Source organism: Python bivittatus, unplaced genomic scaffold, assembly GCF_059951505.1.
Source record: "Python bivittatus isolate LINGU-HERP-01145 unplaced genomic scaffold, Pbiv_v1 ctg000840_np1212, whole genome shotgun sequence".
NCBI classification, from domain to species: Eukaryota; Metazoa; Chordata; class Lepidosauria; order Squamata; family Pythonidae; genus Python; species Python bivittatus.
Window position 1 is genome coordinate 25,047,878 of NW_028277113.1, and position 72,089 is coordinate 25,119,966.

At 35.9% G+C, this 72,089-nt stretch overlaps 1 long non-coding RNA gene across 2 annotated transcripts; it reads left to right on the forward strand.

Moving 5' to 3' along the window:
• Positions 1-13,814: 13,814 nt before the first annotated feature.
• LOC148213716 (uncharacterized) lies at positions 13,815-51,762 on the forward strand. 2 transcript variants are annotated; one of them, XR_015793921.1, is made up of 4 exons: positions 13,815-16,867; positions 17,289-17,403; positions 45,375-45,513; positions 50,358-51,762. It is a non-coding gene; the product is annotated as an uncharacterized LOC148213716 (long non-coding RNA). The 2 variants fall into 2 exon arrangements; XR_015793920.1 differs by having other exon boundaries at positions 13,815-17,403.
• The last annotated feature ends 20,327 nt before the right edge of the window (positions 51,763-72,089 follow it).

Sequence of the window (72,089 nt, forward strand, 5' to 3'; positions counted from 1 at the left end):
TGCTGGATACAAAATTAGGGAGGGAAGAGCCATGTTGATGATTACAAGAATGTTAACCCTGAATGTAACATATATATTTCTATCTTCCTCAAAAAGCCCAACAGCAGGGGTGGGGAGCCTTTGGCCCTTCAGAACTCTTAGCCAATATGGTCAATGGTGAGAAATGCATAGAATTGTTGTTCAGCAGCAGCTAGAATACAGTAGGGACATAAAGGAATTCTACAATTTTCTTTAAGAGTGATTTTTTTGGTCCCCAGAGAATAACGTAGCAGGATGAATTGTAGCCAGAATCGGGTGGTCCAGAGGAAAAGAAGGATAGAGGCAGAGCAAGGAAAAGTGCAAGTATAAAAGCACAATGTGGAAAGTTGCAACATGCTGACTAGTAACAGAGAAGAAAAAGAGCAGAAGAAATTCCAGAGAGAGGAATTAAGGCAGAACAGTGTTTGTAAGAAGAAAAAATTGTTATAGAACAGTTATACAATAGAATATAGTATAGAAGAAGTACTGTGATAGAATAGTAATAGAGTATAGTAATTGTTGTTGTTATAGTAATTAGCATAGTAATATAGAAATAATAGTAATAGAGCAGAATATAGGATAGAGGCAATAGAAAACCCTCATATATAGACTTGTACCTTCCATATTTCACTTTTGTATCTTGTTTTTTATAAAATAAAACATCTCCCCGACCCTTATAGGGAGATATAAAAAACACCTGTCCAGAATCCAGTGTTTTTGTGGCTCTTTTGAGTCTGATTCAAATAAATTGGGTATAGTTTTAAAAGAACCCGTGACATTCCTCTTATGCTTTCTGCAACAACCACACATCCAAACTGGATTTTGAGGGTCAGTGGTTATAAGTTTGTTACAGTGGAACCTCGGGTTACGAATGCTTCTGTTCATGAACTTTTCGGGTGACGACCAGCTCCGGCTGCAAAATTTTGCTTCGGTTTGCGAACTCCGCCTCGGGTTACGAACAGGATCCGCAGCCATTTTTCCGCCCCCAACACGTGATCCGCGGCCATTTTTCTGCCCCTGACACATGGTCCGCGGTCATTTTTCCGCCCCTGACATGTGATCCGTGGACATTTTTCCGCCCTTGACACGTGGTCCCTGGCCATTTTCTGCCCCTGACATGTGGTCGTAGGGAGGGGGACTCTCCCTCGAAGCAATAGCCACCTCCCTGTCCTCCACACCAGAACGGATTAATGGTAATTACATTGAACCTTATGGGAAAATTTGCTTCAGGTCGCAACCAATTCGGGTCGCGACCAGAGTCACGGAACAAATTAAGTTCGTAAACCGAGGTTCCACTGTATAAATAAAGTAGGTGAGGGAGGGAATATATGCCTTGCTTTAAGCACTTTTGGAGAAAAGGCAGGATATACTGTAAACACAAGAGTCCTCATAACTGCAAAACCTACGCTGTAGACCTTTTTAAAGGTAACTAAGCATTATTTTTTTATATTGGCAATTGCCCTTTTTCATACAGTCATAGTAATGGCAAGTAGTTTTTATTTTTAGTCTCTAAAATAAATTTTAAAAAATTGTTTGAAGAGCAGTGGCAGGAATTCATCAATATTTGTACTACAAAATTTAAAGATTGACAGTGTTACCATGATTTGGGAAAATATTCCTTCTAAATCTTGACCTTACTCAAAGTGCTGAGTTATTTATTTTATGTGGGATCAGCTGCTGAATATACAGGAGAGGAGATTTCTTAAAAATGCATGGACTTCCTTTCTTCTTCTGTCAACTGATCTCCAGCCACACATTCCAGTCTGAGCAATGTTGTTTTATATTGTTTAGTCATACCTTTGATTCTTCTTTACTGCTATTTCCTTGGATACTCTGTTGTACTGTTTAGGTAAAGCAGCAGCAGCATTTGGGATCTCTATATTTTCTGGGTTGAGGTGCATTTTCAAATTTCTCTGCACCAGTGTTATTTTCTAGCTCACTTTTCATTTACATCTGCACTGAATGGATGAATGACAGGAGAATGAAACTATAGAAATGGCCACCTATTTCTGGGCTGTTATTATTCTTAGATTGTACCAATACCATGGAAGAGGAAGAGAAACAACAGACAAGGACAATGTGGTGAAGGGGTACCATTAAGGGTATTTCACACTACGAATAGGAGTCCAGTGAAGATATCTTGCCCAAGGTTACCTTCAAACATGTCTTGAAAATCTTTCTTATGAATTAGCAAAATATTCATCTGGTCTGCTGTCATGTTTCTAATAGTGTCTAACCAAGTTATCTGTAAAATAGATAACGATGCTGATGACCTTCTCCAGCATTTTCTATTGGTTTTATTTTGTAGGGATGATGAGCTGAATCTAACTTTGTCAACATTTGGAACAGAGCTATTATCAACTCATTAATTTCAGTAGGTTTACTTTAGATGGTTAACGTTTGTCGATGTGTGAGCTAAGTTTATTGTAAGCAGTATTACCTGACTGTAGAATTATAGAGGAGTTCCCCTCAAATAAGTAGGATTATTCATTTTTAAGTGGACAATAAATCATTGTGATGAATTAGTCCTGGATTTGGATCAAAGAGACCTGAGTCTAAATTCCTATTAAATTATACAGCTCTTTGGGTACTTTGGGCTGTATATCTCCCTTCCTCCTCTTCTCTTTGCATCACACCAAACCTACCTTTCATGCATATGCTTCAAGATCCTTCAGGAAGGTCAAGCTAGGATAGAAATCACCAGTGCTTGGTATATGCTGCTTGGGTTTTACATTTCATTCTTGCAATTCATCGCTGAGTGGAATGTGTTCTTTAAACATCAGCAATTTAAGAAACTGTGCTTTGTGTATTCATGAGAAAGTTATGCTGAACTAGAAATCGCAAGTTCAGCGCGGACTTGCATTATTATTTTCCTGCTTTGTACAGTAACGAAAGCCTAAAATTAACCTAGAGTCTTCTGATTATTTATTCTGTTTTCTTTATGTACCTCCAGAACCCAAAGACTTCAGATGGTTCACAAGCATAAAAACAGAAAGCAATATATATAAAAGCACAATAAAGTAAAACAATCAAAATCATCTACAGAGATTATTTCAGCCACCAAATGGTGCCTCCAATCCAAAGCAACTCCAACTTTCAAAAGCTTTGTGCCATAATCCAAACCTAACACCCTTTCAAAATGATGCCAAGGTTGTTACTGACTTAAGCTCTGGGGCAAGCTATTCAATAGGGTGAAGGCCACAACTAAGAAATCACTGTCCCTCAACTCTGCTGATTTTGCACCTAATGGAATAGGAACCTACAACATTCCCTTCTGGGATAAGTATGCTGTATGGGTTGGTTCTATACTAACCAAGGAGTATAGCAAATACTTCGGAGTGAAGTCTTTTAAAACTAGCACTTTGAACTGTGTCTGGAAAAATGTGCATCACCTGCAGTACAGGTATAATTCTCCCGTAATGTCTGTCACCTGCCAGCACATGGGCCGCTACGTTCTGCATCTTCTATATCTGAGTAGTCTTCATAGGTAGCCTCATATAGACTGTATGAGCAGTCTGTATTGGGGGGTCTGTATGGATGTGTGTGTGTGATGACAGTATAGGTTCCCATCTTCACTCCTGCTCCAGGTATTGGGTTGTACATGGTAATATCAAAATCATCCCACATTACTCTTAAAAAGATGTTTGTGAAAAGAAATAGAGTCTTGAATATGGTTTTTATAGATTACATGTTTCATTTTAGAACTATTTTTATTTTTAAGATGAACACTAGAAACATTATGCCGCTAAATAGCTTTAGTCTTCTTACTCTGAAAATAATTGATTTTATCAAATTCCTAATTTTACCGGAAACACAGCAAAATAAATAAAAACCATAAATTCAGAATTATAATAAGCTGAACCAGTTTGGTGGGTAATTCTATAGTAAACTAGAGCCAGTTTGGTGTGGTGGTGAAGGCACCAGGCTAGAAACTGGGAGGCCATGAGTTCTAGTTCTGCCTTAGGCGCAAAGCCAGCTGGGAGATCTTGGGCCAGTCGTTCTCTCTCAGCCTTAGGAAGGAGGCAATGGCAAACCACTTCCGACATTTTGGCAAGAAAATTGCAGGGACGTATCCAGGTAGTCACCAGGAGTCAACACTTACTTGAAAGCATGTGCACGCATGCACACATACACGCACAGTAAACAAAAACACCCTGCCCCCAACAACCTTTCAAAATGTATTCAAGATTATCAGACTAAATAAAGTTCATCTTATTCATTTCTATACAGCAAAGTCCTTTTTTTGTAGTATTATGGGAAACAATATTGTCCTTTGCAAGGTAAAACAAACATTTGTAAAATCACTATATCTTATACATGCATTTCACTAAAAAAAGGTAATTAATTCAGAACTACTGTTTTTTGGGCAACTTAGTAATCCTTTAAAATATATTTCTAAATTTCATGGTAAAATATTTGAAATAAGGAAGGTGGGAACCAAAGGGAAGAATTGATAAATTAACAATTGACTGAAATTCAGGGGTTCAATATCAGTTTTTTTCTCCTGTTGCAATGCCATTTTTTGAATAAATAAAACCACATATTATTTACCGAGCAACAGTTTTATATTCTCTTGAGACATTTTTTCAGCATAATCTTTCCTCCCATTGACAGCTTCATAATCATATCTGATTTGAGAACAACAGTGCTGCTCTTATTCTGTGATCTTCAGATGATTTGTTATAATGTTGGATGTTGTCAGACTCCGTACTGTGATACAGCAAAAGTCAGGGCTAATTTCTCATTGTGTGAACAGATTTTTTTCCCCTTTGTGTTGTTCATATATGGAATATTACATGTAATGTATTACTTGCATGACAGTAATTAGATGTCAAATATCAAAGAAAAGGACAGGAAAGATTTGATCATGAAATAACAATTAAGATGCACTAACCTCTTGCATCTGCACAGAACTGCTTGATCAAATGACAAATCAACATCTATCAGAATAATGCAAAAGGGTATCCAGTTGTATGACTTTGAAATAGGAGGAGCAGATATTACAATCCATCTGGAAATTTCCCTGTTGGATTTAAAAAGAAAAAAGAAATTGCATTAACCATGCATGGCAAACTTTCAGAGGAGGATCAGGGATGTAACAGTACAGGAACACATTTAGGGCAAGCAAGACTGCTGAAAGATTAACAACTCCCAAAAGAGAAGGATGGAGACTTTACATACAATTTAAAGATTATGTTGCATGACTTTGTTTACACAGCATTTTAGAAATTATGTATTGAAAGAATATGCATAAACAGTGAAATACCTCTTTTTCATGAAGAAAAAAGTGTGCACGGATTGGAGCCTTCAATGATTTCTTTTAGCCTGAATTTCAATAGCACATGGGATTAATGGACTAAGACTATGTCGTGCATGAAGGTCAACCTTATAATTTAGGTGCCACAAGTGAGCAAATATAGGAGAGTATAATGAGACCTCCACTCCTTTGAGAATATCCAGTTCTGCATGCTGTCCTTTGCTTCAGCAAATACAACATCACAATGAAAAGGTATTAAGTAGTTTTGTGCACATCAAAATATGAGATACTGTAGAAATCTGTCCATTATTAATAACAAAAAAGGTCTTATTGTTGATGCATTTTTAGAAAACATATTTTAAAATGGAGTCCTAACAGGCATTTTATTTCTGATAACACAGTGAATCTAAAGGTCATTGCAAGTATTAGTAGAGATGATTTTTTTGTTTAATCCCTCCCTGTGCTCTTACTGAAGGGAGAAACTAGAAATCATGACAATGTCCCTTGATTTGGAATAGAATTAGTGTATATATAAATAAGATCAGCAGGTGGCAATAAGTCGCTGAATTTGTGTGAGCTTGGAAGCTAAGCAGGGCTGGGCCTTGTTAGTCCTTGGATAGGAGTCTACCAGGGAATGTCAGGCTATAGTCTTGAATATTGGAAATTTAAAGAAAAATGGCAGAAAGTGGCAATGGCAAACCTCTTCCAGATGTTTTCCAATAAAATGGCATGGCCATGTTTATGAAATCACCAGGAGTTAAACCTGTCTTGAAGGAGACTTCACCTTACATTTTTGTATATACCTGTATAAATACTAAGTTTAATGAACATCTTGATTAACCCTAACCCCAAGCCTCTCATTTAAAGTTTCCAAAATTGTCATCTCTCTCCATAAATTAAGCAGTCTTCATTATGCCATCAGAAAATCTTTAATGAGATATTACAGTGAATTTAAAACAGTGTTTTTCAAACTTGGCAACTTTAAGATGTGTGGACTTCAACTCCCAGGATTCCCCAGTTGGATGCTAGTTAGGGAATTCTGGGAGTTGAAGTCCACACATCTTAAAGTTGCCAAGTTTGAAAAACACTGCTTTATAGTTCTATAGCAAGTTTAGTTGGGACAATTATGGGTACACTCAAGGAGTGTGAATGTTTAACCTTTGCCTTCACAATGCAGCCTTGTCCTTGCCTGCAAGATCCCAGTAAAATTGCCCTAGATGTCATGGTAGCTCTGACTTAATATATTTTATATAATCACAAATAGCCAAATATATTCAATTCTTCAGTTAGAATGACTGTTTTTTGTAGACAAATGACCATTGTGTTTCCTCTTTGTTTTCCAGAAACACAGCAAGTTGGGATCCATATAGTACCATATTGTTTGAAAAACTCTTGCACGTGGTAAGATCAAAATTTGATCTTGGTAAGATCAAAAATTTGAAATAAGACATCAAAAGTGCATTTATTATTTTATCATATCTTAGATTACATAAAATGCCACTGTATCACAATGTAAGCCTGACTGAAATGATCAGAATATTGGCCTTCTTCTGATTCATTCTGTTGATAGGAATATGCCTTACCTATAAATATCAATCTGAATTTAAGGAGTGACTATATATATTTAATGTGCAGGAAGCTTCATATGCTATAAGCAGTAATAAATCTTGATAGGAATGCTGGCAGGTAACTCCTGTTTGTATTGAAAGATGCATTTAAATACAAATAACTAAGCACTAAAGTTTGCTTAAATTCCTATTGATTTTAGCTCATGCAGAACTTTAGCTGCATCTCAATACTGGGAAGTGAGATGCTAAGTAATGCAATTACAGAGCAAAGTTCCCTGAAGTTACAATTAACTTTGACCTTTCTCTGGCTGAAAGTCACAGATGGTGCCAAGAGCAGAAGGGAGGTACTGAAATGTGGCCAGAGATCCAATAGCTTTAACATTTTCATAAAGCCTTTTAAATTCTTTGGAGATGTTTTAATATAGTTTATCTTGCATAATACCCATTTTATTAAAGTTTTAAGTTTGGAGAGGTGCCAGCATGAGCTTGATCCATATGGTGTATCTGTTCTGAGCCTGATTCCTTAATGCTTAATATAATGGAGCCATGTGTAGGAGATTGGATCTCTTCCAAACTGAAACAAATGCAATTGGTTCAGTCACCTCTGAGCTTCTGTCATCATGGTGCTGTGTACATGCACAGGGAATGTGTGCTAGATTTCTACAGGTATATCTGGATGAGAGCAAAATTAAGAAATGGGCAATAAGGGAGTAGTTGCATGTGTGGCTATATGGCAGAAATTCATATCTTTTATTAGGGAAGCTCAGGTTTCTTGATTTCAAATAGAAGCAAAATCTTGATATCTATCACAAAAATTATAATCTCTTGTTGACCAACATGATAAAAATAGTAGACCTATGCAGTAGTCCATATCTGATTCAGAAGTGCTTCAGAATGCATGGGAGAATGAATGGGCTATATTGGACTCTGCAACTCATTAAAACAGCAACATCTGAATGTGTTTGTATGTATATTGTGATATGCATGCATATTATTTTGCAGCTGTCAAGAGATTTTTCACTACAGTCACACAATCATGGAAATATATGTGGTTGCTTTAATGAGTCACAGACAGATGCTACAGTGTGTTTATGCTCCTGCATATTCTGAAGCACCCTTCTGAATCAAATCTGAAGCATTGACACCCCCCCCCACCCCACAATCCCATTAACTCTCAGCATTTGACCCGATCTAGTCTACCTCATGGTAACCTTACTGTTTTTCTAGCAGGTCAAAATGTTAAAACTATTTTCAAATACTATTGTAAATTAACCCATTAGAATGATTAGAGAGGTCTAAGGTAAGACACTCTATTTCTATGAATACTTGCATCTTGACCTTGTATATTCATTTATATTTTAGGGGTTGGGATTTATTATAAAGGATATGGCAAATAGCCCAGTTAAGACAGCTGTGCCATTCGGATGTCAAATAATAGACAGGATTTCATTAATGCTTCTTTTCTGTAGTTAGAACTCCAAAACGTTCAGAATTCACTGAGAATGTGCCTTCTTTCAGGAGGGAATTCATGTATGTGTTTTCCTTAGCAGACAAAAATTGCCCACTCTAGGGATTGGCTACCTACATCCTGTGTTCAGACTTCATGCAAAAATGTTGATTTACCTCCAGGGTTTATGATCTGTCCCAACTACCTAATGGAGAGAAAAAGAAGACAACTCCATTCTGTTTTGGCTTTGACCCATCAGTATGAAACCTATAAAAATTAATATGAGATAACGTTCTCTGCAACCACAAGAACAATACTATTTCCTTCTCTTTACTAATCATTGCATTCTACCAGGAATGGAATGCACTTATTGGTCACAGTCATTTGCAGGTAACCTGTACTGATCATGTTAACTGTTTGAGACACTGTAACACACCATCTCATAAATGTCATAAGTAAGTGCATCACTCTAAACCTAAATTTGTTCATGTTTTATTTTGTTTTATTCTATTCATGTTAAAATATATTTTAAAAAATGAATAAATAAAAGAACCAAATCAAAATCCTGCCTCAGGAAGTGTAATACAGAACAGATTTTTAAGATTTGTACATCCCCATTAAAATAAGACAAGCTTTTAAGAGAATTGGCTTTATTTTAATCATTGTAGTCATTTAATAGGAGGGGTCAAATGAGGAGAAAAGTTAGCAAATACAAGGATAATGGAAGAAATCATGCAATGTCTCCGTTGGGGTGGGGGAGAGGTAGCAAGTTCCTTTTATAATTGCATTTAGCTTATCTTGGTAGAGAGATGTTGTGTTTCTAATCCTGATGTATTTATCTGAAATGGAGGAGGAATGATGCAATTTTAGTAAGTGACAATAAATGCAATAGTTCTGCTTTTGAATTTAGTATGTGGAAGAAAGGCCAGAGGGATGTTCTCCCCCAAAACAATCTATCAACACAAACAAGTATACAAAGGTTGAAAGCACTTTGAACATTAAGGCTGCTTTGGTATATGCCTTTACCAGGGAGTAAATTATTGGCTGAAATGAATGCAAATTATTGTTGAGCATACACATAGAGTTGTCAATGTACTGTTTAATTGAATAGTAATAGTAATAGAATGGAGGGTCAACAAATATTGCAGCATGGATTGTTGTCCAATCAGCCATACCCTTGTCTGCGATATGTTATTCCATTCCATCACTTATGATCACTTGGCATGCTGTGGCCCTGACACACTAAGATCTTAGTGACATCTTTTGGGGAGGCACACTTTTTTCTAAAGATTTGTCAGTATTTCTGAAGCCTTTCAGCCTGTCCAGATGATACTCTTTTCACTTCTTAAGCCCCATGCTTCTGCCTGAACATTGGACATAAAGGCAGCGATTGCCAATTGTGGCAGAAAAAGAAACAATAACAACAACAAAAGCAAGCCAAGCATGGACAACCAAAGCATTCTAAATGTTCTTGTTATTGATCCAATATGCTTTGAGAGCATCAAAACCCACTTCAGAAAATCTGATTGAAATAAGGAAAGCAATCACCCCCCTACAATGGAATGTCTACAAAGGCTTCTAGGTAAATCTGGAGCTTAATTCAGTTCACATCAAATTCAGCAACCATTTTAGAGCAGAACTACATCCTCCTCCCATTCCAGGCCATTGCAATCCTCCCATGCTTATGTTTTCCATCTTTGATTCACAACTGCTTTTTCCAACCGAAGCTGTCTTGAGCCCTTCAGAGTGGATGGTTGCCAGCATTTCATGTTGTCCTAATAGCATCTCCAGCTCCAGTTGGTTGCAGTACCTGGTATTACTAGACAGTACATTGTCTAGTCCCCACTCCTCCAGCAACTGGTTTCTGCCCCATGAAGCCATTTTGTCCTAAGTTGCCAAATTGCTGGTCAACAGATGCTGTTTTTAAACCTTGTGGGTGATTGCCCATTAAGTCAATGAACTATTCTCAATCCTAGAAGCTCGTGCTCTATTCTGCCCTTACATCTCCAAGTGGGCCCTTGTCTGGTTTCTGCCCAGCTGGGAGAAGCCCACTGTCCATGCTTTCTCATCCCCTGCCCACAGTACTGCAAAGCTTCCCTTCCCTTCCCTTCCCTTCCCTTCCCTTCCCTTCCCTTCCCTTCCCTTCCCTTCCCTTCCCTTCCCTTCCCTTCCCTTCCCTTCCCTTCCCTTCCCTTCCCTTCCCTTCCCTTCCCTTCCCTTCCCTTCCCAGCAATGTTCTTTTCTTTTAAGTTGCAAAGTAGGAACATTGCTACTTGTTTCTATGAAGCTCAACTCTCAGTTCTTCCTTGCTACAACATTTCCGTGGACCTAGAGGAACATCTGAATGAAGGAACAATCTGTTCCTTATTGCTTTGATTACTGTAGCATCGGTGCTCTGATAGTACCATAAGAGAAAAAGAAGAAGGGGTCTGTATTAGTGTCACAGAACATGAAGTTGGAAGGGATGTGGTATGTGTGTGTGTGAAGGTATCCCTATGTGGGAAACAAAAGGAAAGTCCTAGGGACTAGTGAGAAGGAAACAGTCCAAACAAGAAAATGTGGATAGTGGTAAACTGGTCCGCACAGGAGCCAGCCAGGGAGGTGTGTTTCCCCGTGTGGATGGGGAGAATAAGAAGCAGGGGAATGATCAGTGAGGTCTGGTGGTGGCCATAATCCAGGCTGAGCACCAGTCCTGTTCCATTGCCAATCTAATGTAATCCATACTAGAATTGTTTTAAGAAAAAGATGGGAGCAGCATGGGAGACAAGCAGCTTAGGCTGCAGTGTGGAATTGCCCTTAGTCCTCTGGAAATGTTCAGCTAACTTTGTCTAGTCCCTGCATAATACAAACACTGGACAGCTATCAAACAAACAATTCACAAAACAGATGAGAATAGCAAAGTCTATTTTATCTTAGTCATTGAACTCTCATGCATCAGACACTGAACAAAAAGTAAGATATATTGATTGGGTTCACACATTCCTTCAAGCCATAGTTGATTTAAGTTTTGTTGAATAAACCACAATTACCTGGGTTTATTCATAAGCATGGTTTAAAAACCATAGTGACTGAGTTTACAGAGCACACAATGATAACATCATCTTAAATCACCTTCATGTCATATTTTTCAGAAATTGTGTACAGGTACTACTACTTTCATTTAAAACTTGGATTCCCTAGATTTTGATAAGTTATACTTGTCTCTTTCTCTATGAAAATGGATAAGCACATTTCTTATCTTCCAAGAGCCTCTAAAAAAAACATGCTGTATCAAAATGTTATATGGTCAAGGCAGGGATTTTCTGGGTCAGTTTTGTGGCATATTTGTTAGATGCAAGGCAAGATAAAATGTAATTTACAGTGATGGCTTTAACTATCTCTTTGCATCACATTAGGATGTGAAATGTCAATATGAAGATGCTATGATTGTTTTTCACTCATTGCCAGTTGTTGCAGATTTCTGAAGCTCAACCTCTCTTTGCTGTGTTTTTTGTTTCTGTGGTTGATTGTCAGATACAAGGAATTTTGCAAGCACGATTCCCCTAAAACACAATCCCAGAGAGATTTAAAAGCACAAAGGCCCAATCTATTCTATTTTCATTACAAAAGCTCAATTTTCTTCCTTCTTTTATTATTTTATTTTAATTTGCTTGCAATCACTTTTAAAACTACAATGGGAAAAGTTTAATATGACATTTTCCAATCTTTTCCAGCAAACTATCGGTTTAAAATATTTTCTATGTCTTGTTGTCTGAAATACATTCATACATATTTTATGTATGTATTCATACATACCCCTCACACTATTTTCTTTTGGGGTAAAAGTAATAAGAAATAGTAAGCCAAAAAAACTGGAGACAAGAGATAAGAGAAAGAAAAGAAAATCTAATTAAATTTGTTTATACCACCAACATTTACTTACCTCTTTATTCTCTGGACCATACGCTGTCTCACACATTGCCTTTTGTTCTTCAAACTTCTCACCGATCTTGTTATGAAGATCTCATTAACTCCACACTTCCTCAGTCTTCCCTTTCTCTTCAATCTATTCATTCTTTCTTCATATATTTATTTTGCAATATGATTCTCATTCATTCTCTCTATATGCAACATGCCTTGCTAAGAGTGATAACATCATACTACAGTAGTTAGTTTTGGCACATTTTGGCCAATATGTCACAGGTGAGACTAAACTCAGTTTGATTCAAAGCATTCTCATGCTATTCTATATAAGCTAGGATCACTAAAGTAGAGACTCCCTGCAGGCGTACATAATACAGTGTATTCAAAGACTTTGATGACACTTGTCTTAAATAAAGCATATTTAAATGGGAAAAAGACCAGCCCACATATAACTGTAGTACTGTTTAGTCAAACTCTAGTCTTCTACACCCATCATTTTTTAAACCTGTAGTTAACTGGCATAATTAACTTGAACAATTTGAAGGTTGAAATCTGGTATCTGAGGAGAAATTATTAATTCTATTACTTGGGATGAAAAATTGTTGATTCCATAAGGATATTATTTTCCTCCATCTTTGGCTTCTGCAGACTACAGTGATTAATCCTCATAGGCTACTTTTACATCTGCTTCTCATCTCTTCCTTTTTTGGAAATCTGGCACTCCCATATAAGAAATCTAAGAGCTAGTAGCTTATATCATCTTCCATAGTGGATTTATAGATGAGCTTATATTTAAACAGAGTTTCTAGCTCATGTTGATCCTGTTGATTCAATTCTCCCTTGAGAAAGATTGCTACTTTGACCAACTGAAAATTTGCATTAATCAGTGCAAAAACATATGAAAGCTCTTGAAAATCATTTGCAAGGACCAGCTTTGTTTCCACTAATTTCTCAGCAAGCCCTTCAGTGGGGGCAGGGAACCTGTAGCCCTCCAAATGTTACTGGATTACAAGTACCAGCAACTCAGTAGGGCTGCTGATCCTATAGTTAAACCACATCTGGTTCCTTATTCTGCCTAAAGCAATATTATTGGGAGCTTAATCAAAGCCCCACAGAGCCTTAAGCTTTGCTAGATAAGTATCCCTTTGTGGCTCAACTGATCTCAGTAATAATCTCAGTCAAAAAATTTGGTGGGGGTAATTTGGATGCTGAACATTTGATGAAAAGCTTATGTCCCTGAATTTGCAGTCTGGAAAACTATGAATAGTTTTGGCTCAACTTGGCTTAAAATGATTTAAAATATATGAAGTATTTAAAAGTGTATATGCTGTGTTTGAGCTGTGTGAATGCATCTGTGTTCCTTTCTTTCTGTATGTTTTAATGAGGACATTTGACCTGCAGCTTTGCAAAATAAGATTCTGTAAGATTAAAAAAAAAAAAGCACATTGGAAAAATATATATATATATATTTAATATATATTATATATATATATAATAAACTCATAATTATGAAATATCAGGAAATAGCTTAGCTATTTAATATATATAGCTAAGCTATTTCCTGATATTTCATAATTATGAGTTTATTTCTTGAGCACCCAAATATCAAAAGGATGGACAATCACTTTTGAAATCTGAAATGCTAGTCTTATACTCTTGGTGGAATATAAATTACAAATTAAAAGGTACTTTCTCTTTTCCCTCCTTTCCTTAGCAGAATGCAGCAGAATATATTATTGGTTTATTCCATGGCAGCAGAACTCCCCTGGACAATATATGTAATGTTTATATATTTGTTGTTGTTTATTAAGAAATCATTCATGATTTTCTAATGCTCCATCCTGGGAAGAATTCATGGCAGCTTATCTTAACCCTTTCTGGTGATATATTTCCCTCCAACCCAGTCACACTGGAGATGTCACTGAAGATCCAGTCTTCATGGATGGAATGCAGCTGTTCACGGGGAGGTTTCACATACTTACCCACTTGCCTATCTCTAGCATAAGGCAATAATAGGCAAGTCCCAGGATAACAGAGAAAGAAGTCCTGGTAAACCATTGTAGGCTGCCAAACCTCCCGAACCCATGTTCCAACCCTCTAGATGTCCAGATTCTACAACTGCCATATCTATTCTAAAGGAAGATGAGTTTTTCACAATAATATATTTGAGATATGCATGTGTGGGAACTGTATGGGGTGGGAGGGGTTCTCTTATATTCACAGACTAAAGAGAGATGTTATTGAAAGGGATTACTCTTGAAAAGGAAAAGCTGCTTCCACCTTTCTGCAAATGAATATTGCAGAAAATGTGGGGGTATACTGTCAGCACTTCAAGGTGGGCCAGATTATGAAGATAATCAAGGCAGAATAATTTTGAGTTTCTTTCTCACCTCCTGCTCTCTTTCAGGGCTAAGCTGATGTTTCCATAAATGCTCTTGCATTCCTTCCTTCAAGGTTATCTCCATACACCTCTGCACATACATATATGCACAAATGTATCCAACTGCACACACAGACACAGATTTATGAGCAGGGAGGAATTTGCTAAACTGGTTTCAGCTGAAGTTGGCAACCCTATATTGACAAGGGAATGGGAAGCTGAGCATTGCACAGGATTTTTCTGCTTATTTCTTTTTCAATCCTCTCTGCATTTGGCAGGCAGGATCACCTTAAATTAAGGATCATCATCCTTTTGGATAACTATTCTATATGTACCAATAACCTCACGGCAACTGTCTGTGGATGGAGAAATTTATAGTCCAGGGTGCCTTCATACTTCATTTCTCCAGATCCTTCGTAGTTCCAGGAATGTCTGCTGATAATTGTCCCAGAAGACCTTATGATTTTCCCCCCCCTAAAATTTCATAGCCCAAAAGTGGGTCTCAGTGCATCAGCAGTAACTGGGACAGACTGATAAGCTGAATAGGACACAGACTTTATACAGGGTAAGGGCTGGGGCACATAAGGTAACTCATTGCTTCATATTCGGTGAGTATATCCCATAATGATAGCATCTGTGGCATACAATAATTGGAAGGGAGAGTGAGATATCTACCTGCTCATGGGAACAAAAATACAAATGATCCAGCCATAGTTTTTATTGGACAGCATCAGTGAGCATTGAAGCTGTCAGCCCTACTTTTCTTTCAGGGCCCATGAATCTTTGAAATGTGCAAGACAAAGAACCAAGATCTATAGCTTTTTCTTTTGCTTCAACAGTAGGAATGGAAAAATGTAGCCTATCCGCTTTTTAAATAACTTTATGGCATTTATACCTTTGGAACTTATACAAACTAATATTCACATCTGTGCCTTTCTGAGTTTTCTGTTTCAGTTTGCAACTATTAAAAAACCAGATCAAAAATGGATATAACATGGGGAATGGGAGTGTTATATTAAGGGAAGTTGCTTATAAATTGTACTTTAAAAAATTAATGCATACATGCATATATGTTTGAGGATATGGTTATAACTTTCCACTAGCATTTGAGAAATGAAATAAAGCAGGAGTTGACATATTGGCCTACACTGTAATTAGTGCCATGCTGGACAGAGTTGTATCTGTTACATCATCCTGGAAATTCTGCACTCATTTAAAAACCATTGGAAACTTTACACCTATTGTCATTCACACATTCACTAGGGTACAGAGATTTGTTCGTAACTTTCTCTATGTATGAATGCCCTTAACATTTTGTTTCAAATATGGTGGACCCTAATGGATTTTGTTCATTGCTGTCTTAAATGGTATGGCAGATCTGTTCTGGCAATCATGCCAATTCACATCTATTGAAATTTGCGACAAATGTCTTTAATGCCACTTTTTTTTCGGGGGGGGGATGCCTTCGAGTCAGTGTTGAGTCCTGGCCACTGCCTGGAGAAATCCCTACAGTTTTCTTGGCAAGATTTCAGAAGTGGTTTGCCATTGCCTCCTTCCTAGGGCTGAAAAAGAGTGAGCCCAAGGTCACCCAGCTGGTTTTGTGCCTAAGATGAGACTAGAACTCACACTCTCCCAGTTAGCCTGGTGCCTTAACCACTACACCAGACTGACTCCCCTTAATGCTACTAGTGTACAGAGGAATTGAATAGAAGAATTGGGAGGGACCTAAAAAGATTGGGAAGGGTCTCCCATTGACCTAACATTAACTTGTGTCATATATACTGTCTTTTCATCTACTGTTACTATTTGGGGATTTATTTATTTATTTTGGAATTATAATTATTGTTGCAGGCTGATTGCTCCTACCAACCCTTTACTAAAATCACAATTACTTTCTTCTACTTGAAGTTTTCTTTCTTTTTCTTTTTGCCTTGGTAACTGGCATTTTCAATCTAATTTACAAGACCAATGCTTGTAATTCTTGTACCCAGACCTGTACCATTTTTTAAAAAATCAGAACAAGCCCAGAAATGGCCAATTCACTGTTATACTGCAAATGTGCCCAGTGTTTATGGTAACTGCCAAGAGACTGCATAATATTCAGTTCTTCACATGGCTACGACTACAGAAGACATGCCTGTAATGGATGGCATGAGTGGGGAGGATTCTGGAATGGAAGTTCAAGATTGTCAGGAGCGGGGAGAGACATTCCAGAGCAAGCACCTCTTCAGCTCGCAACAAGAGTGTGGGAAGACGAAGAGGATGAGGCTGGCCCCTCCCTAGAGTCTCACAAGGTATATCCACTAGTTGCTTTGGCACAGGTTTAGTCTGGCGAGATTCTGTCTATTAGGTGCAAGCTAATAAAGGAATATGGATTGCCTAGTTGTTGTTCTTGAGCTGAACCTGACAATGCCCTTCCTGAACCAGCTATTTCTTCAGGGGACTTTCTTGGCATAAGTTTAAAAGGACTCTTGGTTTGGGTTGCTTGTCTCTTTTCATAACTTTGATCTGTTTATCATCCCTCACCCCCTTGCTGCTTTAACCCATCCACACCTCTTCCTTCACTCCCTTCCTCATCGCACTGCCTGACCTGCTCATCTTCACTTCCCACCTCATTTGCCATTCTCTGCTGTCTTATATCTTCTGCCATTTTCCACTATCTCTTTCTTCTCCACTGTGATCCACACTCTTTCTCACATCTCCCTTTTCCTTCAGTTTCTGACATATAGCACTACCTGCTTAACGAAGTACAGAAGGAGTTCATGAAGAAATGGAGAGCCTGAAGATGATCAGAAGTCTAACAGGAAGAAATGCATCAATAGTGTCTGAGGTAAGTTTTTATGGGTGTATTGTGGAATTTTAAGAACATATTCTTTGCACAAAGGCTTGAGCATATAGTAAATTGTTTTTGGGGTACTGCTATCAAGTGATTGGGAAAGCTATACCTGTTGAAAATTTGCTTAGACACATTCCTTGCCACTCCAAAGTTGACTTGAAAGGTTAATTAAAATGTGGGTTTAGGGACAGTGACATATAAAGCCATCATAAAGCATGACTCTGAACAAAGTCCTTGCAGTTTATGTAGAGTGGAACAGATTAGTTTCCTGAGTCTTTGAAGCATGAGTGGAAATTGGAATGATCTCATACTGTTACCTTAAACTGAAGGATTTTAAAAAATGATTAAATACATTTACTATCTATAGAATATAATAAATGAAATGTTGGCCTTCTCAAGGGAACAACCTGAAAATGCTTTGACTGTTAACAGAACATAGAAACTATACAATAGCAGTAAAACAATTCTTCAGATTGTTCTAGAATGAGATGTCTTGTTCTTTCTTTCTTTGAATATATTCTTTCATGACCATGTTAGATGGGAATACTAGTTCAAAGCGCTTCCTATATTAAGAATAACTAAAATAATGTGACAGTGGGGACTAATGAGATTAAATCTGGTGCCGGGATTCCTATATTATTCTGTTCGTAATTAAGATTATTTCTGAAGGGCCTGCTGTATATCCTATCTATCACTCAGTGAGTTTGGATTAGTGAGAATACTAGACAGGACCTTTTCTGTAGCAGCCACCTGAAGTCTTTTTCATAGAAAGACAAAACTATTTTGTTCTTTTGATTTCTGATGGACTACTGGATTAATTTGCTTTCTCATTTGTTTTAAATGTGCTTTGCTTTTTTTTTTTTTTTTTTATAATGTTTTTTTTATTTTTACAACAAACACAAAACAAACATGAACAAACAAAAACATAAAAAGGCATAAAAAAGCATCTTCCATTTTATACCGTGTGTCAACCAGTTAAACTCGTTGGTGCCCCTTTCATAATCTTAAATTCTCATATCATCTATTCAAAATATACTTGTATACTTATCAATTAACAATTATTAATCATTTATAGCTAATCTATAAAATCATATATTACAAAAAATTTTAACTTTCAATAGGATTAGTAATACATCTCCATCTATCTATTATATGTGTATATATATAATAATTAATATCAAATTTCTATTATAAAATTTCCTAGTCTATTACATTACTATATTTTCTCATCTAATCATTAATAAAAACAAATCCCGTGTCATATAAAATTGCTTATCTTCTTACTCTAATTTCAAATCTCAATTTAACTCATCTCTGCACATTCCATAATTTTGAATAACTTCCTCCTGCATAAGTACTTTTTAATTTTTCCAATTCTTAAGAGTTACAATTCTAACCAATATCAGTTACAGTATCAATTACAATTCTAACCAAGTTACAGTTCTAACCAGATTTCACTACATGTTATACAATTTTTAACTATATATCTCAGATTTATACTTTATTCCAACGCTTGCATAATTTTGAGTTCACCCTTTTCATTCAATATCCCAAAATATCTGGCTGTTCATTCCTTTTTTCTATATTATTGGATAAGAGAAAGCAATAATAAGTGTCCTTTTGAACATTCTGCTTTTGGAAGCCTCTGTCAGTTCCATCATTGTTGTATTCCCCTGATTTTCTCTTTAAACATCTGCAATAGTTTCTTTCAATATTGTTTTACTTCTTCTTTTTGTACATTCTCTTAGTACGATTTTCCATTATAATCTTGTATAATCTTTTTCTCACCCTCAGTGCCAAGAACAAATCTGTCTCTCTTCATTTATCAGTTGATTAACCCTTTTAATTCTCAGTTTATAGGCCTCACAATAATTCCGTTTAATGTTTCTAATTTCTTGTACTATTTCTTCCTTTTCCAATGATCCCGTTTTATGTTTAATTAAGTCCATTTTAGCTTTAATATCTTTTTTCTTTTTCTTTTTTTTTTTTTTTGAGAATTTCTGCAGCTCTTCTTCCAATTTTTTATAGTCATCCTCAATAGTTTAAAGATCTTTTTCTGCATTGTGTTTCTCGTATAGTCTATTATCTTGATAAACCTTCATTGAGTCAAAGGATTCTTTATCTTTGTTCTTGCCAAAAATAAGAGAAAAAAAGAAGCAAAAGGAGAGAAAAAAAAAAGAAGGAAAAATAAAAAGAAAAGGAAAAGAAGGAAAAGGCTAAGCCTCTTTAAAAAAAAAAATCCATCTGGGCGGAATAGAGAGCAAAGCAGAGCTTCTAGCAGAAAAAAGAGCTACTGCCACTAATCAAGGCTCTTGTGACTGGCTCAAACTTTCCATCTTAATGTTTTCAAAGTCGCTTTCAACTCCACTTTCTTGTTTATAGTTACGGATGGCACCTGTATAAACATGCACATCCCACTATCTTTTTAGAAAGCACAGGATCTTTGAGCGTGCGTCACAATGAAAAAAAAAAGCACTAAGTCGCGCCTCTAAATGGCAGTGCAACTTTCTTTCATTTACTTTCTCTTAACTCCACTTTCCCCATTTCAAAGTCAAAAAGATATAAATTTCTTATAACAATAAAGAAATCTTAGTAAAAAAAAAAGGCTTAAAATAAAGAGTTATTGAGTATTAAAAAGAGAAAGCCAATCCAGTTAAAAATATATATTTTTTTAAAAGAAAAACATCTTGTCAATTCCACTAAAAAGGGAAAGTTGAAAAGAAAAATTTTCTCCCCCTTCTTTTTTTTAATAGGGTTCAATCTCGCCGCTTAATCCACTTTTCTTCACTTTTAAAAATCTCTTTAAGTTACTTAAGGTGTTCTCTAAGAATAGTTGAATAGTAAAAGTCCATCTCACCCAGTTGACACCCTTCTCTTCCATCTTCCTTTGGAGCTGTCCCGGCTTTCGCAGCCATTTGGCTGCCTCTCCTCCGCCGGCTTCAAGAGCTTCTCCCCGGATCGATCTGGGACTTGCGGCGTCCCTGAGATCCGCGGGACGCGCCCTTTGCGTTCGCCATCTCTACGGGACGGCTTAGGTCCATCGGGACCGTCCGGGAGAGGAGATATCGGCTGCCATCCTGGGAGCCCAGGATCGCCCGCCGTATCGCCGCGACGCCAGCTCCGCCCTCCCTCATTAAATGTGCTTTGCTTTGATTGTTGCTGATTTAGTGTTTTGTAAAAGGTGGTTCTAGAAGTTGTACAGTATATTGCTTAAATAAAGAATAAAGGCATTTTAATAAATGTAATGTCTATCTATCATCCCATATTATCATATTATTGATGGTGGATTTCCTTATTTTCTATTTATAACCAATAGATGACATTTCATATATGATTGAGGATACTAGATTTTATGGTTCTAACTAAAATAAAAATACTTGCCAACACATCTTCATCCATGACGTGAAGAAAATGTGTTCATTTATATGGCTGTGCACTCTGAGAAAATGATTTGAAAAAAGTGTTTAAAACTCATGCAAGCATAAGCACAGCATCCCTCTGCCATTCCTTCAAGCAGCCTGACTTCTTTTGCAGGTTTCCATGTGAATGTGAAGAAAGTCGAGCTGTTTTGAGAGTTGTGCTAATTGTAATGAAACCAGCCACACCTATTTTTCAGGCTTGTATGGAAACCTGAAAGAGGGGTCATTTTGCTAAATAGCAAAGGGGTGCTGGGCTTGTGCCTGTACAAGATCTGAAACATATCTTCCTAATAATTTTTGAGGCATACTCAGCCCCATTCATTTAGCCCTGCATTTTTATCACATGGAGATTCTTCCTGTTGTATTCTGATTTCTCTCATACCTGATGATTGACAGCAAGGAAATGAGTTAGACTTTCTTTGTGTCTGGAGGCATATAGTCAATACAATAGGTTTCACTAGACAGACAACTTAGGACCTGCTTAATCAGGAAGGAAATGGGACAATGGGAGCAATTCTATTGCAGTGTGGCTTGTAAGTCCCCCAACATCAACAGCATATCTGAAGTTATCGGTGAATTTCCTCATGGTTTGAATTCCAGGTTCTGTTCCTTCTAGTCCAGCATTTTTCATTATATATTCTATTTATAAATTATATATTCTTCATATAAGTTAAATAAGTTAAGGGGACCATATGCAACTTTGGTCCATTCCTTTCTCAATTTTTAACCACTAAGTTCCTCTATATCTTAACTGCAATGGTATAGATGTATTATATTCTCTTACAGACAATTTTTTTCTGCATTTCTGAAGATGGGTGCTTCCTGACTGTTCTTCTAGCTTCAGTCTTTCTTTTTCAAGAAAAAAAAAATCTCTACACTTGCCACCCTTGTTGTGCCAACATTTTTTAGGCTTAGTGGTGAATGCAGTTTATAGAATTGAACATTTTGGGGATGTTTGAGAGGTTAAAGGCACCAACCCTACTTGTCTTAATAGATTTCGTATGACTTTTATTTTTCTTTTCAGCCTCTTATATTTAACCTACAGCTGCCAACACTGATTCAGTGGAAACATGCCTATTTTCACATCCTATTTCTCCTTGACATATTAAGAATGTATAGCAGCCAAATGTTCCTGGTAGTACTTATCCCAAGAGTGACAGATGACAAGAGCAACCTCTGCCTTAGGCTGTGTGAAGTTCTAATGATTCCTTTTTAATTCCATCTTTACAAATTCTCCATTTAATGTAGAGTACCATTTTATGGTCAGTCCATCAACAAATTGAAAAATCCTGGCTGACACTTAACACAACATAGAAGTCCAATCACTGTAATTTTGCCCAAGTAACAATACGAATTCTGTAATTGTTGATGTCATAAATATTTCAGTAAAAGAATACAAGAATGCGTATGCTGAATGAATACTGTAAAATGGCACAGTATCTCCAAGAAGATTGGCATAGGGCTAGCAGAGACTTGCAAATTGCAATGTACATCCCATACAAGATAACAGCAAATATGCTACAAGTAGTCCTCACTTAATGACCATTTGTTTAACAATGCTCCAGAGCTACAACGGCCTTGGGAAAAGTGCTTATGACCCCCGCAGTCACGTGATCATGATTTGCAACCTTTTTTATGATAATCATTAAGCGAATCACCATGGTCGTTAAGTGAATCACATGGTCATTAAGCGAATCCCAGCCAAAAAAATCCATTGGGGAAGCTGGATTCGCTTAATGAGCTCAGTGATTCACTTAACAACAGTCATAAAAAAGGTTGTAAAATCAGCTCCAATTTGCTTAATGACCAAATTGCTTAGCGACCTAAAGTCCGGTCCCTATTGTGGTCAAATAGCGAGGGCTACTGTATAACGATTCATTTTGAAAATTACTTGAAAATTCCAAATATTGTCAGAGTAATTCCATTTAATCTATGATTGTTTACTGTTTCTATAGCTAACTGTCAAGGACTAGCAGTTATATGGTCATATTATGTTCCACTTTCCAAATGAATTGGAGAAGCAGGCATTCTAGCATTTGAATGCAAATCCCTGGAACTCGTGGGTGTGCTCAGCTAAGTTCATTGTTGCTTTAATGCAGACTTCCTCAATATAGCATGCTCCAAATGTGTTGGACTCCTCCCATAATTCCTACATTATTGTGGTTAAGAACAGATGCCTATGACTGAATCATGCCACTAAGGCTGTCCTCTTTGGTGTCAGGCTTTTTGGTAGATGCTTAAACTGAAAGTGATTTTTTTCCCCAAGCATGATTCTCAGAGTTCTCTTTAGCAGGATTGATTGAGCTGGATGGAATGGGGTTATAAGAATTCTAGCAGTTGTAGTACTTTCAGTTTAGAAGCAATATATCCACATGCACTTCAGGTAGAGATTTTTTGATTCTCTTTCTAACAACATTCCAGTGAAGTAGTGAGAAAGTGGGTCTTTTCACTGATAACAGGGAATTTGTAGTTGGTTGTTTACATAAGTTTCTTGCATCTCTGTCAATCTGAGAAACAACTTTCACATTTGGTATGAAAATGCTCATCTTTGAATGCTCTTCCCCCTTTGTTACTTCAGGATATTATCTAACTTCAGTTGTTTTACTGGCTTCTTAAGATTACCTGTCTTCTTAAGATTGGATATGATGATGTGTATTTCAAAATATGATTCTGGATAGGCTCACAATTCTAATGCCTTCATTTTCATTGACTATGTTGTAAATAAATTTTATAACATATGTTGCAAATAAAAGTAATTTTTAAATGAGTTCATAATGCACAATTCAAGAAATGTGAAATTAAGGGAGAGAATCTAATTTCATTACAATAAATCCTGAAGCTCTTTCAGACTTTGTCAGTTTCATTACTTCTCATTATATTTTTTCCTAAATGGGCCAAGATCCAAGAGTTCAAACTAGAAGCAGGTGAATAAAAATATTTTAAAAGATGTGACCAGATGATTAATTTCAGCCAACACTTGTGTATGTATATCTTTATTCTAGAATAGTTAAAACAGATTTTATAAAACCCTGGAAAATGACTACTTCAATTATCATAAATGAAGAAGGCTCCAGAGTAAAATAAAAGTCAATGCTAACAAATCCTTTTTCAAATTTATGAGAGGGATACAGTTGAAACATGAAAATTTAACTCATCATGATAAAAACATACCACAAGACTCTTCAGTATTTTTGCTAATATTTCTAGCTGTGGGGATCACTTTGACCTCTAGTGACAATGTTGAGTACTAGGACTCTCAAATTGCAGAACTGTTTCTTCAGAAGGAGTGTAACTCAATTCTCAATAACTCAAGGGTGGTTCTGGGGCCACCCTTACTGTAGAAAATCATCAAGGACTCTGTTTCATATTAACTGCTCATCAGATTATCAACAAGTAAATCTATAAAAGACTTCTTGAGAATAAGACATTGAAAAGGCGCTGACTTTTTACATGCTTGAGTTCAGAAATATGCTCAATATTTTACTTGCAAAGGTAAATTTGTTTTCTTTAAAATATTGGCTTGTTTTAATCATAGTTTTTAGCAAGTTGATTGGAAATGAGACAGTATACAGATTTAAACAAATTATTCACCTTAATGTTAGATTTCTGCTAAATCTAATTTGGAATATACTTACGTATGCAAGGAAATTTATGAAGAACAGATCATTTGGAAATTAAACTCACTTAATGACGCTGAAAGTTGCCGGCCAGAAATGGTCAACACTTCAGTGGTTCGAGCCCAGCTCCGTGCAGCAGAGTGAGCTCCTGCTTCCTCCCCAGTTCCTGTCAACCCAGCAGCTCGAAAACTTACGTGAGTAGATAAATGGGGATTCTCACTCTGGTGGGAGGAAAAATGCTGGCGGCACCTTGCAAAGGAGACGGGACCAGTTGCTGGTAATGCGGAAGCTGCGCACGAAGTAATGGAAACCCCGCCTCCTGCGCTCGCCAGCTGGGCTCTGCTCTAGGAAGGAGGCAATGCCAAACCACTTCCAAAAACACCTTGCCTTGAAAACTGCAGGGACTTGTCCAGGTGGTCATCGCAGAATCAGTAACAATTGAGTGCAGATAAAAAACAACAGCAGGGAGAGTATTGAAATCCCTAGCTGTTGTTGCTTTTAGCTCAGTCCTGAACCCCAATGTAATTACTCTCAGTCCACAAAATGTGACATAATGTATAGTTTTCAACATAGAGAATAAATAATTTAGATGTATTTAAAATAAAATCCTCCCAGTGTGTTAGAAATTCATAGATTTAAGTACTTCATTCTTGATCCAAAATATATTAGAGATTTGCTTTGACAGTATTTCATGTACCTTTATAATGTAATGTCTACATTTTCCTTCTCATCTTCTCAAAGCTGAGAGGCTTTCTGATCTTCTCTCCTTTCATCTTTTCAGAACTTGTTCATTTTATGTCATGGAATATGTTAGTATACTAATGAAAGAGATTTTTTCCATGCTATTCCATATTTCACCTTTTTTTTCCAGTCTACCACCAGTTATTTTGGTATGGTTTATGTTAAAATTGGAAATTAATGCAACCAAATCCAAAAATGAACCATTTCTACAAATTCCTTTTCTTTACATAAGGTTCGTATTCAGATATTTTCTCCCTGAACTAGCAGTAGCTATTCCATATCAGCTGCTTATTTATGTTTTTTTTTAAAAAAAAAACCTTGGCACCTTAAAAAAGCTTTCTTTTTCTTCTTTTTTCCTTATATATAATTTATGTAATTTATTTTCTCTACAAGCCTGAGAAAAGAGGCTTTTAAAAAGCTCTGGAAGCTTTTCTGTATCAGAATCACACAAAAGCATTTGAAATAAATATATGTATAAGGTAGAAACAGCAACCTAAGCATTAAAACTCGGGCAACTTTCCTAAAGATTTCTCATTTACTTTGATTTTTTCCTCTTTATGCCTATTTTAATATGATCAATGTTGGCTGTTCTTTGAAGGAAAGGGGGAAAGACCACCTTTCATTCTGTCTGAAACTAATGGCAATATTCTGTTAAAACAAAATATTACTAAAAAGATGTTCTACTGCTCAATCAGCTGGGATTTGCTGCAGGGTAAACATGTGGCCAGTCCAGGGATAATACCATATCAGTATTGGCCAAGGATGACATTGATGGGTTTGTATAAATTTGCTTCTACCACTGGCAAGAACTCTTTGTTTTTTCTCCCATGTCTTCCCTCTCACCTTCATTTTACAGTTTAGGAATTGTTTGTGATCTTTGGATCAGAGAGGCAAATGTGTCTGTCAGACAGTTTGGCCTGGTTGAGGGTCCTTTACTTAACCAACTTGATCTATCTGGGGTAAGATGGACAGTTCTGGGGTAGTGACACTAAATCAGTGTGGGATAGTTACAGTGGCAAGCCTATGTTGGAAAAATAAAACTGGAGCAAGGGCATAGGTAAATTCCTGACAACTTTAAGGTAACTGGATATCATCAAGATCTTCCAAACAGGACTAAGGCTATGGAAGTGGAGATATAAAGCTCCTTTGGCTCCTCAGTGCATTTTAAGAAAAAGGAACAATTCAGTGGAAGTCAGGTGATGTAAATATTTAACAGATAATAACAATTGAAGAAGGTTTTCCTCAACTCCAAAAAAATGGGTGTCTAAGAGGAAGATTCTGGCAAGGTTCTTAGCAAGTTTCCATATTAAGCATAGTCCTGTATAATTAGGTGACTGCAGATATTTGATTCTAGATATTTCCATGTAACATACTACATTCCTTTATTTTCCAGCTCTGATCACAAATAAATGCATTTGGGCAAAAGAGGTATGTAACACACAAATCCTAAACAAAATACATCCCACAGCAAAAACACAACTCTTTGCCCCCCCGCCCCCCGCCCCCCGCAACCTAAGCACAAGCTTTTCTCTTCTCCATTATTCCCTTCAACTTCTCCAGGACATTTCAAGATGTTTCCTATCAGATTCAGCTCACATTTTTCATTTGTAGGGGTGCTCTTAAAAATGAAGTGCTGTTCTGCAGCAAGTTGCCATTTTTCCCATGTGTGGCCCAATCACTAGGGCTACCCTATCTGGGCTGCAAAAATCCTGACAACCACTCAATGAAAGAAAGAGTTAAAAAGGTTCATTATCTCTTTGCTGTCATCTAGTGGTCATTCAGATTTATCCAGGCCAAATACAATAGCCCTTCCAGAAACATTCTTGGAACTGAAAATAGCACTTAAGACAGGTATTTCACTTTGTAACCTGTCAGCTTCCCAGTATTTTATTTTTTAATATATAATTTTTTTTAAAGAATTTTGATTATAATAGTAAAATCTAATACAAACTAAACTTAAAATAAGAAAAGAGAATAAAAAGGAGTAAAAAGAAAAAAGAGAAAAGAAGGAGAAAAGTAAGAATATAATAAAGAAATATATATAGTGACTTCCAGTCTCCATCACACTAAGTATAAACAAATTTAGTGACTCTTCACCCCCTCTAAGGTTACAAACATTTATCTCTTCATCTCATATCCCATCTCGTATCTATAAACAAATCCATAAAAAATTGTCATCTTTTCAGTCCTGGAGTCAGCAAAAGTCCATAAAGGGTTGCCAGAAATAACAACATATCTTGTTTTAACCTTGAACAGATAAACCAACTTTATATTCCTTCCTTTTACTTCTAACAGTCTTAATCTTTAGTTCATTCAAATATTGTTGTAGTATTTGATTTCTCTTCATTTCTTCTTTGTCCTATCGCACAGAGTTCTTTAAGGCTTTAACAAATCTCTTTTGAACATCCAATAGGAAAATTATCCAGGTCACTCTCTTGGTTTGTCATTTATACTTCCCTTTTAAATTTTAAAATCTCAGCCAGTTTCTTTTGTAGATCCAGTGAAACATCCTTTTCTAAGTCTTCTTGGCCTGTCAGCTGTAAAGCCACTTTCAATACCATCTTTATGTTGTCAGATAAAACTTGTTCTACACCTGCCATTTTTTCAATAACATCTTTTGGACATAGTCTATCCATAGAAGCTGACACCATTACTGACATTGTTGATATTCTGATTCCATTGTTCAAAAGTCTCCTTCAGTATTTTCATTGTTATAACATTTCGCATTTTATACCTATACGTTTTTACCTAAAATCTTTAGTCCCTTCTAGTGTCCAGTTTTTAAATCATGAAATTGCTTATCTCTGTTTTATCTTCCAAGAACCAAAACAGATTCATTTCCCACAAGAAGCTGTTTCTTCTTTATAATTAATTCCAAAATATTATTGTAAAAGTTTCAATATTCCAAATTTATCAGGATCCCTAGTCCATTTAATTACACTCCATTCCCAGTATAAAGTATATAGTACTTTAAAATATTAGGAACCAAGAGTGACTAAGGATACTCTCATTTATGGATTTCTATAAATGGGATTATATAGGGATTTATAGGAATTTATAACCCTTTCAGTTTGATAGCCCATGGGTTTTATTATTATTATTTTTACTTATCAATATTTGTGGCAACTTTTTTCTTTGACTAAACTCTTTTATATTTAAGCAGTAATTAACACTAATTTCCTTTTCTTAATTAAAAAATTATAATACTGTATTATTTAACAAGTTTAAAATGGTATGTGTCATATTAATATTGACTGATAATGATTCATTTCATGATAATGATCCAAAGCATGAATATTGGAAATAGGCCTCCTCCTCCTCCTTGTTTTTCTTCAATTCATACCTATGTGATCATTTTTCCACATGAATCTTTTGCTCCCAATTTTAAGATTTTCTGCTCCAACTAGACTAAAAAATAATTAAATCTTAAAATGTATATTTTATTAATCAACATCAAAAGAATAATATGAACCTTCTGAACTGTTAATCATTCCTTACAAATAAAGGACAGAGAAAAAATATAGAGGATAGGATTTGCTTTGATTATTGCCTAGATCTTTCAACATATGAATACTAATATGCCTCAGTTCTGTGGAAAATTAGATTTGAAGATGATTTATACCTGCAGAATTCCTATGCAGGGGTATGTCTGACCTATCAAACAAATATCTTTAAACTCATTTTTCCCCATGTTTATATTTTCTAAATCTAAGACACTTAAAGAGACACCATACTCTCAGGATACATTGTTGACTCTTACTGTGTAAATATACTTTAATTCAGTAATTTTTATGGGGTTACATCTGGTGAATATCAATTTGTGCCAGATTATTTTCTATCTACTGTATTTCTTTTCCCCTCCTAACTGATTGTTGGAAATGTTTAATGACATCTTAATCAGGATACATAATATTTTAATTATATGCAATTTTACATTCAAAGCATGAAATGAAACTCTAGCAGAAATAAAGACATACTGTAACTCCCTTGTTTCCTAAAAAGATTAAGCATATAGTACAATATTCCACTTACTATACAATAAGTGGTAAGATAACATTTTTATGTGTTTAGTTTATAACCTATGGGTGGTATGTGTCTTCCTCAATCTCGGGTCCTCTACCAGAGGCCTGGGAGTTTGAGGGTTATGTGCAGTATATTAGCTGTTCCTAGCACTGCACTCTTCTGGACAGAGAGCTCTGATGTTGTTCCTGGGATCTGTTGGAGCCACTCTCCCAGTTTAGGAGTCACGGCCCCGAGTGCTCCTACCACCACTGGGACCACTTTGGCCTTTACTTTCCACATCCTCTCTAATTCCTCCTTCAGGCCCTGATACTTCTCCAGCTTCTCATGCTCCTTCTTCCTGAAGTTGCTATCACTTGGCACTGCTACATCTATCACTACCACTGTCTTCTGATCTTTGTCTACCATGATGCCTGGTTGATTGGCCAGTACCTGACTGTCTGTCTAGATCTGGATGCCCCACAGGATCTTAGCCCTGTTATTCTCCATGACCTTCTGTGGAATCTCCCATCTAGCCCATACACTGTGCAGACGTTCCTGTACATAATGCCAGAGAGGGTGAGAGGGGAATTTCTTTTTATATCTCTCTGTGTGTGTAATATATATATGTAATGATATAATTATTACTGAATGAATGATATAATTAAATACTAATGTGCTTGTGTTTTGTAATTTGGGCAGATTAGTAATGTGGTGAGTAAAAAACTAAATGTCTTATTAAATTTAGTTGCAATTGAAGCATCACAAACTCAACATTTGCTATTAAATGTAGTGTGAATAATCAAGCATTTCAAATATTGATTGCTACATGTTATATATGCACAAAACACTGACTGCTATGGTGCAAGATGTAAATGGCAAAAAACACAATTTCCCAGTCCCCCTAGACATGGAAGCAGGCTTCTGTACATTATTATAAGCGGGGCACATGATACAGTTCCAGTCTGCAGTCTCACCACTGGAGCTAAGCATGTGGAGAGCTTTCATATATATTCAGACTACACTGATCATGTTCAGAAGGGAGAACTGGCATTCAATGTCCCCTCTTTATCTACTTATCAAACATCTGCCTGACTGGGAGCTTAGTTATTCCAAAAAAGGATTTTGCAGCCTCTGTATCAGTGATGCTGAGCAAAAATATCTCTCTTTTAGAAACTTTAAAATGCTTGGCTACATTGAGTAGTAATTGGTAAAATTCCCACTGATGGGGTATGAGGAAATCATCTATAATTTAATCCAGGATTATCCTTCTACCAGTGGCCTTTAATCACATCAATCTGCATACGCATCACTCCTGAAGGAGAACATGAAGCACAATGTCAAGGCAATAATTTAATGTGCAAACAAAAAGCGGACAACTGGACACATAGAACTGAGGAAATGTCATTTTTTTAGGTTGTACAAATCAGCCCCCATTCAATTCAGAGTAGAGATTCAAAGAAAATATAATTCAGTTCAAATTTCTGAGTCAAGAATCAAGGGCAAACTGATTCAATTCAACTCTCTTCAAGATTTGAAATTTGGTCAGGAATAAAATAATCATCTATAAGCTGTAATGTGGAAATATCAAAATGCCTGCACCCACTTCATGTATTAGCAGAATGAGATGAAAACAGTACTTCTGCCAAGTTCAATAAGTCACCTTGAAAGGTTTCACCACAGTAACATTTTGAAGTATTCCGCCTTGTACCTCTTCTAAGGCAGAGACAGGGATAACAAAGGGATGGCCTCAAATCAATGAAGAAAGAGCCTTATTTTGACTCAAGCCATTCAAACACTTTAAAAAGTAAGTGCTTACCTTTACACTTATTTTTCTGGGGTACCAAGTTTGGCCTAACACTGAAGAATGTCCATTGAATTGCTGCTGTGGAAAATGTGAGTTTCCTACCTCTGATTGGCAAGCTTGGGCCTTCCTAGGAAGGACCCTCTCATCTGTGACTTTGGTGGGTGCCTGGCTGGGCAGAACACCTTGACAAAGATTGGCCTTCTGGATAAGACTAGATGTGATTGAATTGTGGCTTGCCGGCAATACTATCAAAACTTTATATTAGCTAGCTAGTAGCAGAGGGAGCAAAAGCTGTGTGGCACAATTAAATACAGCTTGACAGAGATAGACAGGACACCAGCTGGCATATTCTTAGCCTTGTCACCAGCACCCCATGTTTGTAACCTACATTTCACAGCTCAAGCCAATCAAATACATTAGGAATAAACCATAGCTATACTGGACAATGAGTCTGCAGTTTCTCCAGCACTGGGTGGCAGATCCATACTTACGTACAGATACCACTAACCTAAAGTTGATTCTCACAAGCAACAAGAAACAACAGGATAATGATGTTAGCATGGAACCAGTCCCTGCAACAAATCAGGCATTATTTTAGCCCCACATTTAACTAACAGTACCACTGTAGGCCCCAACAACTTCATCCATGAGATTAGAGGGACCTTCATATGTTTATCCTTAATGTGGTATATGCCATCACTATCTGCCAGCAGTGCTTCTCTGACATATGACAAATAGACCAGACTTTAATTAATGGGGCACTAGTTTGACATTAGGATTCAAAACAAGGAGAGAGTAATGGCAGAACATTTTAACTTCCCAGGACACTCCATTACAAATCTCAAAGTAGTTCTTCTGGACCAAAGAAACTTCATCAGCACAATTGAATGAGAGACTGCTGAATTCTCATACATGGGTGAAGATTTAGATGTTAAATGGTTCAGGTTTAAGTTTAGGTTCAGGTAGGAAGCAATTTTATAAAATGTTGATGAAACCCTCAATGAGTACTAAAGTACAACATCAAAAATGCTATATGCTACTTCAACCAGATATTACATATATTATGTAAGAACAGATGCCTTCTAACTGTGTGAAATTCAACTTCTAGACTTTCCCAGCTAGCATAGCCATTGCTGAACATTTTGGAGATAGATACATAGCTGGAGGACACATAGACTGGGAAAATCTTATGCAAGGTGTTTTAGACCAGTAGGTCAGTATTTGTGTGTTACATGGCACATATGGATTGCATCAGGGTATCCATATAGAGCTGATTCTTTATGGGGTACCATTTGTATAGACCGGTTATTACAAAGATATTTTCTACACCACCACATACTTAATTTTTTTGAATAGTGTATAGCATTAAAATAAGTTTATGATCTGCACATTAATAATGTTTTTCAATGGTGAAACCCATAACATAAAATCTTTAAGTGGCCTCTATAGGTTAGTTGTAATCTGTGCTCTTGCCCAAGGCTTTTCTAAAGGAAGAAAAATTTGGTTGGATTTGTTTCCACAATTTAGTTATGTCTGCTTCATTTGCCATATGAAACCTCTGGCGTGAATGTTTATAAATTATATTGTGATAAGCCTTAATAGCTCTTTAAATTTGATTTAAAACAGAATAAAACCTCGCATTTAATAACATTGTGCCCTGAGGAAAATAAATAAGTTTTGAGACAAGAACCTATTACAGTAATCTGACTAAAACAATTAGGCTTGAATGGAGCAAGTAAATCTTTAATTTTCAAGACGAAAAGAAAGATACACAATGTATTTTTAAAAATAATTTGTATCTTTCTATGGAGGAGTTATAGCTGGGCATCTTTTCCTTTCGGTAAGGTCAAAGTCAGGATGTAGATGACTGTGACTGATCTCGGAAACAAAGTCAAATGTATTTGGAGGGGAGGTCACCAGAATATTCCTGTTGGCTAGGGTGGGAGCTGAAAAAAATATCCTGAGAGAAGGAAATGGCAAACCAGCATTGTATTGTTACAAACAGAAACAAAACACTGGATTTATTGAGCCTGACCTATTACAAAAAGAGTGGTTTTGTATTTTTGGAACGATGTGTATACCAGATTCTAGAGTTTTGTTAGCTCTCAGCCTTTAAACTAGCTTTGTGTCAACAGACAGATAAGATCAGAAATGTGACTAAATCTGATCTAGATTGAATCCATTGTTTAAAAAAAAATGCATTGGAACACTGCATGTAAATAACATAAATAAAATATATTATTTTTCTGATAATTTAGAAAAGTAGGGGAATTATTTAAAAACTCTCAACATTTGAACTACATTGTACTGATTAATGTTCCTTTTTTTCTTTTTTCAATATGATATTCTGTAGTTTTTTTATCATTCTATTTTTTCATTTATCCCCACTTTTTTTAGTTTGTATTGTTTATTTTAATTTGTAGGTATATAATTCCTTCAATAATAGTTTAAATTAAAGTATTAATTTAGTTTTTAATTGTTACTACTTGGATTATTACTAGCACTGGTTCAAATATTAAATATATATAATAATTCATAGATATACAGTATAAGAAAGCTATATAGATGTGTTCAAGAAATCCCTAGAAGCTAATAGACTTGACATGAAGGAAACTATATCTTCATCATTCTTCGCCCGTTATCATTTTTGCTGAATAAAATTGATTAATAACCAAAGGTTTTATCATATTATTGATTAAAAAGTGCAAGATCCTTTTTTTTTAACCTTTCAGGTTCATCAGGTTGTTGTTTTTATAGTTTTTAGATTAGACAAAGAAAATCTTCAGAATATTTCCACTTATGCTGCAGGTACAAGAATTATTGGTAATGGAAAAGATCAGAGAAGCATCTTATCATAAAGTTAATTTCCCTCCCCTCACTCCATCTGTAGCTTATATTCTGTGATGCAATATTCTGTGATGCAATATTTTAATGCAGTTTTGCTTGAGTAAAAGTTGGATTGATGAATTAGGGAGATTACCTGTTTCTTGTGTGTGACTAGTATATAAAACATATAAAGGAAAAGTATATCTACTTTACTGAAGAGCAAAACTATATTAGAAGTATTTCTAAAATTATTATGTGCCATCAAATTTTTGTCGACTCTTAACCTCATAAATAGATTTTCTCCATCTAAATGCTAGTATATTTTTTAAGCTTATAGTATGAGATGTAGGAAAGTAGCAATTTTACTTTAATACATTAATACAGCATGTCAAATAGTGAGTCCAAATTTTGCTAGCTAATTCTTAATTCTAGATAAAATTTGGATCTGTTTCGATTTCATTCTCATTCATAACATGACTTACAGAAAATATTCTTAAGTATAGAAATATGAAAGTCCTTGGAGTTGAACTGAAAATTCTCAAAAGGAGAAATTTGTGTTAAATTTGGAATGGATAGGGGAAAATTTCTTTAGCCCTATCCCACCCCCGCTGCCCTTCAGATCACTTTCTGTTTTGCTGTAGTAATATTCTTCTTGATGAAACAAGAAAACAAATTCCCTTCTTTGGATGAGTATTATCTCACTGCAGCCACTGGCATAGATATGGGCCCATTTTGTCTCTTTTTACCAACACACTCAGGCCCAAATATACATTCAGAAATTAAACTATGGATTTATACTTTGAAATTTATTTTGTTTCAATATTGGAAAATACAATAGTGTAGACTTTGATAAAAAGGTAAGGCATGGCTTGCAGAGTCTCATAATTACAATGAAAATTGGTAACAGTGTAATTGATAAGAGTTGGTCTAAATGATTTATTCCTTGTGAAGTATTCCTGCAGAAAAATAAGTAAGGAGGACGTGGCTTTTGACATGCCGTGTCCACAGTCACAGTCGCTTCCTGATGCTGATTGGAGAGATTGTGAAGGAATATTTTTCAGCCATCCAGTCCCTAGTATTGCCTCTGGCAATGGCATTGCTTGTTTCATATATTGCCTTCAAAGTTGATGGATGAATGTTGAGACATTTGAGATATGGTGGAATGTCAGGCATCTAAATCTCACCAGCACTGGATTATCCACTACACAAACTGCTATTGTTAAATTCCTACCCATTTTAACAATCTAATTCTTAGCACGGTTGACTAGTGATTCCAAGTGGCCAAATGGAAAGATGATCTATATTTAAAAGTGGTAAGAATATTTTACTGTGCATGTTACTTTTAAAAAACATTAATTATTATATATTATATCCTCAGAGGACATTTTAGTTGAAGTTAGGTGTTCTCAAGATCAGTTGGTATATGTAGTAAATTATAAACCCATATCAATAAACTTAAGTTCCACACACACAAATTAGATTGTCGCATAAGTAAAACATTACTTTATTTACTTTATTTACTCCAACGCTTGTCTAACCTGGAACATATTTTACATCCAGAACTTTAAAGGAAAACAGAAATGTCCCTAATAGTTAAAAATCTAAGACTGTGATGATTATAGAAATTCACCCATAAAAATTGTGACATTTTGTTATTAACTCTAACACCCAGCATTTTTATGACTGATCTTAAGCCTTAAGGGTAGAATATAACTATGTATTAAAGGAGTTAAGAAATAACCAAACTTTTTAGGAAGTCACTTTTAGGATCAACAATAATAGAATAGGATGATTCATTTCCAGAAGCTATATTATTATTTTGGTAATGTACTATTATAATTATGCATGTTAATATGACACAATTCCATAAAAAGATAAATGTTTCAATTTATTTTGATGCATTTTTAGCAATTTAAGATAAATTTGAAACCTCTGCTTCCCCTTCCTTCCAATCAAAAATGAAGTATGGCAGATAGTATTGCTGCTGAAAGACATCAAATAGGAAAAGTGTATTAATTTTTTTTAATATGGATTCACCTTTTATTTCAAATCTGTTATGGTCACTGATCAATACATCCACCTTTTATATAGAAAATTACATGGTAGAACTTTACATGGGCTGTCATAACTCACATATCATTGATATGGCATTCCCTTAGCAGGAGAAAGAATAAATTGTCAATATTCTATTCACAGAAGTACCAAATCTGTGTCCTCAAACTGAGCTGCAGTTCAGCATTGAGGAATAATTAGAAATTGAGATTTCCAGACTTGAAATTCTAAACCAAACTCCATAGGAACTGCAGATCTTATTACAAAATCAGCATTCAAAAATCCTCAAATGCCAATGTGCCTGGCAAAAAGCTATGAAAAAATAATGAATACCAGGATCCTAGGCAGATGCCTACTGGTTAAAAAAACCTTAATTCTGCTGCAAGTGGATGGTTCTTGGAGGCATGGTCTGACACAAGATGAATGATTATATACAGTAGAGTTCAGACAGTAATACGCCTTCATATAAGTTGTCTCTTTTTGTCCAAGGTTCTATGGAATCTGTATCTTCCTACCTTTGCCTTCTAAAATGTCTGTAAAGAAATTAATAAGACTATCCAGATGTCCTGAGAATATACTGTTTTAGAAGTTGTGACTAGAAAAGAAAAGGAAGTATGTTTATGATTTTCATAAAAATTATGGTTGGGAAGGGTTAAAATTTGCTGTTACAAAGGAAGATGTTGGGATTAAATTGGCCTTAAAACAGGACTATCACCCTGCTGCAAAATTCTTCAAGTTCTCAAACCAGCATATGAAATTTGCCACTTTGGATAACTTTGTTATGCCAATATCATAGTGAACTATTCATGGTACTGATCTTCCATTTCTCTGCCCTCAAAGATGCTGCGTAAAAGAGACTGGACCCATTGGTGCATGATGTATGTATGTGTAGCATCCTTTTGATACTACAGAAGCATTGAGTTTTCAGGTTCCAGGTGTATAACATCTACATCTATACAATGTATGTATTGAAATGCCATCGGATATATAGATTACCATGAAGTCTCCACAAGTGCTCTTTAAGGATGGGGAACGCATTCAAAGAAATATTATGTTTTTAAATGTTCATTTTAAAACAAGCTTCTCTCCCCCCCCCCTTAAAAACAAAACGAAACAGAGATAATGTATATATAATGACCACAGAATCAAGAACAAAGGCTCTGAACTGGGATTCTTCTTTTCCTGTCAATCAATTAGAAATAATAGTCAATATTACTGGAAATTCAAGGGGTCTAGACCTCTTTTAAACATGACATTGAATATTGGACATGATATTACTTTTGTGGCCCCTTTCTTTGTGTAGTTTTATGTCTCCAACAGTTGCTTTTTTATGGAATCATTCAAAGTGGCTAACAAGCATTAAACAGATGCTAATTATAGGTGATAGATGTGGCTTGACCTCAGTTCTGAGGCTGACTCTGGAAGAAGATGCCCTACCCCTAAAGCAACAGTCTATGACTTGAGGTTCTCCTAGACTGCAACAGCTGCAGGCCATAGCCCAGGTTCTTTACCTAGCTTTGGCTGGTCTGCCGGTTGCAGTCCTACTTGGTCCAAGATCCATTTACAAAAGTGATTCATGCATTCATCATCTCAGTTAGATTACTTATTTATTTAATCAGATTTATTATGGCCATCCACTCTAGAAGCCTTTGGGCAGTTTGCAATGTCTGAATATTTAATTAAAATCTGTTAAAAAAAATACATGAAACAAGACATGGCATCCCGGACTAAAAACAACCATATCAATAAAAACGTGATAGGGGCTCCACAGGCACACCAGTGCCAGGCCTGCAATGTGCTTTAGATGGGATTGACCTTGAAAATGAGTTAAATATTGCAGTTGGTGCAGGATGCAGTAGCCAGACTTCTTAGAGGGACAAGTCAGTTTTGTAGCATTATTTACAATCTAATGGGTCTAGCCTCCCTGCAGTAGACAGTGATGCTAGAGAATCCCATGGAAATCAGGGCATGATCTTCAAGGGCATATTGCAGTAGTCCAACTGGGAGGTGACCAGGGCATGAGTGACCATGAGTAAGGCTCCTCGGTCCAGGAACAGATGCAAGTGGTGCACAATATGAAGTTGTGTAAAGGCCCTCCTAGCCACGACTGCCACCTGCTCATTGAGCAGGAGTCATGAGCCCAGGAGGCCCCCCCCAGGTTGCAGATAGGGTGTGTCTGGGGCAGTGCAACCCCATCCAGTACCAGCAATGGTATAATCCCGGAACCAGAGGGCCTCAAAGCCCCAAGCCACTCAGCCTTGCCAGGGTTAAGTTGAAGCCTGTTATTCTCCATTCAGACTCTCACAGCCTCCAGACACCAGGATAACACATCCACATCATCACTTAAATCACCAGAAGTGGAGATATACAGTTGGGTATCATCAGTGTACTGATGACACTTCATCCCATGGCAATGGATGAGCTCATCCAGCAGTCTCATGTAGATGTTGAATAGGAGAGGAGAGAGCCCCACCCCCTGCAGCACCCTACACAGTAGGGGCTGAGGGCAGGATCTCTCCTCTCCAATCAACTCCGACTGGAATTGACCCTAGAGAATGATATGAACCAGCACAACATTGTGCCACCCGCTCCCAAACCTCTGAGTTGATCCAGAAGGATACCATGGTTGATGGTATTGAAAGCCACCAAGAAGTCAAATAAGGCAAGGATAGATGCACTACCACCATCGCACCCACGCCAGAGATCATAGAAAAGTGTGATCAATGCCATTTCCATCCCATACCTGGGTCTGAATCCTGACTGAAAAGGACTCAGATAATCCCCTTCATCCAAGGTTCTCTGCACCTGTCATGCAACCACCTTCTCAGTCACCTTCCCCAAAAAGGGGAGGTTAGATACTGGATGAAAATTGTCTAATACGGTGGAGTCTATGGCTTTATCCATCTGCAGTCCTACATGCCAAGGTTTCCTGACTTGAACAAGTATCAAAGTAAATGCCTTCATACTTTCATGTCTTGGGAATTAACTGATGTGTGGGTCCCAGGGAGGCTGCAGACCACTGGAGACTAGATTACAGAAACCAGGATGCAGACATATATCCTTGTTATGTCATATCTAAATCAGGAACATTGTGGTCCATCCATGAGAATGTCACCATCATTTTTATTTTCCTTTGAAATATGTTTTAAAAAGAATTTATTTCCTATTAAATTAGAGGAGAATGGTTTAAAAATGCAGAAGAAAATTTCTGCACAATATTCCAGTTTAATCTTTCCTGCATTGCTTAATCACACACGCCATAGTAATGCCATGTTTATTTTCAATTGTTACTTCTTTTATACAGGAGCTGCTGCAATGACTGTTCCCTACTGAGATTAATTTACATATAATAGTGTCACAAAATAATCCTGATTAGTTTTTTAGTTTTTTTTTTTATGAAGTCCTTATTGGTGCTTTCAGGTATAAATGAGCAAGAGAATAAACAGCAATGTTCCCAATTTGCAATTCATTAAATAAGTCTCTGAAAATGTTTTGTCATGACCTTGGGTTGTGTAAAAGCGGCAAAGATTAATCTCTTAGACAAGAGGGGAAAGACCTAAATATGTTCAGTTAGGCTTAGCTAAAATGATTTAAAGCTCCCTTAATGCCCTTGAACAAGTTACTTAACCTCTACACCTGCAAACTAACAAACATGCACTTACAAAGTTCTCGTCAAACGATTTTTTAAAAAAAAAATATTTCAAGCTTAGATAAGACTCATGACCTAACAGTTATTCCTAGAATAATAAAACGTGAATTCCATCCTTATAGCTTCCTTATTTTCATCCAATCTACACTTGAAGAAAACCAAAAAATATTTTGTGCATACAGCAGCATTCTATTCATAAAATCCAAGAACATATTAAGCAGGACAGCTTTATATCCCAAAACTGAACACTAAAAACTTCACTTTTCCCACATTTTGCAGGCTTGTTAGCTGCACTTGGGCTAGTCAGTTTCAGTGGTGTATCTTATAAAACACCCTTCAAGTCCTGCTATGTTGCCTCATCAAGACAGATGTGTGCCTGTGTGTTTTCCTGGGAAGGATAAGACAAGAATGCTTAGAGTTATGCTAAGAATATATACTCTCATCAAGGTCAACCAAGGCTTGAAGTTCATCTCAACTGTCCAGCTAAAGCACATAGAGACCTATATTGGGCAACAGTGATATAGGGACATGTTGGAGGTGGAGGATCACTTTACTGCAAATGGCAAAGGGAAAATGCAATGGTAATCCTTTCCTGTATAAACAATATAAAGTGATTGATTATATAGTGCCAAATGATAGGTCCCTCAAGTTGGATGGCACTTAAGATGCTACTGAGGAAAAACTGAGGACATTTCAAACTACTAATGGAGTTTATAAAGTCACTATATTAAACACTTTGGGACACATAGTTGCTGATTTTTCCCATACAGGAAAAGAAAATCTGAACCTTCAAATACGGTACTAAATGGAAACATGGAACATAATGAAAGGTGAAATGAATTGACTGCACTTTGACATCTTAGGCATCAGTGAATTGAAATGGACTGGAACTGGACATTTTCAGTTAGACGATCACAGTCAGGAAAGATGTAGCAAAGACAGTACTTAAGAATAAGGTGGTCAATGATGAAATAATATAATTTAGACTTCACAAACAACCCTTTAATACTTATTTTATTAAATGTATAGGCTGCCTGATTCCATTATGACAATTATCCAAGTTTATGCTCCAACCACTGATTCAGAAGAAGAAGAGGTTGACAGGTTTTATGGTCAAGTGAAATCAATAGAACATGTAAGCAGGATGTGCTCTTATGATTGGAGACTGGAACACCAAAGCTGGAAATATTAAGTAGGAAAATGTAGCTGGACTGTGTGGCCTAGGAATCAGAAATGAAGCAAGAGAACAACTTACAATTTTCTGCCAACCCAATTATTTCTTCATTGCCAACACAATCTTCAGACAAACAAAACAATACCTATATTCATAGACATCACCCTGTACAGAGAAATCAATCTGACTATATTATTAGTACAAGGAGATGAAAGAGCTCAGTTATAACAACAAAGACAGGGTCTGACTGTGGAACAGATCACAAGCTGCTCACATTCAAGTAACAATTCAAGCAAAGCAGAAGAACAAAGCCAACTAGTTTCCATGATATGATCTTGAGCATATATCCACTATTTTCAAGGAGAACATCAGGAATCACTTTGAAGTCCTGAACTTCATTGATAGGGAATCAGAGGATCTGTGGAATGAAATCAAATAAATTGTTAAGGATGAATGTGAAAAGAGACTGCTGAAGAAACAGAAGAAAGCAAACTGGATGTCAGAACAAATAGTGGAAATTGCCAAGAAGAAAAGAAAAGCTTAAGCCAGAGATCTTATTTCAAGTATTTCAGAGATCTGCTAGAAGAGACAAAAAGCAATATTACAACAGCCTCTGTAAAGACATCAAAGATGGAAACAGACATGGAAAAGCAAGGAAGACCTCCAAACACACAAAGAGGCTCCAGCTTCAAACTGGTATGCTGAAGGATACAACTGGATAGATAGTAACCAATTAAAGAAGAACAAACAAAGATGGAAGGAGTATATTGAAAGTCTACACAGTAGAGATGTCAACATCTAAGATACCTTAGAAGATATTTCCTATCTACAAGAATGTCTAATATAATAAAATGAAGTTTTTTCAGCACTCTGGCCATTCCCAGGTCAGATGACTACAGGAATTGATGGAATATCTACATAAATATGGCAAGCAGCAGAAGAAAAATAAGTAAAGTTTCTAACCAAACTGTGCCAGCAAATCTTGGACAATGACACAGTGGCTGACAGATTGGAAAAAGTCAGATTCCATACCAGTATCAAAGAAAGGAGATTTAATAGATTGTGCATTAATAATGCTAGCAAAATAATGCTTAGGATCATCCATCACAGACTAGAACTTGACATGGAAAAAGAGATGCCATGAGCAAATGATGAAAAAACTCAATCATGTTGCTTTACCTATTTGGTCAGAAAATTTATATTTCTCACTGTTTAAATATTTGGAGCTTTCCAAGTCTATTATGCATTGTTTTCATAGTTTTATTAGTTGATTTTTGCACCAGTTTTTAAAAATCACTTCTGACTATTCTGTGCTACAATAGACCAGCATGTTAAAACTATAAGCAATTAAAGTTGTATATTTTTTGTGGAAATACATTATTCCAGTGAATTTATCATTTCATATCCTTGACTTAAAAAAAAATAACCAAAATGATTCTCTTTCTGATTCTTCTGATTCTTCTAAATGCATAGATTTTCTAATTAGTTGTTACAGTTGTACATTGTTAGTTTCAGCTGCTTTTACATAAACAAAGAGAAATTTACATTTTCCAAAGTGGTGGTTCTATCTCCCCACTCCTTCCACACAGGCTAAACTTTGGGAAACATCTGTTCTGCTTACTGAAACTATCAAAGGTACAAAATTCACAATTCCTCTTCCCCCCTTTTTTAATTTTCAGATTGGCTGCTTTCTACATGGACTGTATTGTGCTCTAATGCAGTTAAATGGACTATGTTGTGTTGAACTATTGTTATCACAGAAGACTGAAAAGGGTTTTTTTTTTGAGATGCAATTTCTAAAATACTTTCATATGCAATAACAAAATAGTGTGTAGTACTTAGTGTATGAAATCCAAATCTGAACTAGGAGTTACCATATATTTTTAGCTCTAATTTGAAATCAAACATAAGGATACAAATGGACCTGATACTTAACACATTCTCTATTCTGTTCTCTTCATTTCTCAAAGAATTGTAAGCAAGTTCCCTGGAAAATGTTATTAACAGTAGAAAAAGCATCAAACAATTTTTACATCTTCTGCATTAATGTTGTTTCTGAACCTCAAAATGTGTGTGGTTCTTGGAAAATTATTGACTCTAAGCTAAATAAACCAAAGATCAATACCTGTTGAAACATTAAAGGAAATTCAGTGGTTAATATATTTAGACTTTTTTAAGGTGACTTGGAATAACTTTTTTTTATCAAGTGGCTTTTTTTGTGGGACAAATGATGAAATTGGATGTCCAATACAATTACTGTTCTTGTTGATCTGCCTACAAATGTAAGAATGCTAAAACAATGCTAGCAGTAGAATTCCATGTAGTAATAAGCTTATCTATAAGTCTTTAGTTTTTCTGGAGTTGTATTTGCTCTGGTCAGTCTCTAAAACAACATCACATTAACTTCAGTATAGCTTTAAAGCTGTCATTGAAATATGTTTAATGCCTCACATTCCCCGCTTTTGAAAATCCAACGTAATGAATAACCAATAGTGATTATATTTACATAAGAGTTACAATTTATACAATAAGCTGTGATCTCTTCCCTGTTCTTAGTGTCCAAAAGTTCATATATCCACATGTAAGGAGTGATAGTCCTCCCTTTCCTGAGACAGACAGAAATGTTAACAATGTCTTGTCTTCGTCCTCTTTCTCATCCTCCTCCTCCTCCTCCTCCTCCTCCTCCTCCATTATCACAACACACTTGACAACTATTTTTCATTTACACCTTGTTTATTTCTTTCAAGAGAATAAATCCAAGCCAATTTATTATTTTGCCATAAAATACTCCCATGGGTTTTGTAGACTTTAAATATTTATGGTGGAGAGAAATGATATCAGATTTACTGGATATGTATGTAATTTCACTGGTATAACTTTAGACATTTAATAATATATGCCTACTATATATACATATACATATACATATACATACACACACACACATACACACACACACACACACACACACAAACATGATGGACATAAGGATTAGTATTACTGAGCTATAAAGATTAGGAGAAAAAGAATGTGAAATGTTAAAAAAGGCTAATCTGGTACATCCAAAATTGCTGTGTTTGTTTTAATTTCATGCTTGACCATTTGGGATTATATATCATGCCTTCTCACATAAATCAAATAGATTTTTTGTATAAAACTAAATGAGAGATATGTTATGAAACTGCAAATCTTAGTGTTATTGGATCCAAGTAGGTCTATGTAGGTTTTGTGAAAATTTAGGACTTGATTGGAGGTTGGTATCTAACTGACAAGGTTGTGCTTCAAGGGTATGTTAAACAGGTTATTTCTGCAGTATCACTGAAGCTTTTGTAAATGATTCAGGGTTTACCTGGGCTTGTTACATCACTTAACTCTCTGTGATGGGAAAAATATAATATAATTGCTAAAGATCTAGCAGAAGGCTATAGGCATAAACATGAAAAGAACACAAACAAGAAAGAACTAGAACGACATTTCACTAAGGATGGGGCCCTGGAAATAGCTTAAGATGTTGGTTAACATCTAAATATAACTGTAGTTACAGATAATTTGTTAAACTGTTGTGAACTCATTGTTTGACTGATCTGCTTACCTTGCTGTATTAGTGTGCTAATTTCAGTGAAATTAGCTTGCTGATCTCCCTATTTTTGCTTGTGTGAATTCAGTGTTGTAAAATAACTTAGGCAGTGAGTTCAGATTCAGGACCCATGCTTTGCTAAAAGAATGTAAACACCAGATAAGCAAAGAAAAGATTAAGCAGACGAGTGAGAACTGCCTAAATAATGAACTCCAGTTGAGATCACAAGGTCATTACACCTGGAGACCAGAAGCTAATATATCATACTTGCAACGAGTTTAGTTCCCCTTTTGAAATTTGGATTTCTGTTCCAGATAACAGACTTCTTGTATGTTAGGAAAATCTTTATACCAATTAATATATATATTAACATATTACTGTATCTATGTATCTATGTATGTGTATGTGTGTACACACACACACACACACACACACACACACATGCAGTGGGAGTTGTCCAGGCAGTTGCCAGGAGTCAATACTGACTCAACTTCACAATAGATAGATAGATAAATAGATGATCATTAAATGGTAAGGCTATATATTGACATTGTCCCTATTCAGACTGTAAGCTCTAATAATGGAATATATCCTGTGGAAAAGAATATTCTTATATATTTATATGAATATGAATATGAATATGAATATTCTTTTCCACAGGATATATATATATATATATATATATATATATATATATATATATATATGTAGTTTGGCAAGGAAAGATACATCTCAGTCTCTTCTCTATCTAATATTTCTTTTTCTGAAGGTCACACTTTCTTTTTATTTTGCAGAATTGATCATTTCTTCTATTGTTTGTAAGAAGTGAGAAAAATTCCAGTGCATGGATTCATTGGTGAAGGGAAAGTAGTGCTCTGTGACAGCAGGGAAGAATTTCTCCTGCTGGTTTGAGTGTCTGTAGAAAACTCTATGAGTGTAGCTTAATCAATAGTAAATTCTAAGATGAGCATTTTGGGTGAGAGATTAGAGGTGATCTTGTAGTCACTGGATCCAAAGTCTAAAACTCTTTTCCTATGTCTTCTTGTTTGTATTTCAGGCTTTGTCAGGTTTATTAACATGTTACGTTGCACATCTCATTCCCAGGTGAAGAGGCAACAGCAACTGTGATGAACAATATATTTATTTTTTAAGAACACCTGCTGCTCTTTCCGTTTCTTTCCCAGGTGACATGCTAAAGCTTTATTATGGTTCAGTGCCAGAATCATGTTGTAGTTCAATTAAGGTAATATTTAATTTCTTTTTTCTTTTCTTTTATTTCTAGCAAAAAGCAAACCGTAAATGAATATCTTTAAGGAATTACTCTCTCTGCACAGTGTGACTTGAAAGAATTACTGTTTTCTTGCAGAACTTAAAAATGTCACCATTTGATTATTCATGCCAACTCATCAATCATATTGTGAGCTCCTGCAGAGGGGAGTGAGAAGTGATCTCAGGGAGAACAACAAACAGCCAGTGTCCCTGATAAGAAACATGACATGATGTCTCAGTTGTCAGAGCTAATTCCAGAAAGGACAGTAACATCCCAGTTAAAAACATCTCTTGAAAGAAAACACCTATTGAAAGAAACCCAAAAGGAAATCTAAAAAAAGCAACAATCATTGCAGATATACATGTTCTTGTGTTGTTTGAATAAAACTCATTCTTTCTCTCATACACATTCTAGTTCTAGATCTGAAGGACCTTTGGTCTTGCTTATATTCACATGCATGCCTGAGTTTATCTTTCTGAAAGGCTCTGGCTATCTAAAAATAACATTTAAAAAATGATTCCTGCCCCAGTCTTTATAAAATAAATTCTATATTTATCAATAAGAAATAAGTATAAAAAGAGAAGGCGATTCTAACTTTTTTAAAAAATATTTTTCTCTGAAGAACATGGATTGGTGAAAACTTTATACATGAATGCACACATGATTGTTAACATAATCCTGACACAATTAAAAGACAATATTTAATATTTTTATCCAATATTATTATCCCTTCTTAAACAGAAACAGATCAAAGTAATTTTTTAGTCTTTAGTTTTGGTCTTCCTTATACATATGTGCACGTGCATACAGAGGCATAAAACTTCAAATGCTTGTTTAATTGACCTAACTTAATCTTATATTATGTTTAATAATAATATTGTCAGAATTTATCATCATCTAAACCAGTGTTTCTCAACCTTGACAACTTTAAGCATGGCTGGATAGGGAATTGTGGGAGGTGAAGTCCACCCATGTTAAAGTTGCCAACATTGAGAAACACTGATCTAAACATATAGCTTTTCTGTGATTGAGAGCAGGTTAAGAATGAACTGAGCTGAAAGAATCCAGAATTTCCGTACAAGGCCAGAGTTGGTTTTAACACATTACAGTACAAAGTAGAACACAAAATAGTTAGAATTATCTTCAGAAGCAAATAGTTATAATTTGGGCAGAGAAAATGGAAATTTTATGATAGCTGTTTTTGGTAAACCGTTTTTTTCCTTTTGTTTTTTTTTTACTGAGCCAAACATTCCTTATCTAGTACCCCTAGCAACATTTAGGTTGAGATAATGGACTTGCCAACTTTACAAAACTATACTGGTACCACTCTGTGATACTGGTCTCTTGATTATAGTTGTGTGATGAGATCTTACCCTGGGAGTTGTCCTTTTGCCATAAAAGAGCAAGGTTCTTTGTAGTGGATGGAATGTGAGCCTCTTACCTACTGGTGGCAAGTAAAATAAAATCAATTTCACTTCTCTTCTGCATTTTCATCTATAATCCAACTAAAATGATGTGCTTGTACAAGATGGCTGAACAAGGAGGTAGAAGAATGACAGCCTTAATTAATTATCACAATATTCAGAATGGTAAAAACTTCAGATTGTTCTCCTTCATGTAATTTCTAATTGATCTCAGAGCCATTCACCTGTTTTCTAGATTAAATTGACTATGTTTTATAAATAAGAACATACTGATGATATCTCATTTTCAGACTTTGGAATTTAACCATTTTATGACATTGTTTAAGAGCACGGGCAATAAACTCTGTGGATTACCATAATATACACATTACATATAAACACACATGGTTTAGCAAAAGTCCTTGAGTGTCAGCTTCTGGAATTGGTACCATCTGTTCCCATCTATTTCCATAATATGGCTAATGTGTCTTGGAAGCTATGGACAATTATAGAAGAATTAGTCAGATTGTACTTATGTAATTTTTATGTCCCAGATAATCCAAGTGACCATGTAATTTCTAGATCAGTTGTATAGTATAAAACTGAAGGAAATGGATTTAGATACTTCTGAATTATCCTTTTCATAAAACTATAGCACTACAATTAAACAGACAGGGTTTAGTTGATAGCACAGAAGCAGGATGAAAGAGACAATGGGCAGGCAGGAAGCTACAGGAGGTTTGTCACTTGTATCTGCTGACTTTCATGTACTGTCCAAATATATGAGGAGAACATGTTAAAGTTGAATTGTAGTTTGTGAGCTTGAAAAATATGCCGTGACATTCTAGAGAGCTATTATTTTGACTTATTTACAGATATCTCTATGTTATTTTATGGATCGGGAAATTACCCACCTAAGACAGAAATTCAATAGGGGAAGGCCTAATCCATTGCCATATAGCATCCAGCAGTATTTTTACTCAGGGTCTATAGGATATTTTATAGTGAAGAGAAGTTTAACTGCAAAAATACAAGAATTAACCTATTAGTCTGAAGACTAGAGGTTGCTTAGCAAGGTAAATGATGAAGTTGAGATTGCTATGGCTCTTTCAGCAAATATCATTGTCACATAAAACAAATCCTGAGATTATGCGGGATTTCACCTGGAAGAGAACCACCAGAGCAAAAATAAAATAATTAATTTGTGACTAACCTTTGCTGTGACTGAGATTTGCTGCTTTTGTCCCTAGTAATGTGCAAAGACGGAAACTGTTCTTTACTTTTATATTACCCAATAGCCCAAGGAATAAATCCAGATTTAAAGCTGCATGGAATCAATACTTTATTATCATTGTGGAGGTACCGTCTGTTCCATAATGGAGAATATTTGACGAGACACAGAGAAATAGTGTATTATGTGCATCAGGACATAACTGAATCTGTAATCCTTGCACTGAGAGTAACACAAAAGGTCTTAACTCATCATAATGTACTTGAAAAGCACATACAAATCAGCTCATATTATACATGAGAGAAAAGTTCAGTACAAATTTATTATGCAAATTTGTAAATACTATTCAGACTCAAGTGTTTCCTCAAAGGACAAAGGGATATGTGTGGAGGGAGGGGAGGAGGGGAAATCTGCTTCATTTGTATATATTCTTTGATTCTTCACTTGCAAGCCTTCAGCTGACATTTTTCCTTTCTTTGTCTGTCTGCATCTTGTTATAGCAAATTGTTTTTCTGCTCCATATTACCTAAATTAATATGCTACTGGACTGGCTTTGTGTGATATGGACACATAAACATGACATTCAACAAATTCTTGAGTCGGCAATAGGTCTCACTTGGTGGATAGCTTTGTAAAAAGTATCTCTCTGATGTTTCCTGGCAAGACTTGGGCTTTCAACATACAAATTGTTTACCTAATGATTAGTTTGCAAGTACATTGCTGAACTCATCACAAATCTGTGAAAAAAAAGTCTCCCAGATTTTTGCCTTCTCACTAACAACCTTTTTTTAAAGCCAGTTATCTGTTATATAATTTAATTTTATTGATACCAAATCATGCCACTGGATTGGAAATATTTCTTCTGCAGAGAAATAAGAATTACAGTTTAATGCTATGAGAAACATTGGGTTCAGCACAGCTTGCTGCCAGGGGAGTACATATACCAAGAGTGGCTAGTATTTTGCAGGTGGAATACCATATTTTTCTTTTTTTGGCTTTCAAGAACCAGAGAGCACCTGACAATGAAGTCATGATGCCACCAGATGGAGTGAGGAGGAAATTGGTCAGCCCTCTATTTTTTTTTCTTTTTTTCAGGATTTGTGGTTTGCTTCTACTCTACTGCTGATTTCTGAAAAGAGCAGAAAATCATGCTATTTGCCCCCAAATTTTAGTTGCCTATATTGAGGGTTCTGGATGTTAGAGAAGCGGGATGGGACTGCACGCAACTTATCCCCCCTCCCTTTTGTAGAATCTGAATTGTAGGTTTGAATTTCTACAAGTGTAATATTTTAAAAGAATCAAAATGTTTTGAATACTGGACCTATTATTGATCAAAATCCCTTCAACCCTTTTTTTTGAACTGAAGCTTTTCTGTATATTTAAATGTACTGATCATCTTCTGTTCTTTTTGTACTAGCTACTAGTTACTTCCCTATAGGTAATACATTACTTTCTCTAGATCAGAAATACAATTTTATTGACATTGTTTTTAGGATAGTTACAAATGCTGAGGACTTTTTAAATAAGGGTGATAAAAATTATCTTGTGGAGTCCCCAGAACCCTATGAGAAATTTACCATCTGGTCATGTACTAGTGAAAAATTTATACCATCACTAAATGAACTATAGTGGCAATAAGGGAATAACAAAGAGGAATTTTTCCTCAGTGGACATTTGGATGTGAAAGGCAGTTGCAATAAACAATAAGTGGATAAATGTTTGTAACACATTACTTGTGAATTTAGGTCATAATATGAAATAGAACTTTAGCCTACTGTTTTCTGTATTGGTATTGGATCAAGGATTATTGGAACTAAATATTCAACAGTTTGGAAAAAGCATTAGGAAACATCTAGTGATCACTGCAAATTTTTAATCCTCCCCTCCTCCCACCAATTCTGTTAAAAAAAAGAACCTCAAATAAGCCTCTGTTTTGAAATTTGGAATGTTCCAAAGCTTAATAAATTTTGAACAGCAGCTTCTGTTCGTCCCGGCCCATATAATACAATTCCCATCCTTCTATTCAGTTCAGATTTTATCACAATCACAGCAGCATATTGGATGGATTTCTCCAGAGCAAAATTCATACCATAGTCCTATCTAGTTTACCTTTACTTCTCTCTATCTTTCATTTATTTATTTTACTATTTCTTACTACTGGTTCCTATTTTCATTTTTTTCAGAAACTTGGTTTGACAATTTATCACCAGTATTCACATGGACCTGAAGGCTTCTTTCTTAAAGCATCAGTGTTGTCAGAGGGGAAAAAGAGAACCTTTTAAATGAATTCATCTTGTGCCTCCTGTGTTCAAGAGTGGTATGTGGTAGACTCCTGATAGCATTGTCAATCTTTGACAAACCAGGGCAACTGAATGGCTCCTTTTAACTTCAAGAACTCTTTGGGAACAGGCATTGAAAGCATCCAATACTATGGCAGCTGACATTCACTCAATGTAGGCTTCAGACCCAATCTGTAATGTGGGTTCTGACAATGTTGACGGATGTCTTGGTTTCCTCATCTTGGATTTAGACTGTACTGGTATCAACCTGGGTTATGGACACAAAATAAATCCATTACTAAAGCTGGTTGGATGGCTGTCCAAATGCAACCTTCTCTGATCTAGGAGAGATCAAAAGGAAGAAGAACCATATCATAGGCACATCTATACCACTGAAAGAAGTATCAGTGCAAAGGCAGGTTCTGATCCCTGAGCCACAGCTACAGTACCCTAAGAGATATCAACTACAGTGTCTCCATTGTTCAACTCCCCTATCCAAGTTCCTTAACCATAATTGCCCAGGAGCAGATCCAAGTTTCAATTTCAGAAGAAAAGATTCAAGATCAATCACCTCCAAGTATACAACTATACGCCGCCTAGAGTCACTGGTATAGTGAGATGGGTGGCATATATAAATTTGAAAAATAAATAAATAAATAAACCTGACACAAAAGATTGCAATATTTTTTTCCTGTTACCGAGAAACATGTCAAAGCCTGGAACTGTTATCTCACTGAACAGTGGGTTGAATTTGGTCTAAATAGCCCCATTCAATTCTATGATTCTATGAGTGGGAGATATGAACAGATCAAGAATGGAGCTCCTGCCAGAAATCTTTAGGTTCTGGAAGGTTCTGAATTAAGCTCTGCACAAAATGAATTACTGATAATCCACAGAAAACCACATAAAGCTAGAGGTAGGAAACCTGTTCTTACCAATATTGAGCAGTGAGCAAGTGATTTACCTGCCAAGTCCATTGTGGTAAATCAGATAGTCGTCTGAGATGATAAAAACTGGACAATCCCAACCAATACTCATAGCATGACTCATAGTGGTAGGATTAAAATATGAAAAATAGATGTAATGGAATGTATCTACGAGGAGGAGAGTGATGTATGAGATCAAGGCTATCAGGAGGGAGGTGTTACATTCCAGGAGGGGAAAGGAGACAAGAGACAACACAGTCTGCCCGGGGAGCATGAGAAGTGAAAGAGGTTCAGGATAGCCACTCCCTAGAATCTCCCAGGGTATGTCCACTAGTTGCTGTAGTATAGATTTAGTTTGGCAAGATTCTGTCTATAAGGTGTAAGCAAATAAAGGAACTGTACTGTACTGGACTGTTTCATCGTTGTTCTTGGGCTGGGCCTGACAATAAGCTCGCACATGGTGTCACAAGGTATAGTTTAAACTCTACTGAATATACTGGAAAATTAGGATAAAATAGAAGCCCATAAATATGCCAGTTTATTAAGCATTTATGATAATCTGCATATTGAATGGTCTATTACTATATCGTGGATGTTCCTTCTGTTTTCATTTCTACTGTCCTTTCTTCCCAGTGAGAAGCGATGTTTTTCTTCTTATTATTCTGCCAGATTTATCCAATGCAGTAGAGAAATGTTTCATACATTTCACTGTTTCTACCACTATCTGTCCAATTTCAGATCTATTAGACTTTATAGCAAAAGCACTAAAGTGTGACTATCCGTCAGAGTCTTGAACTCGAGTCAAGCCTCATTTTTTCCTCCTGCAAAAGGAAATGTGTAGAATATGAATGATGTCAAATTCATTTATTCAGTTAGTTGAGTAACTGAATATAATATACATAAATTTAGCTGAATGTTATAAGTAGGCTTCCCATTATTTCTCAACAGCATATTCATGAACAAAATCCTTGAGAAGTTTGGAGATATATCAATATAGTATCAACAATATTCCCTACATGTTGCACAGGAGGCCAATTCTGACAGCCATATTATGTAAATAATTTGATAAAAGAATTTGATAAAAAGGAGAAACCAGACCCTTCCCATATTGTTCCATAAATGAAGGCAATAAAATCCTGTTTCTAAAGTTCTGTAGCCTCTGGTGGCAATATCAGTTTGATTAGTAAGTTGGACAGATGCAAGAGTGAATAAATATTATTCTACCCCAGTTAACAATTTATTTATAATCAGGCATGAGAATGAGAATTTTGTAAAAGGCTGCAGACAATCCCAGGAGATCTTCAACGTTTTATTCTGTGTAAGCACCATGCACTTTGACTTACAGCTCCAGGAGAGAAGCCCTAATGCTATATACAAAAATGAGCAAACTTTTAGTGGTTGGAGCCTATACCAAAATGGGAGAAAATGAAGGTTACGATGGGTGGGGTAATGGCACAGAGGGGCCATCACTGCATTATACAAATGGGCAGGGCTGGGAATTTCCATTACCTTTCCTACTTGGGAGTGGAGCTCAGCTTATTTTAGACTTTACCTTACAGCGTTTGTTTATTTCTTATCGTGAACAGATCATGAAATTAATGGAAATCATGCCATTAAATTGTGGCAATTGGGTTGGAAGATATTCTATGAGCTGGCAGAAGGAGATTTGGGGACAATGGGTTATCCTGTACCTGGATCATATCGTGAATTTAGTCCTCACATCCTTTTAAGCTAGCTGCCCAGAAAAAGGAGAAAGCATCAAAATAGGATATCATGAACTAACCTAGAGAGAGTCTTTTGAAATTGTTGTATTGAGAGAAAGAGAGAGAGAAAGAGAGAGAGAGAGAGAGAAAGGCAACGTGGATGAGAATGAATTTCTTTCTTTTGCACAGATTTTGAGGAAGAAAAACTACCATCACTCAGTCTTGTCTCCAAAATAATCGGAAAGCAGAACCTACCAGCATATCTAGTATTTCTAGATCTTTGTATATGATGGTATAGTATAATGCTTAAAAGAGACTTGGACTCAGGTGATTACTCTCCCTTGCGGTTGTGGTGGAAAAAATATTTCTTTGAACCCCCAAAGAAAAGATAAGAGATAAATGTAATAAATGTTTTTATTTAATTCAACATTTTAACATAATATTATAACAATTACAAACACAGCCCAGGTCCACCATCTGCCCCAAAGCTTGTTGGAACAGAAAAGTCTTAATGAAATGAAAGCAAGATAGAAACTCTCCATAGCTCAAAGGGCAAAGTATTCCATAACGTGGAGGCTACCAAAGAGAAGCAAAACCTCTGGACTCCCATCATTGTACCTCATATGAAGTAATGAATAATCACACTGCTGGCAAACTGAAATAAACAACATGTATGCTCTGGTTTTGATCCTGCTGAAGTTTGGCATACAAAAAGATGACAATACTTCTTTGTGTCGAGCTCTTATCTTCCGCCACTCTGGTTCACAAACCCACAGATATGAGACGACAACGACGACGACGATGATCATCATCATCAACTTGGTTATATTATCTAGCACTCCTGATAATAGTAATGACAAATGATGAATGGATAGTTCTCAGTGTGAAAACACTAATGTTCTCAGGAATAAAACAGTCACTTGTCAATGGACTAGAAAGAAAAAAAAATCTAGCATTTTTCTGAACTAACTGCTCTGAGGAGATTTAAGAATGATACAGTATTCATTCAATAATTAACTATGGAGGAGGATCTAAGAACAGAGGAGGATATAAGAATATTAATTTAGATAGCTCCAAGGAAATTAGACAATCTTGCATCATAAGTAACACTCCCATCTTCATATTATTTTTACAGTCATAGACCAACCATTCAGATAAAACACATACAATATTTTTTTGCATTAACCACAGCACAAGGTTCTCAGCTTAAGAACTGTAAACTAAACCAAACTGGTATAAATCTTTCTTTGTTCACCATTATGATCTCATAAAAACTTTATGTGTGGATAAAGCTTATACTAAAGTCTTCCCAGTTGTCCTAAGATAAACCAGAGTCAAACTTACATCTCTTTGAGTTTAACTGTCCTACTGTATATGCGTGGTTCAAAACCTAGCTTGGCTCTTTCAAAGACCTTAAACTCTTTATTTTTCAGTTGAACTTGTTTTCTACATGAGGATAGTACAGTTTGAATGTTTCAGCTTCACTCTTACTGGTTAAGAGACAGTCTAGGAACTTTACAAAGTAGGTTCCCCACCCACCCTTCATTTTGATTGGCATGGTACCACAAATGTCTGGAGAAATAAGTTGCAATGGGTAGCTGACTTGTTTGAATTCAAGCTTGGGAAAATGATTTCTTTTCCCTTTGCTTTTAGATAACTCTCACAGTTTGATCCCCTTTGTTTCTTGCAAGGACAAACTTTCAAATCAATTACTGAGCCCTCATAATTTATTTTCTTAAATAATCTCTGTGACCAAACCTTTTATTGCAGGATTCCTGTGCATGCACTCTGGTGTTCTGTTTCTTTTAGGTTGTAAATTAGCTTTATTGTGTTTTCCCATTAATGGGAAATGCTCCTTTGTAATAGTGCAAATTCCATTCTTAAGCACAATTTCACAAAGTAAAATAGACTTATATAAATTATATCTAATTCAGGTACAAAATATGCTTCTTGAAATATTATATACCTGTTTTCATTATGATTTATCAGGCATTTTAGCTGAATACTGGCTTTTCCATATATATCTGTTTACATTCTATCTTCATCAAGATACATTCATCAAGGCTTATAAATGAATCTTTTTTGCTGATATATTGACTTGATACACCATTACCTAGAACAATCTGTTTTTCATTTCAAATTCAGAATCATGATCATTTCAAGTAAGCATTTATTTGCTAACATAAATACTATTTCTTTGTACCTTGTTGTTTTGGCAATCTCTGTGCAGGCTGTCTTTAGAACATTTATTTTTATTTCTTTCTGTTGTATGGTTTAAGCTTTGCAAAATCTGCATTCTCTTCCAATATGTCCTCTTTTATCACAGTAATGACAGATTACATTTCTCTCTTTTATCTTGCTTAAAGAATTTCTTTTAATTGCATTGTTTAAATCATGCTGGTATGTCTTCAGTTTGACAATAACATTCCTAAGGGAAATTTCATCATGAAATCTGATTAATTCCAATATATATTTATAGTTTTCTGGTAAAAATCTTAAATAACAGTTGGTTGAGTAAATTATCAGAAAGATTCATACTGTTCTGTTTTAATGTCATCTGAATAGATAGATACTCTGGCACTGTTCAATTAAACTTCTATTCCCTGATAACTTCAGATTTAAACGTTTTCTGAACATTAAAGTATCACTGCTCATTCCTGAGTATGCATATGTCTGTCTTAGCTTGTCTCAGATCTCATTTCTTGAAGCAAAATTTTGAATAAACATACAGTTTGCTGAGTTCAACCTCAGAATTATTTCATAATTCAGTCTATCCAGTGAGCTGTCTTGGTTTGGTCTCCTTCAGGACTTTGCATCTCCAAGAGTTCGGAGAAGTCCAGCTTTCACGTAGTGCTTCCATTGTAATGCTCCAAATCCTTTCCCATCTTTAAGTATGAACTTTTTTCAGTCCTGATGTTACTCCATTTTTAAAACCTTGCTAGTTTTGAAGGTGTGAAAAAAATGCTCCTCAATTAAGATGTTTAAGTACTAATAAGTATCCATGATTTGTGGACTCTGACAGCCAGTTCAGCTGTATGCTTGACCAAGCACCTGGATATAAATTGGGATGTTTTTGTGACTGAGGTGTTTTGGGGGTACTCTGGATGCTCAGAGGTTCATTCTGGCTCCTGGATGGGCCCATAGCCCTTTTGTGGGAAAATAACTGTGAGTAATTTCCATTTTCAGCAAAATGAAGAAAAAAGACAAGGGCAAGTAGCACAAAATGGAAGGAAGATGAATGCATGAAATCAGAAGAAAAATGTGGAGTAGAAATTGAGCAGTAGGGAGACAATGTAAGTGAGACAGAAGAATGGCTGTTTGGGGAACACCATAACTCTTTGTTATAGATTGCATTATATTATTTATTTTGACAGTGACTGTGTGATATATTATTTGATGTTTGTGTATGTGTGTTCATGATAAAGACATATAAAATTAATTTAAAATTATTTCTTCACACTGAGAGAGAAAACATTCTCTTAGGTTTTGTTTTGAAAATCTTAACTCTTGGTCCAAATCAGTTGTTCACAGAAACTACAATCTGATGTGAGGATAGGTGAAATTCTACCAAAAAGAGTTTAGTATTCTTAAATGTGCTCATCTTGAACTAGAATTTAGAGATACATGTCGCCTTCATTCAAAGTAAGAAGCTAGTATCTGAATGTGATAGCGTTGCAATGCAGCACTCATATGCAAATAATAAAAGGCACAGTTATTCTTTAAACTAAGACAGAAGAACAACACATATCACTATTCCCATGCAATTGCTGTGATGGTCTCATAATATATATTTTTTAAAAATATGACTGTCAAGACAATGCAAGACCACACAAGGGACTAATGGTTCTTTTTCTCTCTTCCCGAATTCACTTATGCTTTACATATGAGATATTAGGAATAAATCTGCCTGTACTACATACTATTGCTAAAATTTGACCTTGATTCTGTATCAGCAATACATTCATTTCCTGCTTTCCTTATCTGGTGCATAAGGTTGATACTGAAGTTACCATTTTAGTCCCAAATATGTTTAGATAAATAGGTCAAAATGTTCATTTTGGCATTTACATTTTGTTTCATAACTGGATAGAGCAGTAGATGGTGGATAAGAATTACTTCACATTCTCTTTGCCTGCTATCCATTATGTAAGGTCAATATTTAGGGACTGATGGTGGAATGATTAGCAAATTCATGGACAAGAGGTCAAGAAAGTTTAGTCTGTGTCCAAAGCTTGCTCAGCAGTGGAGTAAAACTAAATGAACTGAAGGCTAATGCTGGAAACTGTCTGCTAGCTACCTGTCCAAAATGTAAGAGAAACACTCTAGCTCTTAGACTGGGTTTGAAAACATCATGATTTATTTATTTATTTGATTTATACAGCTGCCTATCTCACAACTGTAATTCTGGGTAGCTTACAACATTTTTTAAAAATACAAACAACATAATATAATACATAAACAGCAGCTAAGGAGCCACATCAGCTACACAAACAGCAGCTACACAAATAATTATCACATCACAAGCTCTGACTAACACTCCAAACCCCATGACTGGGAACACATTCACATCCTAAGAGCCTTTCCCAAAGCCAGCAGGGTTGGGGCCAACCTAATCATGGGGGGAACAGACACAGTACAGAAAAGTTCCTGGATCCTGCAAGATGATATTCTTTGGCTGATGAGACCCACAGCATGTTAAATCCAATGGAACAGGTATAAAATACTGGTTCTAGCCATGAAGGGCTTCATAGGTAATAACCAGCACGTTGCCAAGTGTTGGCAAGCCCTAAAGTTTTCATGTAGCCCCCACAACCCTTTTCTTCATTAAAGAGAACTTGGTAATATGGTTGGCTTCCAACATGGTTTGGCTATTTTTACAACCAAAATTACTTGAATTTTGATTAATTAGTATGTGCTACTGCATTGACTGGAGTTCCTGTGCCTGGAATTCAAGGCATACATAACTTTATTTGGTAGCTGACCTTGTCTATGGTGGAATCAGATCTGCGATCTCACGATAGTCCAAATACAACCTTTCTTTTTTGTAGCTTGTCAAAAATCTCTTGATGTACACCTAGTGGAAGATCCAATACTGCAGTTCTGAGATTTTTTTTATTATTATTAACTTGCTAGTTATTTTGGCTTGATTCTCTGTGACACCTTGATGACCTTGATGACACCTTGATGACCTTGATGACACCTTAGTGACCTATTGCACACCATGTATTAGGATATTATTCTCTTGTAGTATGACCACAAAGCTACCTTAATCTCTGTTTTAAGAATATAACTTATGATGGGAACTTTATTTCATAGGGTAATTGTCAGACATGGGAGCCACTGAAGGATTTTTTATTTTTGTTTTCTACCGAACAATGATTCAAAAGTTTTCACAGCTTTTGAATTCCATCAAAACTGACTTTTTTTGGATGGAGGGAAGTCCACTGAAGAATATCTTTATAGGTGATCTTATATCATCCACTTAAGCAGATGGCTGTAAAGTTTGTGCCCAAAATTGTTCTACAGGAATTTAAGTATATACAGGATTAAGACTTTAATCTAAGTTGTATAGGATTAGCTACAAAAAAATAATCATTTTATCCAGTGAATAATGGATTTCTTTAATCTGATTTTACAACTAGATATATGAGCAGGACTTGGAGTTCTGCATGCCAAATGTGATCTCTGGGAGGGTGCCTGTCAGTTTGACTTTGCTGTTTATGAATGTTAATAGCTTCCCACTAACTTTTTTTTTTTTAAATTTCTTACCAATGTTTCTATAAAGTCAAGGACTGCTAAATTGCTCTATGTTCACTCTGTGACTATACCTCATAATAAATTAAGTATATAATAGCAGCTGTCCTTTTCTTCCATGTTTCACTGTAATGTTCAGAGTATGAGAAATAAACCTGATGAGCTTGAATTCCTAGTACTGGGAGGTAAATATGATTTAATAGATATAATTGAGACCTGGTGGGATCATTCTCATGAATGAATAAAACATTTGGAAAAATAACGAGTTCAAAACAACTGAAGCAGTAGAAAGGGAGGAGGAATAGTATATTAAAATATCAATAAGTTCCAACTAAATAACTTGACAATACCATAGAGATCATCTAGAAAATAAGTGGTGGAATGATTAAAAGCAATGTTATTACTGGGGTCTCCTGTTGAAAGTAGATTATTTTTCCAGAAGCTAATTACAGATTTGAAAAGAGGCACGAAGTTGGGAGACTTTAAAGATGCATGATACAGAACTTGAATTATCCCCCTATCTCTTGGAAGACAAACTGTGCCAAGCACAGCCCTTCCAGGAAATTTCTGACAACTTTCTCTTTCAGAGAGTGGAGGAAAGTACAAGGTCAGCTGTCCTAATCTTGCCATTACCCAGTAGTCAATGAAATTGAAAACAGGAATATTGGAAGTCAGTGATAATGCAATATTGAAGTTCCTGATTTTAAGGGACACTAAAACTGAATGTAATTGACTGTGTATTTGGACTTCAAGACAGAGGTTTTAATAAAAACAGAGCAACTCAGAAAAATGATAAATAGAATTTCATGGCAGGAAAAGACTTCAGGTTACATTCCTCCCATTGGACAACAACTTCACATTCTGCAGAAGCAATTACCAGTCACTTTCCTTCCTGTGATGGGTTTTACGGACATATTTCTTTTACACATATATACACAGACATCTATTCATACACATACACATACATATTGCGAGAGATTGTGTGGTAGTTGCGAGTGAACCAGTTGTTATCTCAAAATAGCAACTCAAGTCAGATGTTGAGAGATCTGGAAAAAGTGCTTCAAAGAGGTTCTGCCTTACTTAACCCATATAAGGGATACTGTGAATTTCCAGTTTCCGAGATTGTTATCAAGCCCCATGTAGCTGGCAAGACCAAGGAAGCAAGACCAACATGAATTTCAGTAAGGGTTCTTCAATGCTTGTTTTGAGTCAGATCCAGAAATCCCATGTCTCTTTAGTTTTTTCCTCCATTTCTCTCTGCTGTCTCCTCTATAAAGAATTTTGCTTTGTCTACCTCCACTACTTCTCCACTACTGTCTCCCCTGAAACTAATCAAAGGGCTGCTGAAACCAAGTACCTTCAGAGTCACCCAGCTGGCTTCGTACCTAAGGGTGGGACTGGAACTCATAATCTTCCAGTTTCTGGCCTTGTGCCTCAACCACTACACCACACTGGCTGTCCCCTTATATGATACTCAATCCTTTTATTAAAGTGAAGATGGCAGAGAAGAATACAGGGTCATTCATGTCCTCAAAGCATGTATTCTACTAACAATCTATATCACTGCACCTGCCCAAAAGTGTATCTGATCCAGTCAGGAGGAGCTTTGGAGAGTAAAGAACTATATATAGTAATATTTTACCAAATATAGTATATATATATTTTACCAAATATAGTAAAGAACTCAATTATAGCAACAACTAGAATCAGTGAAGAGGCCACATTTGGCAGCATTCTTGCATTATTATAATGTATGTTCTCTCTCCGTCTTCAATAGTTCATATCAGCTTACAGAAGGTAAGAGCTACCAGGATCTGCATTAATGCCTTTAAAAGCTAAAACAAAACAAAACAAAATAAAACAAAACAAAACCATTAAAAAAAACTCATCAAAACCAAAAAAACCTCCCATTGATATTTACTGATATTTCATTTGAAAACTGTTTTTACAGTTGCACTTATTTTCACTTGCTTCTCAACTCTCAATATTTATAAAGTTTATGAAGCCTATAAATAAATATCTATTTATTGCATCAGATTGCAAAGGCTTTCAATTAAATCTAGGAAGTAAATGGGATAATGCTTCAGTTAAAAGTTGACTAGAATTTTAAGTTTGCTTGTAACTTTATGCTGTTAACTCAGTAATGCCATGGCTCACTGGAGCTAGCATTTTGCCTTAGGCTTGTTATGAATGACAAGCTTTTAAGGGAAGAAGATTTATAACAAATGCAGATAGCTGTACCATAGTAATTACAACTGCTTCTTTTAATAAAATGATACTGATCAATATGGACAAGTAGGCCTTAAAAGCTACATTTATGTTTTTTTAAAACATTGAAATTTAGTTGCAACTGAGAACATCAATACGTCATCATTTTCAAAATGTCATCAGATTTTTAGGGGCTATTCATGTGACAATACTGATGTGGCAAAAATGTAAGATGACTAGATCTCTCCATAGTTTGGAACATTGTAGTCTGGATACAGTTTTTGCCAAGATTTCAGAAAAATAATTGTGATCAGAAAATATGCTTGGATTCAAACTTTTGAAGAAGAGCCATATTTTAAAGCAGGCTAAGCCATGTTTTGTTGAAAAATCAAAAGTAGTTTGGTTCACACATTGCTAAAGAAAAATAAAATAATTATATTATGATTTAGTACGTTGTGTGAATCAGCTGCTATGAGTTACGTTGGCCAGTAACAATAATTATTATCAGATTGCCTATCCCATATTAGTACTCATAGAATTTGGTGGAAAACGTACTGAGCTCTCTTATTCTCAGTTAGACTGTTTGTCCATCTAGCCCAAAATGTGCTAGAAATTGCTCTCCAAGATCTTGGAAGCTGTATTTTCACATCTTTCATTGCTAGATCATTTACACTGGATCCATTACTAGATTAGAAATCTTTAATGGATATGAATATGCACCCATTTATTAGTAAAGATGTTTGTAGATTTTGCTATGGGGATCAGAAATGGATTTGGGCTTCAAGTGAAGGATAGGCAAGCAATATCACCTCTAAATCTTTTCTACTTTGAATAAAATGTGAGCTAAAAGAATAATAGTGTACTCAAAGCAGCTTAATAGTTGTGTAGATTTAATGTGTGTTTAAGTATGTCTTATCACACTAACAGCTTTTCACCAAAAAGGAATTAGTACAAACAAACATTTTTTTTCTTTTTTCAAGAATGAAAAGAAAGGAAGACAGAATAGAAGAATCGTTCCTTTAATTTCAGCAATTGACAAGCTCTTTGTCAATTAAGGATTTAACTTGTTCTTGCTTGGTATCATAGGCTGAGCTAGAACCTAGTGGGCATTTCAGCTCCCTGTGGTCTTAATATTACACAATCCGATCATCTGTGTGATCTCTGTGTTATTCTTGCTGCTACTTTTATCAATACTTCTGACTGCCAACAGAGTTTCTGAGAGTGAGCGTTGCCTTTGAAGGAACTGCAGATAATAAAAGCAGTGAAAGGCAAATATAAAATAACAATGACAAAAGAGCAACAGTTTTTGTGGTATGCAAGAACATCAGTGGAAAACTACTGCTTCAGGTGAGTCATGAAGCATAAGCAATGAGTGCTACTTGATTCTCAGCACTATGGGCTGAATGCAGAAGTTCTCACTGAATTGACATCAGTATTGCTACTTATACTGGTATTCTTTTTCTCTTTTCAAAAAGAAGTCTGAAAATCTCTCAGACACAAGACAGTTTGTGGTGGTTCATACTTTTCTTATTCAGAATTACTATGCTAAGATTGGGAGGGAAATAGGCTACTAGAAGAAGAAGGCTAGAAATCTATCAAAAGATTTTTTTGGAGTTGGGGACTTCATGATTCTAGGGAGATTATTAATGTCTTGCTGTATTGCTGAATAGGGCATTTGAATGACATTTTCTCTTGAAATATTAGATTCTAACTTGTGAACAATGTTGTCTTCTCTTATAATATATTGGCCTTTTTTCTTTGCCAGAGAATTATATACATTTGGCACACATCACCTGGTGATCCATAATTTATGTCCATGGGATTGGTTTGGATAATATTTGCAAGGTCAGATCATCCCTGTAAATGTAGGCAGCATGCTATGCATACCTTCAAAATCCCTTACCACTTGTGTGTGCATGATATATCTAAACACAATCTACACATATATTCTAAGGTCACTAAACAAAATTGTTTGATTGTTTCACAAATAAAGATTTGAAGAACAATTTTATGCAAATAGGCCAATTTGGGATGGAGAGGTTGAGTAGTAGCACTTAATTGATGTATAGGTATGTTCAAATACAGGTAGTCCCTGGGTTACAGATGACCCATAGTTAAGAACGGAGCCTATTGTAGAAAAATTTGAGTTAAATACAGAATGGTTTGAGTTCATTACACAATACTACTTATAGAGTATTATACAATAATACTGTTCCGGCTTACATACAAATTCGACTTAAGGACAGACCTTGGGAACAGAACTCGTTCTTAAACTGGGGACTATCTGCATTTCATCTAAACAGACACAATGAAAGCACTGCATATTTCACCAATTTGTCTAGTCTGTGATGACTCCAGTTGCACTTTGTGTTATTCAGTGCTAAATCCATAATGTTGGAAATTAAGCAAAAGAATTCAGTTCCCCTTACTATTGTTTTCCAATTGGTTATTGGGAGACAGAGGCAGGAAGTAGTAGCCTTCAGACAGGACAGAGTGACTTGACTGCTTTTTCTCTCTCTCTCTTTTGGAAGAGCTAGGGAGAGGGACCAGAATCAAGGAGAGCAAAATAATCATAGCTTACCTAAGAAGCTAACAATGCAGAAAACTCAGAATAAAAATTTATATCTACCAGAGTATTCATATTGATTCTGATACTATTTGGAAGATAGACTCATTTCAGATTGTTGATTAGAAATTTCATAACTGCAGTATCAGCTACAGTTCAAATGGCTGATTTGAAAAAGATTAGCAGGATTGGATCTGATTTGTACTTGGAGTCAAAACTACCAAGACTATAAGCTGACCATCAAAGTCAAAAAAAGTTGTGGAAGAAGACAGTGGCCACATATTGTTGTAATTTTTTTTTTTTTTAAAGGAGGTGTAGTCACTGGAAACCAAGTTCAACTTGATGGAATCTTTACCTTTTATGGGTGATTGCTCCTTCACTTGATAATCTTGGAGGTCAGATCCTTTTTCTGGCTAATTTAATCAACAAGGTTAAGAGAGAGTGTTGACTGCCTTCCCACAGACAATATCTGTATCTGCTGCCAAGAACTTGTTGAATCCTAAAGGCTGCTTTTTATCCCTCCAATGACAAAGCATCTACTACCGTGATTAACGAATATTTTCTAAAGTTAGAAAAGAATTGGAAAGGCTTGGGGTTTATTTGCTGAAATTCTGAGTCAGTTATTTAATCTGGGCTTATTTCTGGCAGTGGCTTTTGAAAATATTTGTTCTATTGCAAAATGAAATATCAATGGCACTTGGCTGTTGAAAGTGACCAGGCTTTGTTGCCAGCATCATCTGCCAAATTATCCTGACAACTGGAAATTTACCACCTATGCCGTCTCAGCCAAGAAATTAAGATTGTGTTAATATTTTAAACTAATATGGATTTATGGCATTATCCTTAACTGCTGATACTGGTAAATTAACATAAAAATTAGGGCATTAACCTAATTAATTTTTTGGGTCATATTATATAATCTTTCTGTTCATCACAAAGATGCACAGGCTTTGTGATGGACAGAAAGAGGGCTACCCTTAGTCTTTAAATAGTCCTTTGAGGCCACATTTCAAAAATGGGGGGGGGAGGGTTCCCAGGACAAAAAAATGGGCAGAGCCAGTACAAAAACTGGTTTTGATTCCATTTAATTTCCCATTTGTTTTATAATAGTCTCCTTTGATTATATTAAAATGTTCTGTTCTACAACAATTTTTGGAAGATCTCTAAGTTTTCTCCAAATTTTATGGAGTCTCATGCAGTCCTGTTTACTTAGGCTCTATATTCCTGGTCTATCATTTTATGAACATGTGCAATTTCAATTTCCTCCAAACTATGGGAATTATTTTGGTTTTCATCCATCTGGTTTGAAGTTGCCTTCAGAAAGTTGCAGCTGCTTCTAGATAAAAGGAGTCATCACTATGGCCTAATTGCTATCACTGCTTTGTACTTTTTTTGTTTGTTTCATCAATACATTTGCCATGCTTTTAGGGTTTCTTTTTTTAGCAAGTGTATAAACATGAGCTACCATGCCCCCAACACATTCTATTTTACAACTCTCACCTTTTCCAAGTGCTTATCAGAACAACTCTTAGAAAAAGAATGGGTGAAAAAGCTGATCAGAAAGAGAGGAAGGATCTGCATATAATAAGAGCTCAAGTCCATCCAGATCTAATGAACATAGAAGACCTTCAGTACCAAAATAAATCAATAAACTTTTGCCAAAGGGGTGGGGGTGGGGATGGGGGCAGGGAGTATCTTTGTTTTTGAAGTTGCTCTCTTATTATGTTTTCTAGAGGTGGAGCCCTGTTAGTCAGTTGCAGAAAAAGAAACAAAAATCTTGTAAAACAGCTTCAAAATAGTGAAATAGAGAAAATGGCTAAACTGAATGAAAAAAATGGACAACTGATTCTGGATACATCACCCCCCACCTCCCCACCTTCCCAAAGAGAATATAGGCAACCTATGGCCCTTAAACTGCACAGACTCTCTTAGGCCCATTTCTATGGCCCTGGAAATCGCTACAAGCCCACTGTTGAAATTTGGCAGAAAAAGGCTAATTTTGGCAGAGCAATTTTTCCATGCCCCTCGCCTTCAAATAACAACAATAATTATGTTAAATCTCTGCTGAGTTTAGAACTCTGTTTTGGCTTCTAAAATCCTTCAGACCCCAATGTTAAATAAAAAATTCCTCCTCCCCACTCTAGGTAAGATAGTCAGGTCTGTGCCTTTGGAGAGTTTTGTTTTTTAAAGGAAAGTGTGGTTTCTGGTCACAAAAAGGGTGCTTCTGGGCTCAGTATAGATAGTATCTGCAAATAGGAGTATTATTTATTATTTATCTAATATTATTATTGTTACTATTGTTATTATTATTATTAAATGTATATGCTGCCCAACTCCCCACGATTCTGGGAGGTTACAAATAAAAACATTAAATATAAGAAAAAGAAATACAGTGATAGACCAAAATGTCAGATGCCTTTAATGAAGTAAATATCATATACAAAAGCTGATACTGTAAGAAATCTCTTTGTTCTTAAGATTTCATAAGCCACCTGATTAATATAGTTTACACATCTGAAAGGTTTCCAGTGCTGAGATATCAGTTACATTTTTTTGGGAGGAGCCCATAAAGAAATGTGTAGAAAGAACCAATAAAGGTGGAATATAGCTGAGGAACAAATGATCTAGGAGAAATTATTTAAAAGAAGACCAAGTTCAAACTGATATGACAGACTGTATTTCTTAACATCTTCTTGTTTCCAGAGATTGGGCAAGTTGACTATAAATCACTGCTCATCCAACAGGAAGAAATTTGCACAAAGGCTATATTTTGATTTACCCAAACAGAAAAGCTTGATTCAGGGGCCAGTCTTTGTAATAACACTAATCATCTCTGCTGAGAGATGAAACAGATCCAAGCCTTTGTGCCCCTCTCCACACCCAGCAGATAATTGATGCTACTGCAAAGGTTCTGAGAGACAATTTTCTGATCAAATTTACAAGCATACATGGGTGCGCACACACACACACACACACACACAGAGAGAGTTTAATTCTACTGGATCAGGATAGAAGACAAATAGTTGTTTCTGTTGATTGTGAACAGTATCAACCAACAAGCATCAGACCCAAAAGGTCTTGTGGCCCAACTTCTAGTTGAAAATCAAATAGCCAAACCCAGGCTTCCAGGTCCTTCGTATTATTTCCCCAAACAATCTGTTGTTTCATTTTGGCTCTGTCCTGCATTATTTGAACCATAGGCCTTCATAGTATTTGTTGTTATTATTTTTACAGACCCAATTCATGTCAGAAGGGAGGTAGTTTGCTAATGCTCTGTCTGATCTTAATTCTTCTAATTTCTTAATTTTCTGCTCCAGTGAAGTGCTAAAGCTTTAAATTAAATGTTTCATAACTACTGCAGGAATATGCCTGTGAAATCCTGATCCTTAGAGCATTCAGTTACTGTAGGACTCATTAATTTCAGTGGGGTTAAAATAAATAAGAATTTAAAGGACTGTTATGACAATCTATTACTTGAGGATAATTCTTACCAGTTTATGTTGTATTAAAGCAAATGAAGCCATTATCATTCTCCTTAATTCATCTTTGTCCAAGAATCTGTGTAATAGTTCTTTCTTTTATGTTCTACCCAGAAAAAAAAAATCATGTTTGCTACTTCTTTCAAAGCATCCAAAGTTGAACACCTTACGGTTGCATACCTTATGCCTTTAGAATATCAACAAAACTGGTGCATAGCTGAACTGTTCTAATTAATAAGTTCATATCCATCCCCAATTATGATGCACTTTCAGCCCATTTCCATGGGAAGGGTGGGGCAGAATTCTGGCCTGTTTCTGTCCTTTTGAGGAATACAGGCTATTTCTGTTTTATGTTGTTTGGGCAATGTAATTTTTTTAAAAAAAGCTCTGAAGTTTTCACTAGACAATGCAGATGTTTGATTTATGACCATTGTTTGTGCCTTAGATTTATAGACTCAATTAGTTCAGTGATCATAACCAATGAAGTTAGATTTGGGGGTCTAAAAAAACAGCTTATTTATTATCTCACCAGGAAGTTTGGTCAATTCAGTTTATTCTCTAATAGCTCAGTTCTGTCTTTACTATTTAAAAGAACTAGATTTCACTAAATTCACTGGCAATTGTTTCTTGGTAAATATTCATGGAATTCCAGTCTTAATTTTGCAACTGAGAAGCCACAAGTATATATACTGTATTGTAAAGTTTGAAAGTTGTTTTAATGCGTAGTTTGAACATTTACTTTAATTTTAAAAACCTAAACTGAACTACATTTTTGGTTGTTATTTCTTATGTCCTGCTTCACATTATATATGCTGAGTACCCAGTTAGTAAATGGGAAAAGAGCAGCTATTTAGATGAGTGCATCAATCTGGCTTGGATCATGAAGAATTGGTTGAATGAAGCATGATCTGCATACTAAATCTTTTCATGTGTTGTTTACCTGGGTTTTTGTATAGCAGTAGAGAAATACAGGGAATGTGGAGATGGACTTCTGATGGTCTACTATAATTTATATTCTCTTGAAAAGTCCTGAACTAGGAGTGGGAAGACCCATGTTCTAGTCCTGTCTTAGGCATGAAAGTGAGCTAGGTAGCCTTGGGCTACTCAATATTGCTCAATCCAAATCAGGATCAGGCTTTATGACAAGCCAGTTGAAAAACTCTTTGTCACGTCATTCACTGTTAGCTTCTCTATGTGAACTGCAGTGAATGTAGTGCAAAACAAGTGGACCTTGCAACCAAGTGGGTCAAATGCTAGGAAGAACAACAAATTGTGGATTGGATAAAGTCTTAATCATGATTCAAATAGCTTCATTAAAATCAATGGGACAACTCTGAGTTATTTATGACCACCAAACCCAACTGATACCAGCTGGGTATGCTTTAAGTATGTGTAAAACAAGTCAAACTCAATAAACCTGGCATTTTTTTTTAAATATTATGAAAACATTTGTTGAGTGATATTTTCACAGGAAAATCCCTTTAAAGGCTTTTTATAGGAGGTAATGGCTAAAGGCATGCAATGCCTCATCAAGCTAGTAAGGCACTTTGTACACAGACAATTAATTCCAGGGTGAATGGTCACTTTGCTTGGAAGATGGTGTTTTTTTTCTACAGGCTGCATGAATACTGCTGTGTATTTGGGACCATTTTGTCAACAGTCTATTTTTAACCATGTGGTGGCTTTCTGGTGCCACCAGCTCGGAGAAACATTTTCAAAATCTATGATAACCAAAGAAAACTTTCAATTCTGTTGGAAAATTGAATGAAGGGATGGGGTGGGGGATGAGGAATAGGTGTAAGGAAGCTAACATGGGTAACCAAAAGTAATTCAACAATACTTTCTAGCGACTTGCCACTACAAGGTCAAAATACTGTTAAAACACATTCCAGAGAAGTTCTATAGCACTCTCAGAATGAGGCAGAACAGCAATAGCAATGGAAGATAATTTATAGCAAACCTGAGGACAGATTTAGCACAGTGTTAGTTTATTTAGACGTCTAATATTTGGATAGAGCTATTCTTTTTTGGTGTCTGTGTTAGTCTCTCTGTGGGTGTGCAAGTGCATTTACTTTGTCAGTAGTCTATAAATATACATGCACAGAGAAAATATTCAATGAGTTTCCAGCTGTCAATCTGAAAGTTAATTACTTTGTAAGAGGGGATAAAGTGTTTCAATTTGTGTAAATCACAGAATTCATTTATTTAACAACTTCAATTAGCAAAGTTTTAAATTAAGCCAGATTTAACTAAAAGAAACAAAGTCACTGAGGACTGGTTTAATTGTCTTTTTCATAGCACTTATTGGAGCGTAGCCTTGCATAGCTGCTGAAGCACTAATCTGCAGCAGTGCATTGAGGATTTCTTCTGGATGTTCCCATCTAACTTATGATTCTGTAACTGTTTGTTATTCAGGCTGTTATGTCGGGGCTTTTTTCTTTTTCTTCTTCTGCTGTACAAAAACACTCTGATATTTTTCTATTTAAAAGTTTGCATATTCCTAAACAAACCTTTAATGTGGCCATATACTTACCAAAGCAGAAAGTTCACTATGCTTGTTTTTATAAGAAAGAATAGTGGATCTCTAATTAGTTCTGCTATTCACCTTTGGAGGTGAATATTTGAGGAATGTTCCCTGGATATTTTCACATTTCTATTTGATTTTTGTATGGCATCACTTGCTACTAACACCTCTTTGTGTCCTGAAACAAATTTTCCTCCATCAGACGGAAGGTGATAGTCAGGAAGGCTGACTAACGTTTAGGACTGTCCAGCACTTTGGATTCAGTAGCAAAAAGGTGCTTTGGAGCACGCAAGGATGCAAATATAGCACCTATCTGTTACTCCTTAAACCAAATGTTTATTTTTCTGGAATCACCTGGCAGCTACTATCTTAAAGGTGTGGCTGTTTTAAGACAGGGGCTATGCCCATGCTACATGACCTATGAAATATCTGTTTGCCTTCAGATCCAGAATATTACCTAGCCTTACCAAGTATGAACCAAAAGACATTTGATAGGAGTGAGAAAGAGAAAATCTGCATGTTTGCACAGGCTCTGGCCATGGCCATCCTACCTGATTTAAGCTATCAGTTATAACTGTTTTGCGGTATACCATTAAAAGAGGTGACACTGAATCCGTGGTTGTCTATGTTTGCTTGAAGAATGCAGTACACTGGTAATAGGAACTGACAATCCCTGTGTTGTGGATGCATATAAACTGATACTTGTAAACACTTCCTTCCTTTTAAAATAATAACTGTAAAGCTAATCATTTAATCAGTCACGGGAAGGTGCTATGTTCCTTCTGGAATTAAATCCGAAGGATTGCATAAGGATTGCTCTAGGGCCACAAAAGTGGTGTTGGTTAATGTACCCGCTGTCTTTCCCTATGGCAGATATAGTTGTGTCCCTATGCCAAAGGGAAAGACAGTCATACCAACCAGAAGGGTCCAAATCCAGAGTGCTACCTTGATTGATTGAGCTTTTCTCATGCTTGCCTTAGAAAATGGGGAAAGAACTGGGTTTTGTTTTTTTTTCAGATGCAAGGACAGACTAGTGTTTTGTCAGTGGTTGAGGATGTGGCAAGAAGGAAGAAAACTTCCATATCTGCTACAGAGCTTCTTTTTGCTCGGTGGCCTATGAACAAGGCATCAGCTGAGTTAATGGAGCAGATGTGAAAGAAGATCATTAGTAATCTTTAGTTTAGGAGGAAGGTTGGGAGAAGGGGAGATTGTGAGTAGAAGGGATGGGATCAGCTTGACTGGGTAGGATGGTTTTGCTTTGTTTTTTTTCTTTTTAATCATCTTTGATTAAGCTCTGAGCTGGAAAAAAAATCCAGAAGCTGTAACAATTAAGCTTCTCTGAGCTTGGCAACATTACTGCTCCTGTTGTCTCAGGGAGACATTCCAGATGTTGTTTCAGACCTTTCTTTCAAATGGACTTTAAGTGCTCTGACATCTGTTCCCTTTTCTTCTGTTATGCCTTTTGTATTACCCTTTGGTCTGTTGTTTAAGTACTTTATGAATGAACATGCAGAAATAGTCGATTCCATACTTTTGCAGTAATCTGTGTGCCATATTTCTATGGTTTTTGTGTGTTCTGGAGGAATTAATTTATAGTGTATGTCAGAGAAATGTTGTGTGTGCAGTTCCTCTGGAATGATTTAAAACTGACCTTGATGAAATGCCTGTACTTGCGTTTCCAAGCTTACAGTGTCTTTGCTTCACTGGCATTGCAAGCAGAAGCACACACATGAGCTCACAGCTGGAGGGAGCTTTTGATGCAGCAGTGGGGGCTTTCCAAAAGATGCATTTGCTTTTACACTTTGAGAAGTTAAACTCCTTCACTTCTACTTACCTGCCTTGTGAAACAACTCTTTCTAATGCTTTGCACAGCCCTAGTGTTGATTCTTTTTTAAGTGGCATCTTTTAAACTATTTTTTTCTCTTCAATCTTTTGTTTGTTTTTCTATTTGGTCTGTTGTTATTGGCCATCTTGAATGCTACTTGAAATATGAATACAAGATACACATTAAAAATAAATGAATAACTAAAATATATTGTACTTATAAGCAGTTCCTAACAAACAGATCTATTCTATTCTATTCTATTCTATTCTATTCTATTCTATTCTATTCTATTCTATTCTATTCTATTCTATTCTATTCTATTCTATTCTATTCTATTCTATTCTATTCCATTCTAAATTTTTCTCATAAGCAGGAACTATAGAAGATTTACTGGTGGAAATGTCCCATATAACTCAATAGGTTTATTTCAGTAAATATGTATATCATTCTGGCACTTCCCTAAGTGAATACACTTATTCACTTCGGAAGATAACTTATTAAGACTTTACTTTTGAATACAGAAAATTCCAAAGAGTGGTTTGTTTCTTTTTTGCCTTTATTAATTCACATAAAAAAATTAAAAAGAAAAAAACAACAACCCTCCAACAAAAAAAAATGACATATGTATGAGTGTTTCCTATACACATATGT